Here is a 72,089-nt window from a genome sequence, read left to right on the forward strand (position 1 = left end):
CATTATGGTGGCGTCATACTCAACTCAACATAGTTCAAGGTTTTTAGAGGCCATTCGATGTGTTCGTGATCTTGGAGATCGCTGAGTTCGTGGTCGCTGTGATCGTGCTGTAGTGCGATCATAGTGTTCGAGCATTCGGGTTTGCTGTCTTACTGATTGCACAAGCATTCGTGATCAAGGGAGTTTGAAAATGAGTCTTCAAAGGTATGTTAATTTTTCCTTTGTTCTTTTGTAAAAACATGTTGTAGTTTCGTTTTGTGCATAGCCTATAAGTTTTCGTTTCTTGATTGTAATTATGTATTTTCAATTACGAATAGAATTTGGAACGATCATTCTACTGCTCATGAAAATCCTCATGTCCGATTTTCTTCAATTGGTATCAGAGCCAGGTTGTTCTGATATTCCAAATTTCACTTCTGTTTTGAACTTTTTTTTTATAGTCGTGGTGGGTTTTTTGCATTGCATTTAATTGTTAAATGCGTTTGTGGATGATGTTGATGAATGTTTACGGGTTAATTGCCTCTGTTTAAAGCTTTCTTTAAATTACAAAGTGTTAATTTGTAAAGGCCCTTGTGTTTTTTTAGCACAATTAACAAGCAATCGAATCTGTAATTCAAAGTGTTTGAGTTTGTCCAGTCATTCGTGATGAAGTTTCAAAGCATAGAGATGTGGTTCTCAGTGAAGAAGAAGACCAAGAGTTGGTCATGTCATGTAGTCTCAGGTAAACGATCGTTGGGATTTAACTAAACGATCGTGTAGATTTTTCTATGCGATAGTGTAGTATTTACTAAACAATCGTTTAGCTAATGCTAAACGATGGAGTAAAGTGTTTACTCTATCGCATACCGTTGGTTGCCTGATCGTATAGACGCTGGAGGTAAACAATCGAGTGGGAGCATATGATGCTGATCATTTAGAAAAAGGTGTGCGCTAAATGATCGTGTAGTTAGCATGTTCATCGCATAGCCACTGACTATACGATCACGCGGTATACGATACGAAGGTTCTCGCTCAATGATCGTTTAGACGATAATGCTTCATCGCATCGTTGTTGTTTAGATGATCGTATAAGGCTTGTGTTATGCAGGCGCGCTGCACGATCGCGTACCTCGTGCTTCATCGCATAGTAAAAGGTACACGATCATTGCTAAATGATCGTTTAGCTCTGGAAGCGTAGGTAAACGATTGAGTAAAGCGTTCCTCTTTCGTGTAGACGATCGCGTTGGAGTTTGGTACACGATCAGTGGAGACGCAGAGCTCGACTAAACGATTCAAAACCCAGTTCGCTTGTTTGAATCAGAGACTCTTTGCTTTTATAATAGTTAGCTTTTGTTTTGAGGATTTTAAGGCAATTTTTCCTGGTTCATCAACATTTATTTAATATACATGTGATGTATGTGGTTTATATGGAATAATGTATGACAAATAGATTTAAAACCCACCTTACGTTGTGCACTTATTCATGCATCATGTATTATAAGAGTTATAATATGGCATAATGAAATTGCAAGAAAGCATGCACATGCATCATGAAAATATAAAAGTTATATTTATGCATGCATTAAGAATATTCATGCATCATCTTTATATTATAAGCATTATAGTATAAGTGTGAATGGAAACATGTTTTGCTTGGTTTGTTGCTTGTTTGTATAAGAGTTATATAAAAGTAGCAATGAATGAATAATGCATGAAGCATGACACTTAGGCTGTTTGTAAAAGTTATGAATGCCTTGTATGTGTTAGCTTTGCATTGTGCATGGTTTTGGTTATTTTTGTTATAAGTGTTATAACAGAAATTAGAACTAAATCAATAAGAAAGAGTTGCATGCGGACTTAGGCAAACTCATGTTTTAAAAGGGTTTTAAAATTAGATTGAGAGACCTAAGTTCAAGGTTCTAATGGAATTAGCAACCTAAGTTTAATCTTTTTAAATCGGTTTAATAGGATTAAATTGATTGTCATAAAAGATTAAAATTTACTAAATCTATCTATAAGGGACCTTTCGTCTAAGGCGGGTTCTGTCTAGGCTGGGGTTCTTAAGCTGACGAAAACAGAACACCCCTACCTGGGAACCTACCTGAAAAGGTGAATTAGATATATTTTCTACAAGCATGCGACAGTTGGTCAAAGACTCCGTTAAAGGGTTAATGGATGATGATCAAAAGTTGTTTAACTATCCAAGGTAATAGTTACTTTTGAGTAAACCAAAAAAGTGACTTAGTTAAAATTCTTAGCCGTGTTTTTTCTAAGTAAACTAAACCCTAGATTATAAAATACTCAGTGTGGGGAAGAGATGTATCTGATATGTCAATGATTCCATTCACGTTTCTCCCTGAATATTCATGCCGTGAGATTCATGCTTGGCCTCGTGGTGCCCTGGGAGCATCCCCCTTCGGATGGTGTTTACATGAGTGAATATGAAGGTGGACGAAGAGAGTGTTTATAGTAAGTGGTTAAAGGTGTGTGTCAACACGTCCCACGGTCTCTGTCATTGGTTCACATCGTGAGATCATTCTATACTCCCTCATGGTGCCCTGGGAGCATCCCCCTTTGGATGGGTTTTGTGCAGCTGGTCAAGATCAAGGTGAACTCTAGAAATGGATAGGGTCACTTTAGTTTTTGCCCCAATTGGATTTTTTCCCTTCGGATTGGCTACTTGGGGCAGAACTCTAGGGCCTAAAATGGCGGGTCACACTTATGGGAAGTTGTTAAGTAAGTTAATGATTTCTTGACAAATCAATGATAGCTAGCCGTTATAAGAGCAAGAGTTGTTCTGGTATTTATGGCTGGTTGGGAATTTCTCAATTTAGAGGATGGATAATTGACCTCCTTTCGGCGGCTTTTGTCCTAAACCTTTGAAGCGTCATTGCGAAACTAGATGTCACACGGGGTTCATGTTAGTTTTGTTAAACTCTATTGGATGTTGTATGTTTTTCTATGGGTATTTGCTTAAAACCTAACGTAGGTCAATGTGTTTTTAGTTTTCAGCAACGTGTTTGTATTTCCGTTTAATGCCTCTAGTTTGGCCGGTTATATACAGTGGAAAGAGTTTTGTAAAACGTATTTCATGATAAACAACCTCAAATTTGTCATGTTTGAGGAATGTTCTCAAGTCCCGACCTTTCATGCATCGCAAAGTGTTCGCAATGCATATGAGATGTGGATGAAGGCTAATTCATTGGCCCAACTTCACATTTTGGCTAGCATACCTGATATTTTGGCCAAAAGGGTTGAGAACATGGTCATTGCATGTTGAGATCATGGACTCGCTGCAATATTTTTTTGAACGTTAAGTCTTACTTTTTGAGCACAAAGGGATGGATGACAATACCAGTAGTGTCAGTTCCCAAGTTAAACTTCAGGAGGAGAAAGCAAGTGTTGTTGACTCTATTAAAGTTCATAGAAGAGAAGTGTTCTCTGAAATGGAACTTGGAGCTTATTTAGGTTTTGATACTGATCCTACTCCTCTCCAAAAGAGGAGGATGTCTAAAGACAATAAATGTGATTTATTGGTCTTGGAGACGTATTTGGTAGAGAATGATGATTCTGCCTGGATCTTTGATTCAGGTGCTACTAATCACGTCAGTTCCTCTTACTAATGATTTAGTTCCTGGAAAACGTTGCCACAGAGAGAGATGACTCTTCGAGTCGGTACTGGTGAGATTGTTTCAGTTGTTGTTGTAGGCAGGCTGAAGTTATTTTTGGACAAGAAACATTATCTGTCATTGGATAATGTTTTCATAGTCTTCATATTAAGAGGATCTTAATCTCGGTTTCTTGTCTCATTGAACAAGGTTATACCGTCTCATTTTCTGAGAATAAAGTGTTTATTTTCAAGAATGGAATGGAGATTGGTTTTGGTTCAATGCTAAGGCTATTAGTTATAAAAGCCTTGCTTAACACATAAATGTTTAGTACGGCAACAACAGCTAAAAGACCAAAGGTTTCTCCTAAGGAAAACAATCATCTTTGGTATCTAAGGTTAGGTCACATTAACCTTAATAGAATTGAGCGTTAATGAAAAGTGGACTTCTAAAGTTAGAAGAAAACTCCTTGCCGATGTGTGACTCATGCCTCGAAGGCAAGATGACCAAATGATCTTTTACTGGAAATGGTTATAGAGCCAAGGAAGCCTTGGAGCTTGTACATTCTGACCTCTGTGGTTCGATGAATGTTAGAGCTCAAGTTGGACATGAAGTTCAAGTATTCATGCTATAGCCAGGGGTTCGTTAGTTTATTGGATTTAATCTTTATCAAGAGAAATTTACATATTCAATAATAGCTTTATTGAATAAACCTTAATAACATCTTTATTGTGAATAGAATATATTTAAAGTTTACAAATTGTGAGTTTTAGGATATATAACCCAACATGGACAACATGCATAAATACACATGGGGTTAGTGGGAGAATGCCATTAAGCCTTAGACATCTATTTTGTAGTATATATAATGTTCCCCCATAGATGCCCATTAAATATATGAAATATGCCTCACTAAAACTTTACCAGGAAAAAACCCAATAGGAAAAAGTCCTAGTGAAGGACAAAAAGTACATATTTCATATAGTCTAATAATTTTAAAATAATACAATATATTTGCTCTCCTTCATTAAAACATCACTTGAGATCTCTAAGTCACTGCATTCCAATGTTGTGCACCAATTTTTTAAAGGTTGCAGTAGGTACTAACTTTGTACATAATTCTGCTATGTTATCCTTCGAATAAATTTGTTGTATAGTGATGTCGTCATTTTTTTTCAAGATCATTAATGTAGAAAAGTTTTTGTGAAATATGCTTTGTTCTATATTCTTTAATATATTCTCCTTTGATTTGTGTTATACATGCTATGTTGTCTTTGTATAATATCGTTGGAAGATTTTTATTAGAAGACAAGCCACATGTTCCACAAATGTGCTGAATCACCGATCTTAACCACACACATTCTCGAATAGCCTCATGAATTGCAAGAATTTCACCATGATTTGAGGAAATAGTTGTTATGCTCTATTTCACTAATCGCCATGATATAGGAGTTTCTCCATATGTGAATAGATAAACTATTTGAGATCTAGCGTGAATGGATCACATAAATATCCATAATCTATATAACCTATCCATAATCTACATAACCAATTAGATCAAGATTTGATTTATTTGAATAAAATAAACCTATATCGGTTATTTCTCGGAGACAACATAATATATGCTTAATTCCATTCCAATGTCCTTTTGTTGGAAAAAAAAACTATATCTAGCTAATAAATTTATTGAAAATGCAATATCTGATCTTGTATTGTTAGCAAGATAAATAAGTGCACTAATTGCACTTACTTCAGAACCAATAGTTCTTTATTATTATATCGAGGTCAAAATATATCTTTCTTTACGTCTAGTGACGAACTTACATTGAAATGTTTAATAGGTATGCTTTGTCCATATAGAACATTTTCAAAATTTTTCTTATATAAATTGACTGATGAACAAATATCCCATCTACTAAATACTCAACTTGTAAGCCAAGGAAAAATTTTATTTGCCAAGATATTTCATTTAAATTATGTCTAAGATATTCTATTATCTTTCAAAGCTCTTCAGGAGTTCCAATTATATTTAAATCATCAACATACATAGTTATAATAGCAAATCCTGACTGTGATTTTTTTTATAAAAATACATTGATATATTGAATTATTTTGATATTCTTCTTTCAAAAGATTTTCACTCAAGTGATTATACCACATTCATTCTGATTGTTTCAATCCATATAGTGATCTCGATAACTTTATTTAATACAATTTTCGGGAACTTGATTTATATGTTTTAAGTATCTTCAATTCTTCTGGTATTCTCATATAAATATCATTACCAAGAGATCCATATAAATATTTTATGACTATATCCATAAGATGAATGTCCAGATTGTCATACATAGTCAGACCAATTAAATATCTTAGTCTAATTGTATCCACCACCGGAGAATATGTCTCCTTATAATCAATATTAGGTCTTTATGAAAACCTTGTGCAACTAGCCTTGCTTTATAACTTACAACCTCGTTATTTTTATTTCTTTTTCTCACAAATACTTATTTGTATTCCACAATTTTGACACCTTCTAGTGTTCGAACTGCTGGTCCAAAAACTTGACGTTTTGAAAGTGAGTTTAATTTTACCTTGATTGCTTCTTTCCACTGAAGCCAATCTTTTCTACATCAACATTCTTCAACAGATTTTTGTTCAGGATCCTCATTTTTAGATACAATATCAAGAGCAACATTATACGCAAAAATGTTGTCAATAACTACATTAGTTCGATTCAATCTTTTGCTTGTCAAGACATAGTTTATTGAAATCTCATTATTATCTTTGAGTATTTCACCTTCCTTACTAGTCATGTCAAGGATTTGTTCATGGGTATTTATATCATCAACCAAGTCTTTTTTACTATTTACTATTTTTCTTTTTCGATCATTTTTATTTCTGGAACCCACCGGTCTACCATACTTTTAGCATGTTCCAAACTAATCAATGACAATTTACTGTGTTAGAATATCAATTTTCATTGGAACATTTGTAGTCGGTATATGTGACTTAATTACTACTCTTTTAGCATCCATAAATGCATTTGGTTATTGATTTTCTATATTTTATAAATGAATTATTTTATAAACTTCAAGTTCACATTGATTTGTATGGGAATCTAAATGAGACAACAACGATGCATTCCATGTAATTCCTTTCTCCAACTTCTAAATTCCTCCTCCTAATGTTGGAATATTTGTTTCATTAAAATGACAATAAAAAAATCATGAAGTAAATACATCACCCATCAGGGGCTCAAGGTATTTAATAATTGATGGGGAATCAAATCCAACATATATTCCTAACCTCCTTTGAGGATCCATTGATCTTAACTTTTTACCATCACTTGCAAAAGACTAAAGATCAAATAATATTTATATTATACCAAACTAAACACTACTACTATGATGGCATAGCAATAGCGGAAAATTTGGGTTGATCCCTAGGGAAGCACTAATGTATATTCAAGATAATTAGGATTTATAGTTAAAGCGATAACTGAGGGGTTTTGGAATGGTCTGAATGTCGATGAGAGGAAAATAAAATGCGGGAATATAATTGCAGAATTTAAATTGCAAGAAAATCAAGTACAGGAAAAGTAAAAGAAACACCTAGCTCAGGACTTAGGATCAACCAAATATTCGATGGATCATGGAATTACTAAGGATTATCTCTCTCGATTTAATATGCTTAATCAACTTGCTCAGATAACCAAGGCAAGCGCCTTAGTTACTAATTAATCACTTAATCAAAGTAGATGCATGATTAATTGGTTTGATAGCATCCATGAAAACCTCACATTTACTTTAGTTAATTTCTTAATTAGACTAATTGCTTAGTTATTTGGGTTCGATAGCGTCCATAACAAGCAAACAATCATATTAAGCTCGATGGTTTCAACTAAGACGATAAATAATGCGGATAGCCTAAGTTACTAATTGATTGTGTTCTTGAAATTAGTTAATCATGAAATGTTTGTGAAAAGATTATATTCAACAGCCTAAATTCACACCCCAAGCATGCCTTAACCCTTGCCCCCTTGAGATTAAAAACACATTAGGGCATTCCTAACCTCTAGCAATCAAAAAATGAATGATGGTCGATCAAGTCTCTTACATTTAAGCATAAAAATTTAAATACATTTAAGAACCATAGAAAATCAAAGAGAAATATGGATCTAGAACAAAAATCCTCATAATGGATCCATGGATTTTAGCTAGACTTAAGCTAGTAACTCATCTTAGCCACAAGTCAGTCCAAGATAAGCTTTACAATAATAAAATACTCCCAAGAAGCAAGAATTACAGAGGAAAGGAGAAAAGGAGAAGAGAAAATTAGATTCTGGGTTGAAAGCTCGAGAGAATGACCTAAAAATCGGGTAAAAACCTTATTATAAAAGTGGCCAAGCATCGCTTGCAGCGTCATGACACTGGCCTTACTTGCCGCAACGTAAGCCTTCAGTATAGTGACACTAGCTTTACGTTCTCACACGCGTGCGTGTATTTTTGTTTGTCAAACTTTGAAGCATTGCAACGATCGAAGGTAGCATTGCAATGCTCCCTAAATTGGTGCTCTCGGGTGGACACCATAACGTACAACATAAGAGGGAGAGTAACAGTGCTAGCTTTAAGGGCAATTTGGTCATTTTCCTTCCTTGCTTCATGGTTATGCTATTGAGCTCCATTTTTGTTCGTTTTTGTCCCATTTCGACTCCCATGGTCCATTCTACCTCTTAGTTACTCAATACCTATAAAATAGCATAATAAATATGTAAAATCCACAAACGAGCCCAAATTAAGTTAGAAAACATAACACTTTTATGGTGCTATCACCCATCTTAGTGAAGGGATTAGAATTTTCCGCAGCGGAAGTAATTGAATGCATTGGTCTCTAAACCTCATTTTACAACACAAAAAAATACAAAGAGATGGAAACAATAAACAATATTAACTTAAGCATGCAATCTACTACGTTAATAAAAAAGAAGAAGAAGGGTTAGGATTTCACATACCCTTGAAGACCAATTCTTCACGTTCCTCTCCAATTCGTGCCATCTTCTCTCTATCTCATGAACACTACAATCGAGCACCACCACGGGGTCTTCTTCGTTATTTTCAGGGATGAGAATCGTGCAGAGGTGTGAGCTTTCACTTAAAATTGTCATGAGGGAAGGAGAAGAGAATTGAGAGAAATTTTATTCTTTGTATAAACTCATCCGCATAACACAGAGAGTCAGAGAAACCAGAGAGAGGACGAGAGAGAACAACTCTCTCCCTCTTACCCAGTTTAAATTGGGTGAGAGAGTTACAACTCCCTCCCCTTTAATTTTATTAAATTTAAATTCAAAATTTTGAATTTAATATACATATATTAACCATTTAATATATATATAAACTATATGTTATATCACATATAACATATATAACTTATAATTAATGTTATATCACATATAACATAAATGATAGTTTATTATTCTCTCAAATAACCTAAGGTATGAATATGAATCACATTCATATTAATTTTAACCTATAGTTTTTATACGAATCATATTCATATAAATAATAATTGAATCATATTCAAATTATGATACCTCTCAATAAAATATATAAATTTATTATGAATCATATTCATGTTAATTTTAACATATAGTTCCTATATGAATCATATTCATATAATTAATATTTGAATCATATTCAAACATTTATTTCTCTCATAAAACTATATAAATTTAATATGAATCATATTCACATTAAATTATATGAATCATATTCATATAATTAATATTTGAATCATATTCTAATATTTATTTCTCTCATAAAAATATATCAATATACATTATATTATATAATGTATCAAAATACATTATTTAACTATATCTTATGCAATTAATTCCTTTTAATTAATTTGAATAATTCAAATCACACCAAAATTAATTTGATTCCCATTAGTCCTCATTGAGCTAACGAGGGGATCTCATGGACCTACAAATTGAAGCTCCAATGATACGAGATTAATTGATTAAACTCTTTTAATCAAATTAATCAACATTCGTTAATTGCCGACCATTCTACTAAAGACCGACAACTGAACTATTCACATTATAGTTATATTTATTTGTCCATTGGATATAACCAATCAACAGTGCGTTGACCCTTCACAAATTGCTCGTAAGTACAGTTGGGTCAAATTATCGTTTTACCCCTGTAGTTATATTTAACTTCTTAAGTACCATTGATCCCTCTAATGAACCATTAGTCATAGTCCAACTATGACCGAATCCCTCTCAGACCGGGAGAGGGTGAGACACCTTATTGTTCAAGCACCAAAATCAGCCTTTAAGGAAGAGATTTATCTTCTTACCCTAATTATATGGAAGGAGTGATTTTCTTCTTGTGTAGCTGTGTTCCTAGCTCCCTGATTAGACGAATCCCCAAAATGGTAGGCTTATTGAGTCAGCGAATTTGGTCACTCTCACCCATACAAATCAAGGGTTGCCCTCATAGGCAAGAGTTCATAACTCACTTAGGATTAAGGTCAAGTCACCTATGGTCATCCTAGTGAAATGTAATTCTCTTCTAACAATGAATTTATAAAGAAAGACTTAACATTTCGTTGTCCAGTCTTTATACAAACTCTTTTGTATAGATACCCCTACTCACATGACTCCATAAGAATGATCAGGATTAGATCATTTGTAGTACTTACACCAATTGTAATAACTACAAAGTGGGTCATATCAATAGTGTTACCAGGATAAGGCACCAAAACTTATCCATATACTACAGACCATTTAGGTTATCACTTAAACATGATCCACTTGTATGTCTCCACATACATGTTTAAGTTACATCAGATAACCTTGGATCTTAGGTTAACAGATTATTGGATAAGTAATATATAATTAATCAACCATTTATTCAACTAACATAAAACTACGAGGCTTTAGGGCATACACTCTAACACTTAGTACGTTGTGGTGGAGTAATTGGAATTGAACATCTAAAAATTCTTAAATGGGATATGTGTGGCTCATAGCTATAAGCTAATTGTAATGGTAAGTACTTATAATAAGTTAGTGGCCTAATACATATAGGTGACGCAACATGCAAAATAGCATGACCCCATACAGATGTAGGAAGCTTAACTCTTATAAGAAACGGTCTAGCAATTAATTGGAAACATTTTATAAATGATTATTCTAAACCATTTTGTGTATGAAGATGAGCTACATGATGTTTGACACTTATCTTAGTTGACATACAATAATTATCAAAAGCTTGAGATGTAGATTCACATGCATTATCAAGATGAATAATTCTAATTATATAATTAGAAAATTGTGCTCTTAACTTAATTATCTGAGCAAGTAATCTTGCAAACACAAGGTTTCGACTTGATAATAAGCAAGTGTGACCATCTACTGGATGCGTCTACTAATACTATAAAATATCTAAATAGTCCACTTGGTGGGTTAATAGGTTCTCATATATCAGCATGAATTTGTTCAAAAAATGTAGGTAATTCAATTCTCACTTTAGTTGATGAAGGTCTAATTATTAGTGTGTTTTGAGAGCAAACATCATATAATAATTCATTAGATTGATGAATCTTCTAGCTCTTCAATGAATGTCCATGTAAATTATTAATAATTCTTCTCATCATTATAGACACTAGATGACCCAATCGGTCATGCCAAAATGTAAATATATATGGATTCATGAACTTAAGGTTCATTATTGCATATGTTTCAATTTCTCGTATATGAGTACAATGTAATCTAGAAGCTAAAGCAGACAACTTTTCCAGTATACATTTTTCATGTGAAACTATAGATATGATATAAAGAATCTCCATTTAATTCTTACTATTAGTCCCGATATGGTAACCGTTGCAAGGTATATCTTTAAAACTTAGTAGATTCCTCTTTTATTGACTAGAGAGTAACACATTGTTAATTGTATATTTTGTTCCTCTAGGAAATAATATTTACTTTTCCAAATCCTTCAATTAGGTTTGCAGAATCTGATATTATATTGACTTTTGTTTCCAACATTGTCATTTTAGAAAAATATTTTCTACTTGTAAGTATTGTTTGTGTAGTTGCAATGTCTGCCAGACATATATCTTCATTCCTCAGTTTTTAGTCACTCAACATATGGAAATTGTCTATGCTTCTTCATTAAACAAAATAATTACAATAAGAGAAACAAAACTTTGAATATTAAAAGTTCAATCTTAGCTAAAAATAACATGAAAGATTCTAAAAAACATTAATTCTAAATATTTTCAAAATCAAAAGAACACTTGCCATGCCATCAATTGTTCTAGTTTTCTCTTCAAGAGATTTAAAGAAATCTGTCACATCCAAATTTGTCATATTAGATGGGTCAAATATATGGTTATCCTAGTAGGAGCTTCCACATTTTCCCTTTTTTCCTTCAGAGAAGCGTGATAAAGTCAATTAAATATTTTGATGTACGACATATACGTGCCCAATGCCCAATAATACCATATCAGAAGCATTTCTATTAAATATTTTTTGAACTCTTATCTTGTGGAGCTTTATTTTTTATTTTATTTTATTTTATTTTTTTTATGATCATCATTCGTGTAGTTTTTTTTGAAATTTGGATGATTATAATGATCACCACAAAAAGAATAATTATTTCTTCCTCTGCCATAGTCACGACCTCGACCACGACCATGACCTCGACCATGATTATTAAGATTCACAATATTCACTTCAGGGATTGGTGTTGCTCTAGTTGGTCGAGATTCATGATTTTTTATCCACGGTTATTAAAATTCACAACATTCACTTTAGGGAGTGTTATTGCATAGTTGGCTAAGATTCATATGTTTTTTTAATCAATAACTCGTTATTTTGTTCAGCCACGAGAAGACATGAAAGTAGTTCTGAATATTGTTTTAAAATTTTCTCTCGATATTCTGCTGTAGGAGCATATTCAAGACATGAAATGTAGAAAATATCTTCTCCAATATATCTGCATTAGTAATTTTCTCTCTACATAACAAAAATTTTGAACTAATTTTAAATAATACGGAGTTTTAATCACTTACTGATTTAAAATTTTGGAGCCTCAAATTTATCCATTCATAACGAGTTTTATGAAACATAATTGTTTTCTAATGACCATATCTTTAAGGCATATAGGTGTATTTCGGCATCAAGCACCCATGACAAATAATTATTACAAATAATATCAAATGCTACAAATTCAAGTTTTATAAGATTTGTCATGGTAAGAGTATCACAAAACATTGTATTTAGAAATTTAATATATATCAAACATGCAAAACAAACATTTAATTTATTAATTATAATGAAGAGAGGGAAAACGACATAGCTTTAGAGCTTTAGTGGGAGAAATGATAGGAGTTCATGCTAATAACATGTTGTAAAATTGAGAAAACATGAGACACAACGGGGACACATATATAGAGAAAATATGATATTAAAATAAATATAACATAATATATGAATAAATAAATAAAATAAAACAACAAAATATGAGAAATTAGAGAAAATTGAAAATTATGAAATTCTTTTTATAAATTTCTCTCTAAAAAGTCTCTTCAAAATTCACCAAAAATGCATTACTCTTAAATCCCCCAAATGCTATTATTTATAAGCAATTTGGTGAATATGAGATGGAATTACATGGACACTAAGAGTTTGTAACTGTAGGACAGATGGACAACGTGCATAAATATACATGGGGTTAGTGGGAGAATGCCATTAAGCATTAGATATCTATTGTAATATATATAATATTCCCAACTTTCTTTTCAAAAGATAAAAAAATTTGATTTGTTTGATTTCTTGAAACAATTAAAAAGTCATCGATTTCTTTGATTTCTTGAAACAATTAAATACAAGTAAACAAGAAAAAGATTAAGGACCATATTGTTGTCGACATGTGACTGCAACAAAATCTTCTCTTGAAACTGGTAATTTTTTTCTTAGATTCTGCAAATTTCACAAGATCTTCCTTGCTATGACTCTGTTAAGGATCCAACTAGTGGGAACCGCTTCTTGAAAGAATAGAGGGAATGGGGAAGAAGAATTTTCTTAGAACTTTTCTAAGAAAATATAGAGAATTTCTAGAGGGAAAGTTTTAGAGTAATCGTAGAGATTATTATTATAGAGAGTATGTTCTATGAGGGCTTCTAATAGCCATATTTATAGAACTCTATAATAGGATATACTAGCATGTAACAGAAGTAAACAAAATCAATAAGCACTCTAATTACATTTAATTTGAGTTCTAAAGCATGTTTTGATAGGAAATCAAAAGAGGGTTTCTTATGAACATACCTTTGATGAATTCTCTCAAATCCAAGCTACTTTTCACGTGATTTTAGCTCCGATTCTCCAGTGAACTACCAAGAGATATTCTCTACTATTCTCAGCCTTGAATTTAAGTGTGGAAATCCAATTAGAGTGAATTTGTAAAGGGTTTTGGTGGAGATGAATTTTTGCAGCAGTCTTCTCAAGAACTCAGAAAATCTCTAGCATCTAATCTCCAATTTCAGAGCTTTTATACACAAAGTGCATGTAAGCACTCAAAAATAGTTTAATGCCAGCAGCAACTTCATGAAGATGTGAGATTTGTGTGTAAAGTTGGGAGGAACATCTCCTATTTGGTGTAAAATGTGGGGAAAACCCATTCAAACCAAGTTCTCAAATTTTTTTGTATTCAATTTCAAATTTTAATTAGTACCAAAATTAACTAAAATTTGATTTAATCAATTCATAATTAATTATATCTAAAACATCAAAATTCAATTTCTTAAATTGAATTGAAATTGAAAATTAATTTGATTTTTAATTAGTTAAATAATTTAATATCAAATATTAAATTAATCACACACCCAATTTTAATCAAGAATCGTATTCATGTAATTAATATTTAAATCATTATTTAAATATTATAAACTTTCTAATTTCATTTAGTTTCAATAAATTAAACGTTAATTATATCAAATATAATTATTCAAACCATAATTTGAATTTTAAACTAATCAAATTCAAACCCTTATTTCAATTTGAATATTTTCGAACGGAAACTCAATTTGAACCATTCAAATTGATATCATTCCAAATTCATTCAATTTATTAGTTTAAGGTGTTCATATTTTACAAGCTAATAGAGGGACCTTATAGACCTACAGATCATGAGCTCAAACAATTTAAGATTAATTGGCTAAAACTCTTTAGACCAAATTAATCAGTATTTGTTAATTATCATGTCACACCACTATAGCTCGATAGTTGCACTCTCCTCACTATAGATATATTTGTGTCCACTTGATTTAATAACAATCAGTAAGTCAATCATTCATAGGTTGTTCGTAATAACGACTGGGTCAATATGTTGTTTTAAACTGGTATTATGTCTTGCTCCTTAAGTTCCACCGATCCTTTAATGAATAATTGGTTTGTGATCCAATCACTAAACCAGATCCCTCTCGGACCAATGAGAGGGTGGGGCCCCTTGTTGAAGACTTGGATTCAGTACTTAAGAGAACAATCTTTCTTCTATCCCTAAACTGAGTAGGCGTGAATTTCTTATTGCACCCTATGTCCCAAGCTATCTACCTGGTCTTACCACTGAAATGGGAGGCTTATTGAGCCGGTGCTATTGAGCCAACCTTCACCAATGTAAATCTAAGGATAATCCCGAATAAACAGGAGTTCATAGTTAGCTCAGGATTAAGATCGGGTTGCCTAGGTCATCTAAGCAATATAGTCAGTCTTAAACAGTAAACAATGTTATAAAGTAAGAGTGACTTATTTCTTGGTCCGATCTTATGCAAACTCATTGCATAAGATGCCCCCGCTCCTCATGTCAATACATGAACGAATCAGGATCAATTCGTTTGTAGCAACTTTACAATAAATTGTAACAACTACAGAGTGGACCGATAAGGCATCCAACCTTATAGACCGTTTTGGCTATTTACTCGAACTTGATCCATCTTTATGTCTCTACATAAAGTTCAAGTATTCATATAATAGCCATTGATCTTATTTTATTGGATTAGACTTTACAAATGCAATTTATAGATTCAGTAACAACTTTATTGAAGAAATGTTGAATAACATCTTTATTGATAATAGAATATGTTTAACTTTATAAACGGCAAGTTTTAGGAGACACAACCTAACACTCAATGGGTATTCCTAATCATATTGAGATAACGGTTCTACAAAGATTTTTAATTAAATATTTAATAATATTTAATATTAATAAATATTTACCCAAATAATATCTCATATTAAATGGTTTAAATGAAGGAACTATGAGCTCCACTATAGAAGTGGGATTGCCCCAATTTCATTTTTATAGAATAAAATTACATAAGTCTGAATCCATGAGGTCACGCGATGAAGCATGAGGTCACGCAATCATGTCGTGCACATCATGCAATGCAAGCCTTAAGCGATCGACTAAATGACAACGATGTGGTGAAGCACAATCGTCTAAACGATTGCTAAGCAAGCGCTGATGTATCGTATACTGTGTGATTGTGTAGTCAGTAACTATGCGGTGAAGCATGCTAACTACATGATCGTTTCGTGCGCACGCCTTTTATTAAACGATGAGCATCAAATGCTCTGTACGATCGTTTACCTCCAACGTTCACGCGATCGAGCAACCAATGCTACGCGATAGAGTAAACGCTTTACCCCATCGTTTAGCATTAGCTAAACAATCATTTAGTAAATACTACACGATCACACAGAAATTTTCTACACGATCGTTTAGCCAATTCTCAACGATCGTTTACCTGAGGCTACATGATACGACCAAACTTTGGTCTTCTTCCTCGATGAGAACCGCATCTCCATGCTTCGAAACTTCATCACGAATGACTTCAAAAACTCAAACAATTTGAATTATAGACTCGATTGCTTGTTAATTATGCCCAAAAATGCAGGGGCCCTTACAAGTTAACATTTTGTAACTTTAAAGAAAGCTTTAAACAGAGGCAATTAACTCGTAAACATTCATCAACACATCCAAAAACGCATTTAACACTTAAATGCAATGCAAAAACCTTAAAATCCACCATGACTGTAAAAGAAGTTCAAAATAGAAGTGAAATTTGGAATATCAGAACAACCTGGCTCTGATACTAATTGAAGGAAATCAAGTATGAGAATTTCTATGAACAGCGGAAGGATCGTTCCAAATTTCATTCGAAATTGAATATATACAATTATAGTACAAGAACGGAAACTAACAGATCATGCACAACACAAAATTACAGCATGCTAACAAGAGTATCAAGGGATAGAGCATGCGTATCTTTGAAGAACCATTCTTCAAACTCCCTTGATCAATCCAATGCGTCCAAGAACAGCAACATGAACGCAACGACCGGTGCACAACACGATCAACAGTACGAACACAACGAACGGCCAACGGCTCCTTGAAACCAATCGAGTTGAGTGAGGACACCACCACAATGGTTACCTTAGTATTCTCGATGTGAGAATCTAGGAGTTGTGGGCTCTGTATGATCTTGGTTAGAGGAAAAGACTAGAGGACAACAATCGTGTAGACGATCGAGCAATGGGAGATAGGACGTGTCTATCGTATAGACGATGTGCTCGATCGTGTAGTAGATGGCAGCCTATCATATAGACAAAGCCACACGATCGTTTAGCTACGATCAGCTGATGAACTATCGTATAGTCAAACTCCGCAATCATTTAGTCTCTCTATAGCTATCGCTTAGTGAAACACTTGTTGGGATTGGTATCCTAATTCTCTCGGAGTCTCGTTGTTTTGTAAAGATACACATTGTTCAAAGAATAAATAAGTGTTATCTAATTCTGGAATTTACTCATATCCAATAAACAAACCTCCTTTGGTTATCTTATGTGAACTTAAGCATGTATATGTGATATACAAGTGGATCATGCCTTAACTGATAACCTAAATTGGTCTGTAGTATAAGGATTAAGGTGGGATACCTGATCCTGGTGACACTACGGATACGACCCGCTTTGTAGAGGTTTGCAAGTATTGTAATCTACTATAGATGGTAGATATTGACCATTTGTGTGGAGACGTAGAGCGAGGGTGTCCTATACAAAGAGTTTGTATAAGACCTGGACCACGAGATGACTAGACTCTGTATATAACGCCGTTGATACTAGAGACTTGCATCTCACCTAAACGACCATAGGTGACACGACCTCAATCCTGAGTGTTTTGGGAACTCCTACCTTTGAGGGCAGTCCTTTGATTAGTATGGATGAGAGTGGCCAGATTGCCAACTCAATATGCCTACTTTTTTGGGGACTTGTCTGATCTGGGAGCTGGAAACTCAATCCACAAGATAGAATTCTTGAAGTAGGGATAAGTACAGAGATTACTCCCTTAAGGGCTGATTCCAGGGCTTGAACATAGTGGCCATAGCTTCACTTTGGAAGAGAAGACTCAGTCATAATAGGATTATGACTTATGTTCATTAGAGGGATCAGTGGTACTTAAGGAGACAGATGTAACTTAGGGGCATAACGCTTATTGGCCCAGCTGTACTTACGAGCGATCTGTGAAGGGTTGTCGCACAGCTGATTGGTTAAGATGGACACGTAATATATCTATAGTGAGGAGAGTTCAGCTGTCGGTCTTTAGTGAAGTGCCTGGCAGTTAACGGATGGTGGATCCCGTGACTAAAGAGTTTAGTCAGTTATTCACGTACTGTTGGAGCTTCAGAGCTATAGGTCCATGAAGTCCCCTTGGTAGCTTGGATTCTGTTGAGGATTAGTTCTTGGTGTTGATTTGAAATGTTTAAATTGATAAAAGGTATCTTGGTTATATATGATATAATCGGTATGATGTATAAGATACATCTAGTGGAGGATTGATGTAAATGAGATTTACATTAAGTACCATGGAATAGAAAAAGAACTATGGTTTATATGTTTCATGAGATGAAATATTAAAACTATAGGTTATAAATATAGTATGATAAGTTGGTTATCATTTATATTTATAATAATATTAATTATTGGATAATTAATTCTTTTTCTTTTAAATAACCAAAGTAGTGGGTGGTTATTAGATCATGGTAACCGTGAGTTTAAAAGGAAAGTGGTTTCCTATTTTGAAATGATTTTTTTTTAAACAAAAGTTTGAAAAGATTTTTTGAGTTTTCTCTCGCACAAAGAAACTCACGAGTCGTCAAGTAAATACAGATTTACTAAACGACGGCCAGACGAGCTAAACGATCGTGCAGGTGTGAGCTAAACGATCGTCTAGTATTTACTAAATGATCGCATAGCTTTGCTAGACGAACGTTGGCCCAATGTAAACGATCGTGTAGAGTTTGTAGGTGACAGACCGAGCTAAACGATCGCATAGCTTTTGCTAGACGATCACATAGCTTTATCTAAGCGATTGGGCATCGACCTATACGATAGGTCTCCGCCATCTCCCACTTGCTTAGTCGTGTACGTGATCGTTGTTTCCTCCATTCGTCTGCCTCATACCAAGTTCGAACAGATCCCACCCTCTGGATTCTCACACTGAGACTACCAAGGTCGCTTTGTTGGTGGTGTCGGACTCAACTCGACATCGTCGAGGTTTTGTGAAGGTCGTTCATGGTGCTGTGGAGGCCGTTCATGTTGCAGAAGAGTTCGTGACTGAGGAAATTGTTGAGGATGAATGCGAAGTGTTCGTGTGGTGTTGCGGTCGTGTAGATCGAGTGTTTGTGGTCGCTGTTGTTCGAGCGGTCATGCAACGGAGCGTGGAGACGCTTTTGCCTTTGTGCGTAGAGCTTTACTCTCTGTTCGTGTGTATTATTAATGTTATAATTTCTGTATGAATCGCATAACCGTTTGTATTGAAGTCAACTGTAAATATATGTTCATTCATGATTGTAATTTGGAATAGTCTTGTTCCGCTGCTCATGGAAATTTCAGTTCCGATTTCCTTCAATTGGTATCAGAGCCAGATTCTCTGATATTCCAAATTACAAATATGAGTTGAACGCATTTTTCAGTCGCGGTGGGTTTCTGCATTTGTAGTTAACCGTTTCTGCATTTATGGATGATTTTGATGAACATTTCGGGTTTGATTGCCTTTTTGTTAAAGCTTTCGATATTACAAAGTGTTAATTGTAAGGGCCCCTGTGTTTCAAAATTAACTTTGCAATCTAGTCTATAATTTGAAAAATTCGAGTTCATCGAGTTGTTCGTGATGAAGCTTCAGCGCATGGCGATGCAGTTCTCAATGAAGAAGAAGATCAAGCATTGGTCGGATCATGTAGCCACGGGTAAACGATCGTTGGGATTTAACTAAGCGATCGTTTAGTAGATTTTTCTAGACGATCATGTAGTATTTTCTAATCGATCATTTAGCTAATGCTAAGCGATGAGGTAAATCGTTTACCATATCGTGTAGCGTTGGTTGTGCGATCGCGTAGGCGCTGGAGGTAGATGATCATAGTGGGAGCATGCGATGCTCGTCGTTTAGTAGAAGGCACTTGCTAGACGATCGTGTAGTTAGCAAGCTTCATCGCTTAGTTACTACCTATGCGATCATGCGTATGTGATATAGAGACGCTAGCTAAGAAATCGATTAGGTGATGGTGCTTCGCGGCATCATAGTCACTTAGATGATCACGAAAGGCGGGCATCGTGCGGAGCGCACTAAGCGATCTTGTACTTCAGGTTTCATCGCTTAGTAAAGGTACACGATCGTGTATTAATAGCTAAATGATCATTTGTATTTTTCTGGATGATCGTATAGTAAATGCTAAACGATCGTTTAACTCTGGGAGCGCTAGTAAGCGATAGAACGAAGAGTTTGTTTTATCGTGTAGACGATCGCGGATGCTTAGTACACGATGGTTGGAGAAGCGATGCTTTGCCAGGCGGTTCAAGACCCAGTTCGCCTGTTTGAACCGGTGACTCCTTGTCTTTGTAACAGTTAGCTTTCCTTTTTATGTTTTAAGGCAATTTTACCCAGTTCATCAACTTTTATTACTTATACATGTGATGTATGGTGTTTATATGCCAATGTGTTTGTCATATAGTTAAAAATCCACCTTAGGTTGTGCAATTATTCATGCATCTGGTATTATAATTATTATAATATTGCATGAAGAAATTACTTGAAAGCATGCACATGCATCATGAAATATAAGAGTTATATTTTGCATGCATTGAGCATTATCATGCATCGTCCTTTTATTATAAGTGTTATAGTCTAAGGGTGAATGGAAGCATGTTTTGCTTGTTTCATTGTTGTTTTATATAAGTGTTATATAAAAGAAATAGCAATGAATGGACAATGCATTGAGCATGATACTTAGGCTGTTTATAATCTTGCATGTGTTAGCTTAGCATTGTGGTTGTTTCCGTTTATAAGTGTTATAAAGGAAATTAGACCAAAAATCAATAATTTAGAGTTGCATGCGAACTTAGGGTGAACTCAAATTTTTTAAAAGGGTTTTAAAATTGGATTGAGATAGACCTAAGTTCAAGTGGTTCTAAAGAGTTTAGTAACCTAGATTAATCTTTTAAAATCAGTTTAATAGGATTAAATTGGTTGAATAAAAGATTAAATTTGTTGTAAACCTTTCTATAAGGGACTTTTTGTCTAAGGCGGGTTCTGGCTAGGTTGGGGTTCTTAAGTTGATGGAAACGTAACATCCCTACCTGGGAACCTACCTGGAAAGGTGAATTAGATAGATTTTCAACAAGCATGCGACGTTTTGGTCAAAGACTCCGTTAAAGAGTTTAATAGATGACGATCAAAAGTTGTTTAACTATCCAAAGTAAATGTTACTCTTGGAAAAACCTAAAAGTCACTTAGTTAAAATCCTTAGCCGTGTTTTTTCTAAGTAAGCTAAACACTAGGTTATAAAATACTCAGTGGGAGGAAGAGACGTATCAGATATGTCTATGATTCCACTCACGTTTCTCCCTGTATGTTCACACCGTGAGATTCATGCTTGGCCTCGAGATGCCCAGGATGCATCCCCCTTCGGATGGTGTTTGCATGAGTCAATATCAAGGTGGATGGAGAGAGTATTTATAGTAAGTGGATGAAGGGTGTGTGTCAACACGTCCTATGGTCTCTGTCATTGGTTCACACCGTCAGATCATTCTATACGCCCTCGTGTCGCCCTGGAAGTGGCCCCCTTAGGATGGTTTTTGTGTAGTTGGTCAATATCAAGGTGAACTCTAGAAATGGATAGGGTCACTTTAGGTTTTTTCCCAATCGGATTTTTTGCCTTAGGATTGGCCTTTTGGACGGGCTGATGCGTTATTTTATGAAGTAAAAATATGAAATGAGATGCGGTGATGGAAATGCGTTGAGCAACAAGTTTTCTCAGTGGAATCCAAGTATAAACCCTACTGAGTTTCTTGATAAGTCTAGGGTCGAGCTTAGGGACATGGGAAAACGGTATGTGGTGGTAATTTTTAGGAGAACTTTGCGGTAACCGGTAACTCAAATAGTTGTTTGGTGTTGTTGGTTGTGGTAATAAAATAAATAAATGCGGTGGAGTTGAGAAAAGTTAGATTATGCGTAGATACACTGAGTATGCGGAGGAACGGGTTGAGAAGGTCTTTAGCTAGCATTTCCTGGGAATGTGTCAGACTATGCGATCATGCTACACTCATGCAACAACAATTTATTTTCCAATGCAAATGCGGTGCTCCTAAGTTTAGGACGCATGTGTAGGTGACTGCACATAATCATATCCTATCTCTAGGATGCATGCGATGTGTTAATAGCAAACAGTGCTTATTCCTAAGCTCCTATCTCTTGATTATGCGTTCTAATCTGACTCTCCCGAGCCTCGATTCTAACCTGACTTTTCCAAGCCTAGATCTTGTTCTTAGACTACCCTCCCGAGTATCTCTAATGGACGAATGAAGCATACATAATACAAGATAATTGCATAGAGTGAATATCCCCAATTAAGCTAGCTAAGTACTTCTCAACCCATTCGACAAATTTAGCTACTCATGCGTGATAAACAGAGAGTGAACAGATATAAGAAGTAAATTCCATTTCTATAGATAAGTTTGAGTACAAAATGACAATGGAAGTTAAGGATAGAGAGTCTGGTAGCAATCCCTTGCTTCCTAAGGCCTTTACACTGTCAACTCTATTTTGTTCAAAAGATATTCCTGCTTCCGCAGGAGCTGGCCCTCTCTCTGATCTTGAAGCTTCTGACATTCTCCCAAGTTCATCGGAACGATCTATCGACACAATCTCGTTTCTGCCTTAAAATAAAAGAAAATCTAAGAACAAGGCTAAACTATCTAAAGGAAAATTCTCTAACTCTCCGAACTTGCTGAACGGGTTGAACAGCTATACTAGCTGAACTAGCTCAACATCTTTTCTGAAGGTTGCCTTCGATATTTATAGAGCTTCGGGGTGAAAGGTGACTTCTCTCTTATGATTGTACAGATGGGATGGCTTTAATTCTTTGACTGATGTGCCAAATATTTGTCACTGAAAAGCTGAATGTACTTGTTATCGTTAGCGGCTTGTCAACTTAATTTGGATTTGACCGTCATCAGCTTTCTGTCCCATCGTGATTAATTATGCTTTTCACCCAAATGCGCCCACCAAGTTGCGCCGACTCTATGCGACAATCCTTTTTGAGCAGATGATTGCGAGCACAAATCACCGCAAAGCCTTGCGATAATGCTGCGCTCGTCCGTTGATTTCTTGTGATCGTGCTTTCCGCCTTGTGTCAATGCATATTCTGCATAAAAATACAAAATTTAACTGTTTCTATGTGATGGACGCATGCGACCGCAATGTTATAGACTTAATGCTTTTTGGACACAATCTAGCATATTTTATCAATGCAAACCTTCATTGTTTAATAACTTGGCACTGTAATAACGTGCATTTCTGCCCGTTATCATGGATCTCTAGGGCTTAAAATGGCGGGTCACACTTACGGGAGATTGTTAAGTAAGTTAATGATCTCTTGGCCAAATCAATGATGGCTGGTCGTTATAGGAGCAAGAGTTGTTCTGGTATTAATGACTGGTTGAGATATTCTCAATTCAGAGGAGAGATAACTGACCTCCCTTAGGCGGCTTTTGTCCTAAACCTTTGAAGCGTCATTGTGAAACTAGATGTCACACGGGGTTCATGTTAGTTTTGCTAAAATCTTATTGGATGTTGTTTTGTTTTACAATGGGTATTTGCTTAAAACCTAACGTAGGTCAATGCATTTTTCTTTTCAGCAACTCGTTAGTAATTCCGTTTAAAGCTTTTAAAAATGACCGATTACTTACAGTGGAAAGAATCGTGTGAAACGAATTTCGTGGCAAACGACCTCCATCCCACAACTCTCCAAAAGAGGAGACGAGACAGTAAATATGATTTATTGGTCTTGAAGATATGTCTGGTAGAGAATGATGATTCTGCCTAATCCTTGATTCAGGTACTACCAATCATGTCAGTTCCTCTTACCAAGGATTCAGTTCCTGGCAAACGTTGCCAAAGGGAGAGATGACTCTTTGAGTCGGTACTGATGAGGTTGTTTCAACTATTGCTGTAGGTAGGCTGAAATTATTTATTGACAAGAAATGTTATCTGTTATTGGATAATGTTTTTGTAGTTCCTCATATTAAGAGGAACTTAATCTCGGTTTCTTGTCTCGTTGAACAAGGTTACACCGTCTTCTTTTCTGAGAATAAAGTGTTTATTTTCAAGAATGGAATGAAGATTGGTTATGGTTTGATGGAAAATAACTTATATGTACTAAGGCCGTTAGTCATAAAAGCCTTGTTTAACACTGAAATGTCCAGTACGGCAACAACAGCTAAAAGACCAAAGGTTTCTCCTAAAGAAAACGCTCATCCTTTGCATCTAAGGTTAGGTCACATCAACCTTAATAGGATTGAGCAGTTGGTGAAAAGTGGACTTCTAAAGAGTTTAGAAGAAAACTCCTTGCCGATGTGTGACTCATGCCTTGAAGGCAAGAGGTTTATAATATTTACTAAACGATTGCTGGCCTAAGATAAACGATCGTGTAGAGTCTATAGGCGATAGACCGAGCTAAACGATAGAGCTAAACGATCGCATAGCTTTTGCTAGACGATCGCATAGCTTTATCTAAGCGATTGGGCATCGACCTATACGATAGGTCTCCGTCATCTCCCACTTGCCCAGTCTTGTACGCGATCGTTGTTACCATTCGTCTGCCTCATACCAAGTCCGAACAGAGCCCACCTTGTGGATTCTCACACCGAGAATACCAAGGTCGCTTGTTGGTAGTGTCAAACTCAACTCGACACCGTCGAGGTTTTGTGGAGGCCGTATGTGGTGCTATGGAGGCCGTTCGTGTTGTGGAAGAGTTCGTGACCGAGGAGATTGTTGAAGACGAGAGCGAAGTGTTCGTGCTGTGTTCAAATGGTGTTGCGGCCGTGTAGATTGAGTGTTCATGGTCGTTGTTGTTCGAGCGATCGCGCAACGGAGCATGGAGACGCTTTTGCCTTTGTGCGTAGAGTTTTACTCTCTGTTCATGTGTATTATTAATGCTGTAATTTCTGTATGAATCACATAAACATTTGTATTAAAGTTGACTATAAATATATGTTCATTCATGATTGTAATTTGGAATAGTCTTGTTCCGCTGCTCATGGAAATCTCAGTTCTTATTTTCTTCAATACTTACACTTGATAGCTTTATCGTGAGTTCTTTCCAAATCAAGTAACCCCATAATTTAGGAAAACATTTTTCCTTTTATCTCACAGTTACCATAAAATCACCAATAACCTCCCACTCAATCGACTATTAGAGAAAAAGATTTAATTATCAAATAATTAATATTATTATAAATATGATAACCAACTTACCATATAATATTTATAACCTATAGTTTTTTTTCATCTCATAAAACATACAAACTTTGGTTCTTTTTCTATCATATTTACATTAATATTTCATCTCATGAACATAAGTCATAGTCCTACTATGATCGAGTCCTCTCATTATGTTCAAGACCCGGAATCAGCCCTTAAGGGAGTAATCTATCTACTTACCCCTGCTTTGAGGAAGGAGTGAATTCCTTCTTTTGTAACTGAGTTCCCAGCTCCCCAATAAGACAAATCCACAAAAGGTAGGCTTGTTGAGTTGGCAATCTGGCCACTCTCACATTTACTAATCAAAGGACCTCCTTCAAAGGTAGGAGTTTCCAAAGCACTCAGGATTAAGGTCATGTCACCTATGGTCGTTTAAGTGAGATGTAAGTCTCAAGTATCAACGACGTTATATAAAGAGACGAATCATCTCGTGGTCTGGTCTTATACAAACTCTTTGTATAGGACATCCTCGCTCGCATGTCTCCACATGAATGGTCAGGATCAGACCATTTGTAGTAGTTCACAACACTTGTAAACCTCTACAAAGCAGGCTGTATCCATGGTTCCACCAAGATAAGGTATCACTCCTTAATCCTTATACTACAGTTCTTTTAGTTTATTACTTAAGACATGGTCCACTTGTTTATCTCATATATATGCTTAAGTTTACATACAATAACCACGAATCTTTGTTTATTGGATATCAGTAAATAAAAAATAAAATAACTCTTATTTTATTCATAACAATGTGTACAAAGTTTACAAACTATGAGACTCTGGGAGAATTAGGACACCAATCCTAATAGATCTAACTCTTGTTAGACATGGTTCTTATGTGAGTGACTGTGTAGCCTGCAAGGGTGTTGTCAGCTTCATCAATAAAGATTTGACTTTGGATAGACACAACCCCTATATGGGTGACTATGTAGCCTGCAGGGGTGGTCACTAGCTTCGGCAACAATGATCTGATTCTTGCTACCACAACCCCTATGTGGGTGACTGTGTAGTCTGCAGGGGTGGTTGCCAGCTCCGCCAACAACGATCTGACTTCTGCTAAATACAACCTCTATGTGGGTGACTGTATAGCCTGCATTGGTAGCCGTCAACTTCGCCAACAATGATCTGATTCCTGCTAGACACAATCTGTATGTGGGTGACTATGTAACCTGCAGGGGTGGTTACCAGCTCCGCCAACAATGATCTAACTTTTGCTAGACACAGTCCCTATGTGGGTGATTGTGTAGCTTGTAAGGGTGGTCACCATTTCCACTCCATTTATTATATATTTATTCATTTAAGCAATTTATTACTTTTCTTCTTTTCATTTCTTAACGTGACAAGTGACCTTTTTTTTTTTTTGCAGAAAAGTTCTTTTTTGCCATGGTGTATTTCACAGAACATCCTGATGCTTAATCATTGTAAAAGATGAAGGTCAATCTTCTGAGAATGGAATTATCATTCTTGTAGGAGAGGTGGTGTATGGAAACTTTATGGAATCTCAACCTCCTATAGAAAATTCTACTTCCCAACTCGATGGTCTAAAGAGTGACCTATGGGGCTAATTCATTGTTGAAGGCCTGGTTTCTAGAGTCTTTAATACATAACAAAGCTCCAAATGAAAATCTATAGTCAACGTTCGGTTGTCGCATTATAAACAACAAGAAAGTTTGATGGGGTACCTCGTTGAAGATTCATGGAGATTTCTTTTACATCTCCCATTATTAGGAATGGTTAAAGGTCGTAGTTGCTTGTAACACAACAATATTTAAGACGGCTCGTTTCTTCAATGTTGTTTTGACTTCCTTATACACCTATGATTGCAATAGCGACATTGTTTGGACTTTTTGTGAAGCATGATGTCCAATCCTCAACAAATACCCTCCATAATTCATCCAGAGAGATGTCTATTTCTTTATGGGACTTGTGGAGATTGGGGGGTCCTTCCATCAAAGGTAGATTTTACGAAGAAAACATTCCTAGTTGTAAGGATCTATTAGGGCCATCTGAAGAAGAAGACTGTCCGAGAAATTGTCTGATTGGATTTTGGCCTAATTTGGTATTTGAGCCACGTTAAGCCTATTTTTGGGCTCAATTGGACTTTAGTCCAAATTATAATATTAAATTGGACCAAATTATTTTTATTCGATCCAACGAGCATGATGAAAGGGATTTGTCAATTTATGTCTTCAATTTCACTTTGGGACACATGCCAATCTTCAATTGGTCCCAAAGTTGATGATTTGTAACTTAGTCATTAATTTGAAAAATGACGTGACAATTTGTGATTGGTCCAAAATTTTTCATTCAACGCTTGCTTTTTGCAAAGATTTGCCATACAAGAATAAGTGTCCTTTTCTCAAAAGATTCAAATTTGAAGAACATTGGACTTTACATGACTCTTGCTTTACGATTATTAAAGAAGCTTCTTTTTGGAACTCTAATTCATCTAATCCTGAAGATTTTCAATCTAATCTCTCTTCAACAGCCAACAAACTTTCTATTTGGAGCCGATCATTATCTAATTCCTTCAAATGAAAAATTGAGGTTTGTAAATCCCATATTTCTTCAACTTATTCTCCACTTGGAGAAGGAGCTTGACCATCTCCTTTGAGAAGAAATCTATTGGAAGCAAAGATATAAAAAATCTCGATTAAAATAAAGGGTATCTAACACCAAATGGTTCCATAAAAAAACAACACCAACAACGAAAAAGAACGAAATTAAGAGTGTTTGTGATAATTCCAACTCCTTATTTCAAGATCCAATCTTAATTGATCAAATTTTTACTTCTTATTTCGAGGAAATTTATACATCATTCAACCCTTGTTCTGATAATATCAATAAAATTACTGATAAGGTTCCATCAGTTATCGCAGATGATATGAATAGAGCTCCCATCGCTCCCTTCTCTAAATCTGAAGTGGAATTAGCCATAAATCCAAAGCCGCATGACCAAATGTTTTTCTTGCAATCTTTTATTAAAAAAATTTACTTCTCAATTTTATGTAATGTCTATTATAAAATTGTTGCTAAAGTTTTCAATAATAGATAGTGGTATTCATGGGTTGGGTTGGGTTGAAATACTTTTTAGACCCAACTCAATTTTTCGGGTTGTAAATTTTTTCAACCCAAATAACCTTTATTAAAAAATGAACCCAACCCAACTCAACCCAACCATGAAATATTTGGGTTGGGTTGGTTCGGGTTAATCGGATCATTTATTTAAAATTTTATTATAAAAAGAAGCAAAATGTAAATATATAAAAATCTAATTTAATTATTTTCATATATTTAATTAAGATTAACAACTCAATTTCAATTTATATAGTGAAAATTTTCTTTCTAAAGTGCAAAGAAACTACTTTTAAGAGTTGTTGAAAAATAAATTATTCAAAAAATATTGAAATTAAATAAAATTAAAATGAATATATATATAAATAATTGTGTTATAAGTAATAAAAAATATAATTTTTTAAGCTAATAATAAATTCGGGTTGGTTCGAGTTGATTTGGGTTATATTAAGTGAACCCATGAACCAACCCGACTCATAAAATTTTCATTTATTTGAACCAATCCAACCCAAATGAGTTAATAACCCAACCCAAATCGCATAGATTGGATTGGATTGATCGATTTTTTGGATTCATCGAGTTTGTTGAACACCCGAATTAATAGATTAAAGTCTATTCTAGCAAAAGTGATCTCTACACCTTGATCAGCTTTTTTTATGATTTAGCAGAAAGAAAGGAAAAAAGGTGTACTAAAATGATAAGTTTTTCTTTAAAGAATGAAGTGATAATTTGATTTCATTTCCCAAAACAACGGTTAACGGCAAGCCACGCAAAACCCTTGATGGAAAGAATGTTCGCTTTGATTTTGAACCAAACCTTCAGGCGAGCGATTTTCCTCTTCACAACTCATAAATATCTCCAATTCTCACCTTCTCGTCTTCAACCCACATTTCTGCTTCAATCGAATCCACAGCAACCTCGCCCACTCCATGGCGATGGATCTTTGCTCCAATATGCTACGATTTTCTCGGCCTTTTTCCCCTTCTGCTTTTGGAGTTTCAGCTCATCGGCGACCCATTTTCGCACAAAGCTCCAGCAGTACTCAACAACCCATTTCCATTGGCTCCGTATCTCTTAACAACAACGATGCCTTCCCAGGTCCTTTCTTCACTCTCTTTTTCTCCCTTTTATTGCCGTTTTTCTTTGATTAGATGGGTTTTCATGGATGGTCTTCCAAGTGAATATGTAACTATTGAGAAGCAATTGGAGCTAGTTTCGTGGAATAGAACTTTCCCTTTCATCGGTATTCATGGAATCTGCTATTCTGTTTTCCATATGATTATGCCTTATTATGTCTTGACGTTTTTTTTTTTAAAAAATCTTTCCTCTGCTCTATATGATCATTGGTTTGCTCTTTTCAATTCCAGATCATTTTTCTTTCCTAAAGAGTTATTCATAGCTTTCCTTGAGAATTTAGTTGCTTAGTACATGTGTATTTGTAGTTCATTCAACTTTGTCATTGTTTAATTTCAGTACAAAGTACTGTCAAAGGTGCAAAAAGCACCCTTGTAACTTGGTACCCTTTTCTTTTCTCTATTTATTTGAATTTTTAATAATCGAGTATCAGGGAGCCTCATCACTTCCATTATGCTTTGTGTCTGAACCATACTAACTTCCGAGGAGGCTTTGCCCACTTAAGGCCATCTTTAGGAGACGATGATGGATTTAATTATTATAGTTTCGTTTTATAATCATTTGGTTGTTTTTGAAAGTTAAGCTTATAAACACTAGCTTTACCTATAGTTCTTAAAATTTTGTTTTTGTTTTTGAAATCTAGCAAATAATTCAACTGTTTTTTTTGAGAAGTGTAAATGAACAATAAGAAATCAAACACAATTTTCAAAAACATATCGTTATTTAGAAGTGCCTGAGATTTTACTGGAGCTTGAACTAAAATGTTCAACGATATTTCCGAAACATCCCGACTGCTTACAATGGGACACCCTTTTGACTTTTGAGGGTCAACCATGAGAGACTGCCATTGCTTGTGCTCACTCAGTTGTGGTTTAATTTGCAGGGAAGGCAGAGGCCGATGTTGTAGTAATTGGGAGTGGAATTGGGGGGCTTTGTTGTGCAGGGCTGTTAGCTAGATATGGACAAGATGTTCTTGTTTTGGAAAGTCATGATTTACCTGGAGGTGCCGCTCATTCTTTCAATATTAAGGGCTACAAGTTCGACTCTGGTCCATCTTTGTTTTCGGGGTTTCAGTCGCGTGGTCCTCAGGCAAATCCACTTGCCCAAGTAATGTCACTGACTGCATATCTTGCCATTTATCAAATAATGAATAAACATCTAGAATATCTAATATTGTTTTTCATAATGGAGTCAACTCGTTTTTCTTCACTGTTGATGAAGATTGAAAAGTTCATGAGTAACTCAGTAGAGCTTATCAGTAAATGTTGTTTTAGTACAACTAATTAAAGTAGCAGGAATGTCGCAGTTATCTTGAGAAACAAAATTATACAGAGATCCATGAGTTTTTTTCCCCATATCATAATCTTATGTCAAGTAATCTCTTCTGTTACCTGAATCAATTTAGTGTTCTGATGAATGATACGAATAAAATGGATTTAAGTGACTATTGAGTTCGGATAGTCTTGATTGTAATTCTTTTCTTGTGAATCATTGAATGGTCATAACATTGGCATGAAGATATGGAGATTCAATTTTCATTTCTAGTGTTCTGCGCCTGTCTTTTCCAGTGTTAACATTATCAACCTATTATTCATAAGTCGTCAACAATTACTAAGTTTCAACTTTATATGCTACTTAATTTTCCATAACCTTTTTATTTGATCACCGGAAAGTTAGGGGCTCCACTCCGTCCTTTATATGCTCATGCCCCACTAATCCTCGAGTGGGTGAACATCACAAACCCTTATCATCAAGACACCCAAAAGTCCATAATTTGGCACCTCCTTGTGTGTTATTTTTTTCAGGTCTTAGATGCACTTGGTGAGTCACTTCCTTGTGCCAATTATGATTCATGGATGGTCTACATACCTGAAGGAGAATTTTTATCACGCATAGGCCCCACAGAGTTTTTCAAGGTGGATATCAGACATTAAGTTGGTAACCCATTTTATTTCTTTTTCCATTTGCATAGTTTTGATAGGAAAACTTCTTTTTCAGGCACGTATTGCTTGTTCAATCACGTAGAAAAATGTGTATCCATTACAATAATAAGCACCCAAATCAACTACATCCATGAGATTGTGATGTCAAAATTGAAAAGAACAGGGAACTAAGCAATGTTTAGTCTGTTGCATTCAGGATCTTGAGAAGTATGCAAGTCCAAATGCTGTTCAAGAATGGCAGAAACTACTAGTAAGAATGTAGTTGTCTTTTTATCTATTTCATTGCAGAATTTTTTTATTTTGAGTAGGATATCATTTAGTTTCCATGCTTAAAGATGTATATGTTTTATTCAAAATGAAGTTGCTTCACAGGAAACCATACTTCCACTGTCTGCTGCAGCAATGGCTCTACCACCTCTATCAATTCGAGGTGATTGGGGTGTTCTTTCAACAGCTGCAGCAAGATATGCTCCATCTCTCTTGAAATCTTTCATTCAGATGGGCCCTCAAGGTATTATTGGTTCAACCAAGCTTCTCAGGCCATTCTCAGAAATCATCGACTCGTTGGAACTTAAAGACCCTTTCATTCGAAATTGGTTGGATCTATTGGCTTTCTTACTTGCTGGAGTGAAAACAAATGGCATATTATCAGCAGAGATGGTAAATATTGTCATGAAGCTTTATAAATTTGAGACCAGTCAGTTTTTGTATTAATGCATCTAGTAATCAATACATGTTATTGAAAGGCACTGTAGGTAAAAAAAAATTCTGTGGTTATTTTAATAGCTTATTGTGTGATCTTAAAATCTAAATCCATGTCGCCAATGACCAAGTTCAGAAGTCATGTGCTGATGGTAAAACTTTTCAGTAGTTTATTTTAGTCGATATTTGGGAGCTCATTTGTTCATAAGGTAAACTGAACCACAGTTTCCTTTCCTCTTTCTGTTCTCTTTGGTCTGTTAAAGAATCTTGGAACCTTCTTTTTCTGACATTGCCTTCTTATTCCCATTTTGCCCAGATACAATATCATAAGCCATAACTTTTCTATTTTTTTGGGCCCTCATATTTAAATGCCACCATGATTAATATATGCATTTATTTTTCTTCTACATTTCAGATTTATATGTTTGCAGAATGGTATAAGCCTGGTTCCTGTCTCGAGTATCCTCTTCATGGAAGTGGGGCAGTTGTTAATGCCCTTCTTCAAGGCCTGCAAAAATTTGGCGGGCGTATCTCTCTTGGAAGTCATGTTCAGAACATTATAGTGGAGAATGATCGGGCTGTTGGAGTCAAGCTAAAGAGTGGTCAAGTAAATTTTATGGAATCAATCCAAGTCAATGTTAAAGAAACATCAATAGTATCCGCTTCATTTAGAACCCACTAATGTCATGATTGAACATGTTGCAGTTTATACGTGCAAAGAAAGCTGTTGTGAGCAATGCATCGATGTGGGATACACTGGCCTTATTACCTGAAAGCGCCGTTCCAAAATCATATCGTGATAGGATAAATACGATTCCACAATGTGAATCGTTTATGCATCTTCACTTGGGCTTTGATGCAGAGGTGGGTGATGTTTGCAAAATATATATTTATTACCATTCTTTTTCCACTGAGACACAATCCTTCTACTAGGAGAGGATACAGTGCTTTTCTTTACAACCACACGTTATTGATGATTTTGCTTTTCTATGGCTTTAATTCCCATTCCATGTTCTAAGGGACATGACAATTACTATGGTTTTAATGTAAAAAGCTAATTTCATGTTTTTATCCGCTAGACTCAAGAGACATCGAGGATTTTAAATTATAAGTTTTCAACAAACTTAGACCGTGGACATTTTCTTTGCAACCACACGTTATTGATGATTTTCCTTTTCTTTGAGTTTCGAGCTTAGTCTTCAGAAGCCTATTGCACTAAGTGTTCTTGCTCCCTAAAAAACACTTGGTTCAAGATTATGAAGTTTTGTGCATGTCTTTTTCAGGATATTCGTGACGATCTGGGAATTCATCATATAGTTGTTAATGATTGGGAGAGAGGAGTCGATGCAGATCAAAACGTGGTTTTGATATCTGTACCAAGTGTTCTTAGTCCGGATCTAGCACCCCCTGGAAAACATGTATTACATGCATACACACCAGGAACTGAACCATATACTCTTTGGGAAGGACTTGACCGTAGGAGCTCTGAGTACAAAAATCTCAAGGCTGAAAGATCTGAGGTAAGTTATAATCTTATGAACTAGTGGTTGGATCTTTTCGTTGCTTCAAGATAATGTTTTCTGCCAGTACTATAACTAAATAAGTGTTTACCTTTTAACTTCTACAATATCCTTTTCAAAAGTTCCTGCTTATCGTTTCAACTATTTTAGTTTAGGTCTTTTAACTTTGTACAAAAACCTATTTAGACTTTGACTTAAAAGACTTTTCTCATATAAAACTTCAAGTTGAAAACAAAAATATCAAAGAGTTTAAGCAAGTAAATGAAATAATCAAAACAAGTGAGCATGGTTCAGCTGGTATAAAGATATTGTTAGCAACCTATAGAACTTTAAATACTTCAAATTGTGCGAAGAATTGATATCAAATATGTACTCGATATTGATACGTCTAGATACGTAAAAGATACGTGATTAAAGTATTTGAATTTATTATTTTATTTTTTTTTAGTTCGGATACGTATGTTCCCTTTCAGAGAACACGCTTAAGCTGCTTTTTTTTTTTTTTTTTCCAAATTGATTTCAGGGTTTTAAATGTCCAACTTAAGCCCATTTTGTTCAATCCCATTATAATCAGTCAATCTAGCAGCCCACAAGATAAAATATTTCAGAATATCTTTCTCATCTCTTCAACTTCAAATTTCAGCTTCGATCTCACGCTTTTTTCTTTTTCATTTCTCCGAACTTCAAACTTCAACTTCAACTTCAACTTCGAAGTTCGTCTTCGTTGACTTCAATATAATGTTATTAAATTGGCATTTTATGCTTTTTGGTGGATTACATTTAGCATCTTTATGTTAAACTTACATGTATAAAGAAAATATATAAGAATAAATGACATATCGTCGATGTATCTGTATCTTAATTTTTTAGAAATTGGTATATCGTCGTATCCTATTGTTTTCGTATCTCATATATGTATCCGTGTCTGTACTTCATAGTTAACGATCAAGAAATCTGTTGTTCGTCTCCCCACCGTTAGAGTTTAAACTTAAACTATTTTTATAGGTGATGTGGAGGGCAGTTGAGAGAGCCCTTGGAGCAGGTTTCAAGAGAGAAAAGTGTGAGGTGAAGTTGGTGGGAACACCATTGACTCATCAAAGGTTTCTTAGAAGAAACAGAGGAACATATGGGCCAGCAATTGAAGCAGGAAAAGACTCTTTTCTTGGGCATTCAACTCCCATTCCTCAGCTTTACTGCTGTGGGGATTCCACTTTCCCTGGCATTGGAGTCCCTGCTGTTGCTGCCAGTGGTGCCATTGTTGCCAATTCTTTAGTCTCTACTTCTCAACACTCTCAGCTTCTTGATGCAATTGGGATTTGATTTCATTTTCCTGTTTTCATTTTGGCATCTTTTTACTTCCTTTGTACTCTACTTACCATCTTCTGTAAAATTGTATTATATTATGGATTCAATATAAAAGTTCAATCCTCAGTGTGTTGGGTTCTCTTCTTTTGAAAGTTTTTCTCTTCTTTAGAAAGTTTAGTCCATGTTTTGTAGGCAATCCGATGAAAACAGAAACTTGAAAACAAGGAATTTAATGAAAATAGGGTCATATTTCATGTTTTTGTATATGTATTTGGAAGTATATTAAAAAATTAGTTCAAAATGTGTTTTATAATATATATTTAAACCATATAACTAATTATATGTATAGTTACTCACTAAATATTAGGGTGAATATTAATATTATTAATTAATTTACAAACTTGATTTATGTTACTAATTTAGTATAATCATTATTTTCTAATATCATGTAATTTATAATTTATTATATAATACATATTTTTATTTAACAAAAATAATTGAGTTTATCAGATGAAATACTGAATTCGTAAACAATTTCTAAAAATATAATCTAAACAACCTATCAAATGCATATTCGCCAAACTCGATCAATTTGAAATTATAAAAAAATAATTTGAATTGTCTATCAAATAAAACCTTAATTTTTATCTTTGAGTGGACTTAGTTTTTCTTTTTATCCCGAAATACTCAAATTTAGTGATAAAATGATGATGTGATGCTAAAATAACTACATTAGGTTAATTGATTTGTTTGCTCATTGCTCCTCCATCTCATAATTCACATGGCTTCACTTGCAAGAATTTACTCGACTCAAAATACAAAATAGTTTGTTGTTATTGATAGGCCATTGGTACTTGAAAAAAAGTGTTAAAAATATATTGACAAAAGGGAGTGCTAGGACTTGATTAGGGGAAAATCAATATATACAAAACTGAAATTAAAATTCACAAATTGACAAAACATTAGTAATCAAAGAAAATGGGCATTTCCTAATCATACACAATAAATTGATGCATCTCTTTCAAACAACTTCACTGAACATTCAGATGTAAATTAAGCTACAACTAAAATGGCCAAAATAGTTATAGTTTTCTAGATTTATTCTCTAGAATCAATCTAGTTTCAATGGCCTCAAAATTAACCTATATTTGTCTTACTTCAAAATGACAATATGGAGGAGTGAACTTAAATCCTGAATTGCATCGACACTGTGTATAATCTTAACAGTTTGGCATAACACCATGTACAAGTATTAAACTAAAATATCACAAACACATGAGATTTGTTTATGAAACCTATACACATCTATACAAGTATTTACTTCATAGGAAACATCAGCTCAAAACAAAAAATATGATGATTGTGCAAAATATAGCACAAACAGAAGATGACTATACTCACCATCTGTGATTCTGTTCTTCCCAATTATCTACAAGACTAAACAAACTGTATTTTGTTACTCCCAAAGCTGTTTTTTTGCGCTCCATTGATTACTCTCGGTTCTATCGATCCTACCACAACCGTTCGCTGCAAACTCTTCAGAGTATCCATATTTGTTCCACACTCCAATTCCTCTTTGCTGTCTACTAGATGTGTGGTGGCTAACATTAGGTCCCATCAGACTCCTTCCAACGTCGGTCCTACCTATAGGCGGTGATGGCGAAAGGTTCATAGGAACTCTTTCAGGGGCATTAGATCGGCTAAACTCTGGTGGCAGTCTTGCAGACTGGTAGCTATTATGATGCTGCTGCTGCAGCGGGTTTTGTTGATAGTGGTAATGGCGTTGTTGGATGTGGTGTTTACTAATTGGAATGGCAATGGTGGGAGGTTGAAGGTTGTTGGAACTGCAAAGGCTAGGAGAGCTATGGACCTTGTGCATAGGCGGGCGACTTGGTTTCATGCTATTCCAAGAGAATGCTTCTTGAGCCATAGATTCTGCCGTTTGGGCGTCCGGAGAAGACGATTTTGGAGATGAACAAGCAGATGAAATGCTGAATGTAGGGCGGTTAGCATTAGTAGGGGAGAGTTTTGCGCTGGTGGAGGAGCCAGAACGTACAATGCCATTGATGGCTTCAAGATAACGTTGCTCAATTTGATGGGGATCAGCGGAGAACGGTTGAGCCTCAATAACAATTGGGTTTGAAGGAAATAAAAAACACCGAAGCTTAGGAGTTCCTTCGCTTTCGAGCCGATCATATTCATCAAGCATATGCTTTAAATCCTCATCAGACCTCACAGAGACCAAAACATCAAGATCCTCAGGAAACAACTGATACTTTAGCACCATATCTCCATCAAACAGAGCAGTCAGTTTCTTCATTAGATCTGTTGAACATGCCAAAATTATGTGAAAGAAGATCAAAACGTATTCTAAATCCACTAAACTTTATTCTAGAGAAGAAAGTGATAAGGTATTCAAGGAATATAAAGTTTGTTTGATTCTAAACAAGATTGAGTAGAATAAGAGAAAACACAAAACGAAAAGTTTGATAATCTTTTATATTGTTTAGATTAATAATTAAATTGTTTTAACTCTCCCACTAAGTTAAGAATATTATTATCAATATTTCTATTCATATTGAATTAGATAATAACATTTTTCTATGTTTCACAAGTATTTATAAAAGATATCATAGATATAATTTAGGAAGATATTGACATATTGACAGATAATTTCATCGTTATTGAACTTTCTAGGGAGATCATCAAAGCAACAGAATTTTCCAGACGGTAACAGAATCATCATCATCATCATCATCAAAAAAAAAAAAAAAAAAAAAAAAAAAAAAAAAAAAAAAACCCCTCCAAGAAAACTTAATAAGAATCACAATGGAAAAAAAAGGGGGGGGGGGGAAGAAAATCGAAGAACAGAAACCTGGGAATTTGATATCGCGAGGCATAGCAATAACGCGCGTCTCGCCGCCAACATACTTGAGATGGCCATCGGTGGGGCGAGGGAGGATCTTGCCGCCATAACTACAAAGAAACTTCAACTTGCTTCTAGGGGACAATGATGGGGTTTCATCTCCTTCGGAAGCCATTGATCGTTGAAGTGGGTCGGCACAGAAGAAGAAATGTGAAATGGGGTTTGAGAACGTCAAAATGGGAAAAATCAGAGACGGGAATCGGTTGAGTTTGTTCAGAAACTGGAAAAAGGGAAAAGAGAAGAGAACGGAAAGAAAGGAGGAAGAAAATGGAAAGAGAGATATGAGGAAACTAATTTAATCCTAAAATGGATAAATTCCTCATCAAAATTCCAACTGAACATGTCAATAACTGAATTTCATTTTTTTTTTTTTGAATTTTTTCTCTCAAATTCCTTTCTGTTGGTTTTCTTTTTTTTTTTTCTTTTTTTTTTTAATTATTTTTTTATTTGAGAAAATTTGTTTATTTTCATGTTCGAGAGCGCCAACTCCAACCTCTATTCCAATTTATCCATGTTTTTTTTTGGTTAAAATATCATTTATTTCTACTTTGAACCTTGTTCAACTTTAAACCTATACTTTTAATTATCCAATTTAAGTACAATATATTCAATAGATCTTTAGTTTGGTCTCCAATCGTAATGATACGACTTTCTAAGACTTATACTAGGCTGTTACGACATGCGTGCATATATTTCAAATTGACACTTTTAATGATTTGATAAAAATTAACTAAATACTATGAATTAAATAACTCTATTAAAAGTAAATAACTGAAATTCATTTAACAGAGAGTCCTTAAAAGATACAGAAGTAAGTTCAAATATTACTAGAAAACATCATCCAAACATCCAAAGTTCAAAAATTGAAAATACTCTAAATTCAATAATTGACTAAGTTTAAAATCATGAAAACATAGAAAAACATGAGTGGAAGCACTTGATTGGTTCTAGTGGCTCGTTCACGAATTCTTCTTGTCATTCGTTGGTGTGTTCTTACCCTTACCTGAAAAAGAAACATGAGAAAGAATTAATATGAAATACTCCGTAAGTAACCCAACTACCGGGTCAGGTTAAGCATTTATGTCCAATAAATGCAACATGAACTAAACATCCTGTGCTAATCTGAAGTGCTAAAGTTGTACATTGACTATCATCTGAGTGAACAATTTAACTCGTCCTTCTGTAGGTGAGATGTACTCATATTAACTGATAAACCCGAAGGAACACACATAAACTAGTGGGCCCAAAGGCACACATAAACTAGTGAACCCGAAGGCGCACATATTTGAACCCGAGGTGTACATAGCTACAGATAAGAGGGCAATTGTCACTAATTTGGTCTTTCAGGAAACATGCAATAAAATATCCCATTTATCATGATATCTTAACATAAACATTTAATAAATTCATGAATTCATAGCATAATATCTCATAAAATCATAGCATGTATAATTAAATTCCTTTAGAAAATGAGAATATATCTTTTCTGGCAACTGTTTGGCAAAACCAAAATAATATTTTAAATCTATTTTGGCTGGCACAAAAGCAGTTCCAATAGTAAAGCTACCTACCTCAAAATATAGGCCTCCGTCCAATCATCCTCTTAATATATCTCATAAAACTCTAAATCATGCTCATACCCATAACGTACTTCAAACATATTTATTACATACTCGTATATCATTTTTAATAATTTCATACAATCTCAGAACCAACAAAATTATCTTTAAGTTTATCACCTGACACGAAGGCGGTTCCAATAGTAAGATTACTTACCTCAAAACTAAATCCAAAATAAACCCAAGCAAGTTTATCTTCCTTTTGCCAAGCATGACCTTGAAACAAGACATAAAATGATAAATCCAAAATTTAAATTAATCCTTTAGGGTCTATTAAAGAGAAATCTGCTAAGTTTTAAAGATATATGTTGCAATGATTATGATATTGAGATTGGTAGTAAGAATAATATGAAATATCTTTATATTATATCCTACTATTGTTGTGTATTATGCCTTAAAGCCTCGTAGTTAATTAGTTATTTGACATAATGGTTAATTGTTTTAAATATACAATAATGAATGATCTATTAAGGTAAAAATCTAAGGTTATTTCATGAGACTTGAACAGTATATAGTGGACATACAAGTAGATCATATTCAAGTAATAACCTAAAGGGTGTATAGTATATAAATAAGATTGGGTGTCTTATCTTGGTAACACTATGATACAACCCACTTTGTAATCATTACAAACGATGTGATGCAAATCATTCATGTGGAGACATGCGAGCAAGGGTATCCTATATAGAGGGTTTGTGTAAGACTAGACCACAAAATATTTAATCTTTCTTTGTAACACTGTTGATTGAAGAGATTAATACTTCATAGGATGACTATATGTAACTTATCTCAATCCTGAGTGAGTTATGGACTCTTGTCTATAAGGGTTGTCCTTCAATTTGTGTAGGTGGGAGTGGTCTGAGTCACTGACTTAACAAACCTACCATTTTGGAGGCTATCCAAGTAGGGAGCTGAGAACATAACTACACAAGATGGAATTCACTCTTTCCCGCCTTTAGGGTAAGTACATGAGTAGTTCCCTTAAGTGTTAGTTTCGAGTCTTTAACAGAGGGTACCTGCTCACTCATTGGCTCGAGAGGGACTTGGTTTATGGTAGGACCATAAACAAATTGTTCATTAGAGGGATCAGAGGTATTTAAGGAGTAAGAGGTAATTACAAGGGTAAAATGGTAATTTGATCCAGTTGTAATTACAAACAACTCGTGAAGGATCGACTTACTTGTAAGGTTAAATCCATGGACGCAACATGTTCTACAATGCAAAGAGCGCAACTATGGATCTTTAGTGGAGTGACCAACAGTTAATAAATCTTGGTTAATTTAATTAAAGAGTTAAAATAATTAACATTGGATCATTGGACCTTCTAATCCGTAGGTCTATTAGGTCCCCCTACTAGCTCATAACGGGTAAACAATGATCATTAGTATTGAAATAATTTGAAATGTTTAAATTTATCAAGGGAATATTCATTAATTGTATATGATACAATTAATACAATATATATAGATACATTATAATATAGGTTTAATTTTGACGAAGATTCAAAATTAAACTATATAATAAAAGGAGATTTATTGTATTTGAATGAGATTCAAATAATAATTAATATAAACCAGATTCATATTAAATTAAGGGAGAATTTTATATTATAGAAAAATGGGTTAAACTATTTACAAGTTATAGCAAAAGTTCAAAATTTCGCTTGCAGCCCAAAAAAGCATGTCAAATACTAAAAAAGCTCAGCCCACACGCAAAAAACATGTGAGATCCACGCTAGTGACCCAACCCGACTCATTCCACAATTAATTAGAGAACCACACGATTTTTTCCATGATTTTTCCCTCTAGCATACACTAACTGTTCTTCTCCATTTTTATCGTTCAAAATTGAAATCCTCTTTATCGTTCTTCTTCTTCTTCTTCTTCTTCTTCCACCACCACCACTGCTTCTTCTTACTTTTCTACTTTCGTAATCGATGCATCTTGCTTCTGCTCTTCTTCTTCTTAATCCTTCTTCTGCTACCACTTTTACTCCTTCATCTTTCTTCTGTCGCTGTCGCATCTTATAAGAATTTAAGGATTCAAGTACATCCTTAACTACTTAACTTTCAAGGTATAACTCTTTTTTTTTTTCTTCTAATCAATTTATCAGTGATTATAATTATTAAACCTAATTTTTGTTCAATGGTAATACTTATTAACCCTAATTTTTTTGCACAAATAGTAATCAACATCAAAAGGAAGACAATTATAGGAGTCATCAAACAAACTAAAGAAGATAAAAACTCAAAAGAGGGACAAGAGAAAGTAAAACCTAAGATATAAACAAACTTATGATAGACAGTGATAGTGTTTTATCACTGTCTATCACTTATAGACAGTGATAGATCATTGCCAATGTCTATCACAGATAGATACTGATAGTAGTCTATTAGTGTATATTTGTGATAGACATTGAAAATGTTCTGATAGACAATGATATACCACTATCAGTGCCTATCTGTGATAGACATTAATATTATTATGTCACTGTCTATCAGTGATACATAGTAGTTGGCTACTATTAATGTCTATATATGATAGACAATGATAATATTCACTATACATTAGTATTGATAGAGAGTGATAGTGATATTGTTAGAGAGCGAAACATATGTTTTCATTCTTGATATTTTGCTTGTTTGCTTGTTTGCTCAAGGATAGATATATTTTCATTTAGATATGTTTGGTTGGGACCTAGTTATTGGATTGTATATGGGGTTGGTTAGTTTGGTGTTTTGATATTTGTTTTGTTTTGAGTTTAGTTTGTTTATAGGATTGATTTCATGGTTTTATTTACACTAGTCATATTGTGATATTATTTCTTTATTTGAAAGTCTTTTGAGAGTTATAAATAATGAGTATATATGAAACTTGATAGGTAGAGATAGTAGTCTATCGTTGTCTATCGTTGATAAACAGAGATAAAAGTCTATCACTGTCTATCGTTAATAGACGAAGATAAAAGTCTATCATTAACAAGCATATTGTTAGGTTTTATGTCCTAAAACTCGTGGTTCGTAAACAATAAACTCATTCTGTAATTCAATAAAGTTGTTATTGAAGTTTGATTCAATAAAGTTGTATTGAATATATGAATTTATTATTTTGTTTTAGAAGGAAATCCAATAAACTAAAAGATCCATGACTATTACATGAGTACTTGAACTTTATGTGGAGACATAAGAGTGGATCAGGTTCGAGTAAATAGTCTAAATGATCTAAAGTATATAAATAAGGTTGGGTGCCTTATTCTGGTAACACTATCGACTGCGGCCCACTCTATAGTTGTGACTGAAGGAAATTGGAACATGAGGGTTTCCATGAGCAACGAAAGGATCGTTCCAAATTTCAATTGTATTTGAACATTCAACAATTATAGTCACAAACGGAAACATATAGGCTATACGTACAACGAAACTACAACATGCTTTACTATACGATCAAGGGAAAGAAATAACATACCTTTGAGGACTCATCTTCAACACCTTGGATCACGAACGCTCAAACAGTCTCCAAGACTGCAACACACGAACGCTCGTCCACCACGACCGTAACACAGCACGATCAACTAAGAACTCGAACACCGAAATCTCCAAGATCAGGAACACAACGGACTCCACACGAACACCACGAACGTTGTCCAAATAACCTCGACTATGTCGAGTTGAGTATGACACCATCACAATGGCTACCTTGGTACTCTCAATGTGAGAATCCAGAAGTGTGGGCTTTGTATGGACTTGGTTAGAGGTAGAGACCGGAGGAAGAATAATCGTGTAAATGATTGAGCAAGTGGGAGATGACAGTGTCTATCGTATAGACGATGCCCAATCGTTTAACAAAAGCTACGCAATCATTTAGAAAAAGTTGCATGATCGTTTAGCTCATCAGCCAGTTGAGTATCTATCGTATAAAAACACTCCACGATCGTCTAGTCACTCCAAGCCATCGTTTAGAAAATCTAATTTACTTGACAGTCTTTGTGAGAACTTTCCGAGAATGGAAATCTCAATTCAACAATTACTAAATTTAGGAAAACATTTTTCCTTTTATCTCACGACTACCATGAAACTACCAATAACCTCCCACTCAATTGGTTATTATAGAAAAAGAGATAATTATCCAATAATTAATATTATTATAAATATATATATGATAACTAACTTACCATACGATATTTATAACCTATAGTTTTAATAATTCATCTCATGAAACATATAAACCATAATTCTTTTTCTATTTCATGGTCCTTAATGTAAATCTTATTTACATTAATCTTCCACTAGATGTATCTCATACATCACACCGATCATATCATATATAATCAAATTACCTCTTGTCAATTTGAATATTTCAAATCAACAACAAGAACTGATTCTCAACTTGAACCTATTGAGCTACCAAGAGGACTTTATGAACCTGTAGCTCGAAGCTCCAACGGTACGTGAATAATTGATTAAACTCTTTAGTCACAGGATCCACCATCTATTAACTGTCGAGCATTCCACTGAAGACCAACAACTGAACTCTCCTTACTACAGATATATTATGTGTCCATATCAACTAATCAATAGTGCGATAACCCTTCACAATTCGCTCGTAAGTATAGCTGGGCCAATAATCGTTATGCCCATGTAGTTACATCTAACTCCTTATGTACCACCGATCCCTCTAATGAACATAAGTCATAGTCCTACTATGATTGAGTCCTCTCTTCCAAAGAGAAACTGTGGCCACTATGTTTAAGCCCCAAAATTAGCCCTTAAGGGAGCAATCTATATACTTACCTCTGTTTCGGGGAAGGAGTGAATTCCATCTTGTGTAACTAAGTTCCCAGCTCCCAAATTAGACAAGTCCCCAAAAAGGTAGGCATGTTGAATTAGCAATCTGGCCACTCTCACCTATACTAATCAAAGGACCGTTCTCAAAGGCAGGAGTTCCCAAAACACTCAGGATTGAGGTCATGTCACCTATGGTCGTTTAGATGAGATGTAAATCTCTAGTATCAACGGCATTATATATAGATACAAATCATATCGTGGTCCGGTCTTATACAAACTCTTTGTATAGGACACCCCGCTCGCATGTCTCCACATGAATGGTCAAGATCTACCATCTGTAGTAGTTCATAACACTTGCAAACCTCTACAAAGTGGGTCGTATCTGTAATGTCTTCAGGATCAAGTATCCCACCTTGATCCTTATACTACAGACCTATTTAGGTTATCACTTAAGGCATGATCCACTTGTATATCTCATATACATGCTTAAGTTTATATACGATAACCATGAATCTTTGTTTATTGGATATGAGTAAATGCTAGAATGAAATAACTCTTATTTTATTCATAAAAACGTGTATATTCCAAACAACGAGACTCCGGGAGAATTAGGACACCAATTCCAACAGTTACAAGGAGTTGTAAAGTGCTACAGACGAAGTAATCCTAATTTGTACATGTGATGACATGAGGAGTGGGGACGTCCTGTGCAATGAGTTTGCATAAGATCAGACCACGAAATAAGTCACTCTTACTTTATAACGTTGTTTACTATTTAAGACTGACTATTTCAAAACGATGATGTAAGTAACTTTACCTTAATCTTAAGCTAACTATGAACTCCACTTTATTTGAGATTATCTTTAGATTTACATAGGTGAGGGTTAGCTCAACAGCGCTGCTCAATAAGCCTCCCATTTCAGGGGTAAGACTGGGTAGATAGCTGGGGACATAGGGTGCAAGAAGAAATTCACTCCTACCCATTTTTAGGGATAGTAGAGAGGTTGTTCCCTTAAGTGTCGACTTTCGGTCTTGAACAAAGGGTCCCACCCTCTCATTGGCCCGAGAGGGACTCAGTTTGATGATCGTGTCAGAAATTAATTGTTCATTAGAGGATCAATAGGACTTAAGGAATAAGAGGTAATCTCAAAGGTAAAACAACCTTTTGATCCAACCGTTATTATGAACAACCTGTGAAGGGTTAACTTACTAATCATAGTTATATCCAGTGGACACAATATATTTATAATGAGGGGAGTGCAACTCTGGGCTTTAGTGGAGTGACCCAATGGTTAACGAATGGGGGGTTAATTAGGTGTAAAGTGTTTAGCCAATTAATCTCGGATTGTTGGAGCCCATGATCTATAGGTCCACTAGGTCCCCTTACTAGCTCACAAACGGATTAGCCTTGGAGTAGCTTGATAAGTTGATTTGAAACGTTGAAATTAGAATTAAGGGAATTAGTAATTATATGTGATATAATTACACGTTTAACAGAGGAGTGTCTTCCCATTCCTAGCTTAAATGAAAACTAAAATGTTCGGGATGCAAGCAATAAATGGATTAGGACTAACGAGAAAGTCATACCTATATTCTTGCCATCATTTCTGATGTATTGGCTAAAAAACATGAAAGCATGAGTACTACGAAAGAGATTATGGAATGTCTGCGTGGATGTTTGGACAACCGTCCTTCTCCCTGAGGCATGATGCTATCATATACATTTACAACTACTATATGATAGAAGGGGCCTCTGTTAGAGAACATGTCTTGGACATGATGGTCCATTTCAACATGGTAGAAGTAAACGGTGTTGTCGTTGATGAGAAGACTCAAGTTGGTTTTATTCTTGAATCTCTTCTGAAGAGTTTCTTGTAGTTTTGTACGAACGTATTGATAAATAAAATAGAGTATAACTTGACAACGCTTCTCAATGAGCTACAAGCTTATCAAACCATGATGAGGGCTAAAGGACTGAAATCAGAAGTAAATGTTACTATTGCTGAGAAAAAAGGATCGTCCTCTAAGAAGCGTGATATTTCTTCTTCTTCAAAGAATAAGAGTATTCCAGTAAAGAAGAATAAGGGAAAAGGGAAGAAGAAACCTATTGACAGAAAGGACAAGGAAAATGTTGCAGATAAAGGAAAATGTTTCCACTGTAGTGAAAAAGAGCACTGGAGAGAAATTGCCCATAATATGTTGCAAAGAAAAGAGTAGAGAAAGCAAGACAAGGAAACTAGTTCCTTGTAAACTCCAAGTTTTGAACATGGGAGTGTTTCTCATAACAACCAGTGGGAGATATAGTTGTTGTTAGAAGATAAACTTGTTTACTTTTATTACTATAATGAAAGTTCTTTTATCTTTTGTAAGAAACATATTGTGTATAAACTTTTGTTATAAAAGAAATCTTCATTAGCAAAAGTTATATTTGTTCTACTATAAAGTAACTTCTGTTAGAACCAACCAAGTTAAAAACCATTTGCAAATATCTAGATATTTAAAAACAGTTGGAAATCAATAAAGGCAAATAGTTATTTAACCTAAGTGATAAGTTTAAAACACTTGAAGAGTTCAAGGTGTATAAAACTTAATAGGTAAAACAAATCTGCAATACTTCAATTGGATCAAAGTACAGAAAAAAGAGAGTTTGAGATTTCTAGAGCTATTTTGATGGAACATGAAATTCAGTGAAAACTCTCTACACCTAGTTTCTATAATTGTTATGAACATCGTTCCAATTTTAAAGGTATTTTCTGAAACTCCATATGAGATATGGAGAACTCATAAAAGCTATTTATGAGATGTAAATGATGTTTACATAATTCAGAAATCTAGAGAATAGATTGACACATATGTTAGTGTCGAAACCTTAAGTATTGGAATACCGTTCAAATAAGCATGCCTATTTGTAAGCAATCCAAAAGTAGTATATTTTTCCAAGAAAACGAAAATCAAGTGTTTGTGTTGACAAGTACCAAATTTTCTGGAAAAATATACGGGATCACCATGTATTATTTATCTTCCATAAAAGCAAGAGATATTAATAAGAGTTATTGATCAAAGCTGACTGTAACAAAAGTTGTTTAGACAAGTCAAATGCATCTTACTCAAAGAGTTGAAGATATCTTGATGTAATGGGAGGAATGTGTGACAGCCTAGCTATTATTTGAGTTTAGTAGTAACTCAAGTAACCAAATCTCGATGACATCATTGAGAAACAAAGAGTCTCGAAAATAAGATGCATTCCGTATATAGTTTAATAAGAAGTACATTGTATACTAACGTGTTTACAACGATTCTCTCGGCTAAAGTGTTTGAGAATCTCCTAGTACGACTAGGACTACGAGATATATAACCTAGGGCAAGTGGGAGAAAAACTCATGGGTATGTGATACCTAAAGACAAACCATGGATATATGATGCACTAGTTGTATTTTTCCGTAAAACTAAAAAACTCAGCATTATATATTCATATGTATGTTACCACTGGAGTTTTAGTCCAAGTGGGAGTTTTTTGGGTTTTATGTCCTAAAACTCATGGTTTGTAAACAATAAACTCATTTTGTAATTCAATAAAGTTGTTATTGAAGTTTGATTGAATAAAGTTGTATTGAATATATGAATTGTTTATTTCGTTTTAGAAGGACATCCAATAAACTAAAAGATCCATGACTATTACATGAATACTTAAACTTTATGTGGAGACATAAAAGTGGATTAGTTTCGAGTAAATAGTTTAATGATCTATAGTATATCAATAAGGTTGGGTGCCATATTCTAGTAACACTATCAGATACGGACCACTCTGTAGCTGTTACAAGGAGTTGTAAAGTGCTACAGATGAAGTGATCCTAATTTGTATATGTGATGACATGAGGAGTGGGGACGTCCTGTGCAAAGAGTTTGCACAAGATTGGACCATAAAATAAGTCACTCTTACTTTATATGTTGTTTACTGTTTAAGTCTGGCTATTTCAAAACAATGACCTAGGTAACTTGACCTTAATCTTGAGCTAACTATGAACTCCTGTTTATTTGGGATTATCCTTAGATTTGCATAGGTGAGGGTTGGCTCAACTGCGCTTGCTCAATAAGCCTTCCATTTCAGGGGTCAGACCAGGTAGATAGTTGGGGTTATAGGATGCCAGAAGGAATTCATTTCTACCCATTTTTAGGGATAGTAGAGAGGTTGTTCCCTTAAGTGTTGACTCTGGGTCTTGAACAAGGGGCCTCTGAAGGAACTTTTATTAAAGAGACCAGTAAGCGGAAGCGAGATCGTTCCAAATCCCATGGTGACAGAACATACACATTTACAATCAAACAGTAATAGTTATGCATAAACTCTAAATTACAGTATGCTTCATAAGGAAAATACTAAGGATCAAGAGAACTTACCCTTGAAAAACTATTCTTCTCATTCCCTTGATGTAACAACACGATCGTTCACCAACACGAACGTCACGCCTCAATAATCTCCACGATCAAGAATATGTAGCACTCGACCCTCGAACAGTAAGTAGACACCACCAGAAGGCTACCTTGGTATTCTCGGTGTGAGAATCCAGGAGTTGTGAGCTCTGTATGGATTTGGTATACGGTAGGAGGAATTGACAGATCGTGTAGACAATCGAGTAAGTGGGAGATGACTAAAGTCTATCGTATAGACTGAGTACTCGATCGTTTAGAAAACAAGTGTCTATTGTATAGCAAACTCGTTGCACGATCGTTTATGCTCTCAAGCTATCGTATAGCTATTTCTCTTATGCATCCAATTGTTAATCGCTTAATCATCGCATCATGAAAAATGAAAAACGATTGTCATTTTATCCATCAGTTACTATAACTGATCACAACTTCCCAAGTTGGTTATTGAGAGAAAAAACCAAACTAATTATCCCATAATTGATTTAATTACAAATATAAATAATATATATTCATAACTCATTGTTTTAATATCACATCTCATGCAATATATAAACCATAGTTCTTTTTCTCCTTTATAGCATTTAATAATAATAATTCTAATTAATGTATCTAATACATTAAGTCAATTATATCTCATATAATTGATGCAATTTAATTATATCATATATAATCAAATTTCCTCTTGTTAATTTGAACACTTCAAACTAAGCCAAAAACTGATTCTCAATATGAGTCCATTGAGCTACCAAGGGGACCTTATGGACCTGTAGCTTGAAGCTCCAACGATATGTGAATAACTGAATAAACTCTTTAATCACGATATCCACCATCCGTTAACTGTCAGATATTCCACAAAGACCGACAGCTGCACTCTTCGCGCTATAGATATATTTTTGTGTCCATTGGATATAACCAATCAGCAGTACGATGACCTTTCACAAATCACTTGTAAGTACAGTCGTGCCAATTCAACGTTTTTCCCCTATAATTATATCTAACTCCTTATGTACCACTGATTCCTCTAATGAACAATACATCATAGTTCTACTATGAGTAAATCCTTCTCGGGCCAAGAGAAGATGTGGTGTCACATTGTTCAAGCCCCGGAATCAACCTTTAAGGGAACAATTTATCTACTTACCCTTGAATCTGGGAAGGAGTGAATTCCTTCTTGTGTAGCTGAATTCCCAGCTCCTCAATCAAACGAATCCCCGAAGTGGTAGGTTTGAGTCGGTGATCTGGCCACTCGCACCCATACAAATCAAAGGACCACCCTTATAGGCAGGAGTTCCCAACTCACTCAGGATTAAGGTCATGTTACCTATGGTCATCCTAGTAAAATGAAAGTATCAGTCATGAACGACGTTATATAACGAGACTAAACATTTCGTGGTCCGGTCTTATATAAACTCTTTTGTATAGAGCATCCTCGCTCGCATGTCTAATACATAAATGGTCAGGATCAGATCATTTATAGCACTTTACAACAATTGTAACATCTACAAAGTGGGCAACACTCGTAGCGTCAACAGGATAAGGTTTCCCTCCTTTATCCATATACTATAGACCATTTAGGTTATCACTTAAAGCATGATCCACCTGTATGTTGTAACAACCCAAATTTGTACGCATACACTACAGGAAATTAATGTCAAATGTTAAGCAGGACGAAATGTTATTTAAATAGGTGATAAATGTAATACCCTAACCCTAATTTAGAAAGCAGAAAAAAAAATAAAATATATAATTAAGAATGAAAAATATATAAACTTAATAGGAAATTCGGGTGGTAATTTAGAATTGGAAAAAAAAATAAGAAATTTATTAATTATCCAAAAATAATGAATAAGGGGGCAGAATCAGGGAGGATTAGTTAGAAGTTGGACGCTAGCTAATTCAGAAGACAAAGGGCAGTAGATAACTTTTTGTTTGGGCACTGCTCATTGGAAGAATTGGAGGTGAATTAATTGCCCATATACTTAAAATTTGAAAGAGTTAAAAGGGGAAGTGGAATCCACAAGTAGTGAAGGCAACCACGCTTGAAAACTAGCGAGATTGGAGAGAAAATTGGAGAGAGCGAGATTAGAGAAAAAATTGGAGAGAGCGAGATTGGAGAGAAAATTGGAGAAAGCGAGAGTGGAGAGAGCGAGATTGGAGAGAAAATTGGAGAGAGCGAGATTGGAGAGAAAATTGGAGAGAGCGAGATTCTCAGCGAGATAATGGGAGAGAGCAGGAGCGGGAGCGAGAGTCATGAGAGCCAAATCAGCGAGAAAGCTCAAGAAAGCGAGATTCTGAGAATAAGAAGAGCGAGATTTGGAAAGAATCGTGGATTAAGCGTTGAATTTGGCCACGATCTTATAGATTATACATGGAGAACCCTAAAATTGAATACAAATAAAGGTTGAAGACGTAAGGACAAACGTTAGCCAAAATTAGGTGTCTTATTAAGATAAATTCTTAAACCTAAGTAATCTTAAAGAAGACATTTGTAGGATGAGTTGTCACATTGAGAAGAGCTGAAAGCCACTATAAATAGGACCCTTTGCCTGAAGATTTAACCCATTCTCAAATAAATCTCAATAAAAAGAATCATATGAAAGAGTAAGTGTGAGTGAGGAAATTCTGTGAGGTTAAAAGAGATAAGGCTCGGGTGAGGTGCTATCCAAATTTCCTTTTAGTTTAAGAGGGAAAGCTCTACTGATCAAACCATAGGGAATAATAAGGAATAACTAGGATCGCAGTCAAGGTAAGTAGTTTATCTCACCCTCTTTTAAGTGGTTCATGGTAGTGTACCTTTAATATTTTGAATGCATATGTGATTGTTATGTTGCATTACATGTTTAAAATATGTTTGTCGACAAGGGACCCCATGCATTATGTTTGTTCATAAGATTAAATTTTAATTAGATAAAGGTTATGCTTCTAAGGCTAGCAGGGCATGTATGGTTGCGCCCCTATAGACCCAATTCTATGTCAAGATTATTCTAGGGCTAGCAGGGTATGTATGGTTGCACCCTTCTAGACCCAATTCTATGTCAAGATTATGCTAGGGTTAGCAGGGTATGTATGGTTATACCCCTCTAGACCCAATTCTATGTCAAGATTATGCTAGGGACTAACAGGGTATGTATAGTTGCACCCCTTTAGTCTAATCTTACGTTTATGTTAATGGTTGATGTTGGATGCGACTCTGGCCCTATTGACTGCATAACCCGCTAATCATCAGATGGGCTAGTTTCCGCCTAAGTCCTCATCTTTCTATCAGGGCGGAGAAATTTATGTTAGTGATGTTGGATGCGACTCTGGCCTTACTGACTACATGACCCGCTAATCATCAGATGAGTTAGTTTCTGCCTAAGTCTTCATTTTCCTATCAGGGCGGAGATATTTACGTTAGAAGCATAATCCACCACCACATGTTATTATATGTTTTCGGTCCCAATCATATGTTTTCAGAACATGTTGCATGTGATTGTGCATTTGGTCACTACCCTATGTGATAACTACTTACTGGGTATATTATATACTCATCTTATTTTTACAAACTTTGTAGGTAAGGACACAACGTAGGTGGTAAAACTAGACGTCGCTCAAATAGCCAACCATCAAACTCACTATTGTAGGCATATGCATTTTTGTATCACTACGCTAGTGTTTTAGGGATCCTGGCATTTTGTAAAATAAACTTTTTATTTAGTTCTCTACCTAATTAATAAAATCTTAGATATGTTCTTTTGAGATTTTTGTCCAAAACTCATCTCATAATAGAAAAGTCTAAGCATGCATGTCATAGCGGTCGGACCATAGTATGTAAGGATCCGGTTGCTACAGGTTGTTATCAGAGCATTTGAGCCAATTAGGCTCTACTAATTAGAAGAGTCGTGGTGTTTGATGGTTCGGCTTGTTAAGTGATGCCCACAGTTATGCCAAATATGCTGGTAAGTAGAATTTTCAAACGAGTAATTTAGTAAATAATTTAGTAAACATGAGGCATGAGTTAAAAAAAAATTAAAAATTAGATTGCTTCCTTATTATGAAAATAAAATGTGTGTACCAGATGCCACCACAAAGAGCTTCAACACGATGAGGCAGACCTCGAAGTGAATCCACAAGGGATCAAAATCAAGGACATAGACAGACGCCTTACTGTTACTTACACCAGAGGCGCTACAAATACTAATACAAAATATGAGTAATGGAAACACAACCTCATCCACCACACCAATAACCAACGATACAAATGACTCGAAGATCATTTGAGAATTCAGGAAGTTCAATCCTTCAACATTTGATGGATCATCTGTGGATCCAATTATAATAGAGAATTGGATAACAGAAAGAGAAACTATTTTCTGCCATATGAACATCCCAGAAGAACAGAAAGTAAATTGTGCCACCTTCATGTTAAGAGGCGATGCAAAGTTCTGGTGGGAATCCACACAAAGAACAATCAAAGGTTCAGTCTCATAGCAGCAATTCAATCAGGCTTTTTACAAAAAGTATTTTCCTTTAACAGTGAGATATCAAAAGGAAGTGGAATTTCTTAATCTTCATCAAGAGAACATGTCAGTGGCAGAGTATGAACGGAAATTTAATCGCTTGTCCCACTTTGTCCCTCTTCTAGTGGACACAGAAGCGAAGAAGGTGGAAAGTTATTTGGGGATTAAAAGAAGGCATTCGAGGCATTGTTACTGCTTTCTGACACAAAGAGTATGCCCTTGCCCTTGAGTCGGCCTTACTCATGGAAGTAGATCTTGCTGCCAAAACCTTAACTTCTGAACGAGGATTCATGCCAAATCAAAAGAGGAAATTCACCCAACAAGGCTTCCAATGTTCACAATGGCAAGCAAAAATTTCCCCAAGCACTCAGGGCGTACAGTCACAATAGGAGAGTCAAACATTCACATATCCTAAGTGTAGAAATTGTGGAAAACACCATCAGGGGTAATGTTTTCGAAACTTAGGGGTGCGTTTCAATTGCAGCCAGACGGGTCACTATGCAAGGGCTTGCCGAAAGTTCATCAACCAAGTATCAATTGTCCAGACCACCCAGCCTACTTGTAACAATGTTACCCAACAACAGAAAGGACGGGTGTTTGCTGTTACACGTCAAGAGGCAGAGGATCAAGATGTAGTGGTTACAGGTACATTACCCATCCTCGGGTATTATGCCTTCACTTTATTTGATTCGGGCTCTAGTCATTCATTCATCTCTACAACATTTGCACAACATGCTCAATTAACATCAAAGCCCTTAGGCTACATTCTATCCATAGCTACTCCTGCCGGAGTATCTATGTTGGCTCACTCAGTAGTAGAAAACTGTGAATTGTCAATATCAGGACATAAACTAGGGGTGACTCTTATCATCCTAAACATAAGTGATTTCGTCATAATACTAGGTATGGACTGATTAGCAGCAAACTATGCAAGCATAGATTGCCATAATAAAGAGGTCATATTCACCTTTCCAACAGGAACCAAGTTTAAGTTTAAGAGTTCTAATACACAATCAGCCCCAAGAATAATTTCAGCCTTAAAATCTAAACATTTGCTCAACCATGGGGCTTGGGCATATTTAGCAAGTGTAGTGGATTTAAGAAACCAAAAGGATGAAATTAAGGCCATTCCTGTAATAAGAGAATTTGAAGATGTATTCCCAGAAGAACTACCAGGTTTACCATCGAGTCGAGAAATAGAATTTTGTATAAATCTAATTCCCGAAACTGAACCAATATCTAAAGCACCATATAGAATGGCACCTGTGGAATTAAAAGAACTCAAAATACAATTATAAGAACTGTTAGATAAGGGATTTATACGCCCTAGCATGTCTCCATGGGGAGCACTTGTCTTATTTGTTAAGAAAAATGATGGATCAATGTGTTTATGTATAGACTATCGGATGTTGAATAAGTTGACAATAAAGAATAAGTATCCACTCCCACGCATTGATGACCTATTTGACCAATTACAAGGAGCCTCAATATTCTCCAAAATAGATTTACGATCTGGATATCATCAACTACGAATCAAGGAGTCTGATATACCCAAGACTTCTTTTCGAACAAGATATGGGCATTATGAATTCGTTGTGATGCCCTTTGGATTAACGAATGCCCCAGCAGCCTTCATGGACTTGATGAATAGAATTTTTAAGGACTATCTTGATAACTTTGTGATCGTATTTATAGATGATATTTTGGTCTATTCCAAGTCTGAGGCAGAACATGAAAAACATCTTAGGGACGTCCTTTCCATATTAAGAAATGAAAATTTGTATGCCAAATTCTCCAAGTGTGAGTTTTGGACGCGATAAGTTGCATACCTAAGGCATATTGTAAAGCAAGAAGGAATCTCAGTGGATCCTGCTAAGACTGAAACGGTTAGCAAGTGGCCTCGCCCAACTACAGTCAGCGAACTGCGCAGCTTCCTTGGATTAGCAGGATATTATAGACGATTTGTGAAGAATTTCTCAAGTATAGCATTACCCTTAACCAACCTCACCAAGAGTAATAATCCTTTTGGCTGGAACCAAGCATGTGAGCAAAGCTTCCAGGAACTAAAAGAAAGGTTGACCACAGCCCCTATTCTCACTATACCTGACGAATCAGGGGGTTTAACTGTGTACAGTGACGCATCGAAGAAGGGGCTTGGTTGTGTATTGATGCAACACGGAAAGGTAATAGAATATGCTTCAAGACAACTAAAACCTTATGAACAAAATTATCCCCTTCATGACTTGGAGTTAGTTGTCGTAATCTTTGCCTTAAAGATATGGAGACATTACTTATATGGGGAAAAGATCCAAATTTATACAGATCATAAAAGCCTTAAGTACTTCTTTACCCAGAAAGAGTTAAATATGAGGTAACGAAGATGGTTAGAATTAGTCAAAGACTATGACTGTGAAATCCTCTATTATCTAGGAAAGGCTAACATTGTTGCTGATACTCTTAGCAGAAAGTCAACTCATACAGCAGCTCTAAGTACCATCTCCAAACATATAATAGATGACCTTGAAAGAGCTGAGATCTCACTAAAACTAGAAACCTTCACAACTCAAATAGCACAGTTAATTGCAAGACCTGCATTAAGGCAAAGGATAATTGATGCACAACAAATAGATAAATACCTAAACAAACAACTGCAATCAGAGAATGGAGAAACCAGTCAATTCTCTACAGCCCCAGATTCTGCACTCCTCTATCATGGACGTCTATGTATACCAGATGATGAAGAAATCAAGAAAGAACTATTGAAGGAAGCTCATGAATCATGCTTTTCAATACCTCCAGGGAGTACCAAAATGTATCGAGACTTGAAAGCACATTACTGGTGGGGTAACATGAAAAAGGATATAGCCGACTATGTAAGTAAATGTTTAGTTTGTCAACAGGTGAAAGCTCTATGGTAACGACCACAAGGACTCCTCCAGCCTCTAAATGTTCCAGAATGGAAATGGAAGCATATTTCTATGGACTTTATCTCAGGACTCTCGAGAACTGTTAAAGGCCACAACATGATTTGGGTGATTGTAGATCGACTCACCAAATCGGCCCACTTCCTACCATGCAAGACTACTCACACTACGGAAGCACTAGCTCAAATGTACTTAAAAGAGGTCATCCGATTACATGGAATCCCAGTATCAATTGTTTCAAATCGAGACCCTCGTTTCGTCTCTAAGTTCTGGAAAAGTTTGCAGAAAGCAATGGGCACACAGTTAAATTTCAGCACAGCCTTCCACCCATAAACTGATGGCCAAATAGAACGAGTTAATCAAATCCTAGAAGACATGTTGAGGGCATGTGCTTTGGATTTTACTGGAGCATGGGATTCACAGATACATCTTATAGAATTTGCTTATAATAATAGTTATCAGGCAAAAATTGGTATGGCTCCTTTTGAAGCCTTATACGGAAAGAAATGCAGATCCCCTGTACACTGGGATGAAGTTGGGGAGCGAAAACTAATAGGACTTGAATTGGTGCAGCAAACATCAGAGTCAATTAAGCTAATTCGGGAAAGAATGCGAACAACTCAAAGCAGACAGAAGAATTATGTTGATAACCGTCGAAAAGAGCTGGAATTCAAAGTAGGAGATCGTGTATTTCTAAAGGTAGCACCAATGAAAGGCATTATGCGTTTCGGAGGAAAAGGCAAACTTAGCCCCCGCTTTATTGGACCCTTTGAAATATTAGAACGTATTGGCCAAGTAGCTTATCGATTAGCATTACCACCTACCCTTTCTACAATACATAATGTCTTTCATGTATCGATGCTTCGAAAATACGTGTTTGACCTATCACATGTAGTAAATTATGAACCTCTACAAATAAGTGAAAACTTGGAATATGAAGAGACTCCAGTTTGCATCTTAGCAAGAGAAAATAAGTCACTTTGTAATCAGGAAATAAGTTTAGTGAAGGTTTTCTGGAGAAATCAGCAAGTAGAAGAAGCTACATGGGAACGAGAAGAAGAGATGAAAGTCAAATACCCATATCTATTTAAGAACCAAGAAACTTTCGAGGATGAAAGTTCTTAAGAGGGGAAGATTGTAAAAATCCAAATTTGTACGCATACACTACAGGAAATTAATGTCAAATGTTAACAGGACGAAATTTTATTTAAATGGGTGATAAATGTAATATCCTAACCCTAATTTAGAATGCAGGAAAAAAAAATAAAATATATAATTAAGAATGAAAAATATATAAACCTAATAGGAAAGTCAGGTGGAAATTTAAAATTGGAAAAAAAATAAGAAATTTATTAATTATCCAAAAATAATGAATAAAGGGGCAGAATCAGAGAGGATTAGTTAGAAGTTGGACGCTAGCTAATTCAGGAGACAAAGGGCAGTAGATAACTTTTTGTTTGGGCATTCCTCATTGGAAGAATTGGAAGTGAATTAGCTGCCCATATACTTAAAATTTGAAAGAGTTAAAAAGAGGAAGTGGAATCTACAAGCAGTGAACGCAACCATGCGTGAAAACTAGCGAGATTGGAGAGAAAATTGGAGAGAGCGAGAGTAAGGAAAGCGAGATTCTTAGCGAGACAGTGGAAGAGAGCAGGAGCGAGAGCAGCGAGAGCGAGAGTCACAAGAGCCAAACCAGCGAAAAAGCTCGAGAGAGCAAGATTCTGAGAATAAAGAGAGCGAGATTTGGACAGAAGTGTGGATTATGCATTGAATTTGGCCACAATCTTATAGGTTATACATGGAGAACCCTAAAATTGAATACAAACAAAGGTTGAAGACGTAAGGGCAAACGTTAGCCAAAATTAGGTGTCTTATTAAGAGAAATTCTGAAACCTAAGTAATTTTAAAGAAGACATTTATAGGATGAGTTGTCACATTGAGAAGAGCTGAAAACCACTATAAATAGGACCCTTTGCCTAAAGACTTAACCCATTCTCAAACAAATCTCAGTAACAAAGAATCGTATGAAAGAGTAAGTGTGAATGAGGAAGTTTTGTGAGGTTAAAAGAGATAAGGCTCGGGTGAGGTACTGTCCAAATTTCCTTTTAGTTTAAGAGGGAAAGCTCTACTGATCAAACCATAGGGAATAATAAGGAATAACTAGGATCGCAGTCAAGGTAAGTAGTTTATCTCACCCTCTTTTTAAGTGGTTCATGGTAGTGTACCTTTAATATGTTGCATAATTATGTGATATGTTGCATTACATGTTTAAAATATGTTTGTCGACAAGGGACCCCATGCATTATGTTTGTTCATAAGATTAAATTTTAATTAGATAAAGGTTATGCTTCTAAGGCTAGCAGGGCATGTATGGTTACACCCCTCTAGACCCAATTCTATGTCAAGATTATTCTAGGGCTAGCAGGGTATGTATGGTTGCACCCCTCTAGACCCAATTCTATGTTAAGATTATGCTAGGGTTAGCAGGGTATGTATGGTTGCACCCCTCTAGACCCAATTCTATGTCAAGATTATGCTAAGGACTAACAGGGTATGTATAGTTGCACCCCTCTAGTCCAATCTTACGTTTATGTTAATGGTTGATGTTGGATGTGACTCTGACCCTACTGACCGCATAACCCGCTAATCATCAGATGGGCTAGTTTTCGCCTAAGTCCTCATCTTTCTATCAGGGCGGAGAAATTTACGTTAGTAATGTTGGATGCGACTCTGGCCTTACTGACTGCATGACCCGCTAATCATCAGATGAGTTAGTTTCTGCCTAAGTCCTCATCTTCCTATCAGGGAGGAGATATTTATGTTAGAAGCATAATCGACCACCACATGTTATTATATGTTTTCGGTCCCAATCATATGTTTTCAGAACATGTTGCATGTAATTGTGCATTTGGTCACTACCCTATGTGATAACTACTTACTGGGTATATTATATACTCATCCTATTTTTACAGACTTTGTAGGTAAGGACAGAACGTAGGTGGCAGAATTAGACGTCGTTCAAATAGCCAACCATCAAACTCACTATTGTAGCCATATGCATTTTTGTATCACTACGCTAGTGTTTTATGGATCCTACGTTTTGTAATATAAACTTTTTATATAGTTCTCTACCTAATTAATAAAATCTTAGATATGTTCTTTTGAGATTTTTGTCCAAAACTCATCTCATAATAGAAAAGTCTAAGCATGCATGTCGTAGCGGTCGTACCATAATATGTAAGGATCCGGTCGCTACATATGTCATCACATACATGCTTATTTACAACGATAACCAGGGATCTTAGTTTTTTGGTTTATGGTTAATGCAACTAAAATATCTCATATTTCAAGGACTGTAGTGAATAAAATATCTCATATTATTACATCACATAATGTTTGTTCATCAAGTGTTTACAAACTACTGGACCCTACGAGATTTAGGGCATCTCACCCAATAGCCCTACCCTCTTATTGGCCCGAGAGAGACTCAGTTTGATGATCGAATCACGAATAAATTGTTCATTAGAGGATCAGTAGGACTTAAGGAACAAGAGATAATCTCGGGGGTAAAACAGCCTTTTGACCCAATCATTATTACGAACAACCTGTGAAGGGTTAACTTACTAATCATTGTTATATCAAGTGGACACAATATATCTACAGTGAGGGGAGTGCAACTCCAGGCTTTAGTGGAGTGACCCAAAATTTAACGAATGGGGGTTAATTCAGTTTAAAGAGTTTAGCCAATTAATCTCGGATCGTTGAAGCCCATGATTTGTAGGTCCATTAGGTCCCCCTACTAACTCACAAACGGATTAGTCTTAGAGTAGCGTGATAAGTTGATTTGAAACGTTCAAGTTAGAATTAAGGGAATTAGTAATTGTATGTGATATAATTACACGTTTAATTTTGGAATTAAACAAAATTGGAGAATAAATTAATATTTAAATATGATTTAAATATTAAATTCAAGAATAAGAATTCAAGATGGTAGAATTGGTATTAAATTAATTGAATATTTGATATTAAATTAATTGAATTAATTGAATTAATTAAATTATTTAATTAATAATCAATTATTAATTTTATTTGAATTAATATGATTTAATATGATTTAAATATTGAATTGAATTAATAAAATTTTAGTTTGTTTATTGAATTAAAAACTCAAATTAAGTTTTAATTTTAAAATAAATTTAAAATTAAAAAAAATTGAAATGAAAAAAGTGAGGTTTTCCCACTAAGCTTTTCAGATCAAATTCCCAAGCATGAGCTGTGATTCATGCAAGGTCGTTAGTTGCATGAAAGTCATGCAATATAAAGCTGGAATTTTGAGTGGAATATGCATGTAATTGTTGCTGAATTCTGAGAAATTAAAGGTTAAAGAAAATTGTTCTTCATAGTGAAATCAGAAAATCTTTCTCCTCCATTTTCCCTAATACAAGCTTGCTTTGAGTCCCAAAACTCAATCTAAGGTACCAAGAGAATAGTAGGGAAGACCTTGTGGTGGTTCACATCCAAAGATACTTCAAAGGTTAGTATTGAAACTCTCTTTTTAGTTTATAAGCATGCTGTTTTTGGAGCCAAAATTAATGAATTAGAATGCTTATGATCCTGTTGCTTCCGCTGCTTTCTTCTTTTTTCCAACACATATATCACTTGCTTATAGATAGAAGTCAATTACTAATATCACAACAAGAATTTAATATCACTACAGCATTACTATCTATCACTTGATAGACAGTGATGTTGTTACTGATAAGAAATTGTTGTGATATATTTTGTAGTGTTTTGTGTGTTGTATAAATCACTACGACTATTTCTATTATGATAGTTAATATTTGCTAATAGTCAGAGAGAGTTATAGTTAAAGATAGACTTCTATCATTGTCTATCATTGATAGGCATATATCACTTGCTTATAGAAAGTTACTGATAGTTGTATTTTTATATCGGTGGAACAGGAGCAACAAATAATAATGCAAGACCAAAAAAAGATTATGAAGATAAATATGTACATATCATTAGATGTAATACATAATATAAAGAAGCAATTAGATGATACAAATTTAAATACTTTTAGAAATGGTCCTTTTGGCCACTTTATAAATCTAAAAATTAAGAAAATGTCCACATAATTTATAAACTACTTGCTAAACAATGTGCAATAAAGAAGTCAAATGTCTTTGCTTTTAGTTTTAACGGCCAGGTTTAAATAGTACTCAGCTTCCTCCCATAATTTAGAAGAAAAAGGTCAAATCTGAACTTAGGGAAAGAATCATTAAGAAAGATGGTTTCATTGATAGGAAAGACATTGAGAGAAGTTTTAAGTTCTTACACGATTCTAAAAGTGATAGTGTTAAGGTTAAATTAGCAAACCTCCTCTTCTTGGAGTCTTTTTTAATGCCTAGGAAAGGACACAATGTTATGAAGGAACTCATTTTAAAGAGATCCTTGAGCGGAAGAGAATTTTCCAAATTCTATTTTGATTGAGAAAACATAATTTATAGTAAACATACAAGATATGCATTCTATATACAAATTACAGCATGCTTTTTGTAAAGAAAAAGGGTTCAAGAGGTACTACCTTTGAAAAACTTATCTTCTTATAAATCCCTTAAATGGCCACGAACCTCGAACTCAGCAAAAAAAAAAAGAAAAATTGAAGACCCTCTTCAAGAACTTCTCGATTCAAAAGGAGACAATACTGAAAACGGGCAGAAATGCATGTTATCATAGTGCTGAATCCTTAAACAATGTTGGATTGCGTTGATGAAATATGTTAAATTGTGTCCATTAAGCATAAATTCTATAATATTGCGGTCGCATGCGTCCAATGCATTAGAGAAGTTGATTTTTATATTTTTGTGCAGAATAATGCATTAACGCAATGCAAAGAATGCGGTCATAGGAATACATTGGTCAAGCGCAACTTCACCACAAGACTTTGTGTTGATCGTGCTCGCAAACATTCACCCAAGAAGAATCACCGCAATATGGTGGACGCATTCAAACGAAAGGATAATTAAGATCGATGGGACAGAAAGCTGACGACAGTCGGATCCAAATTAAGTTGATAGACGATCACAAAGTACATCCAGCTTTATCAGTGACAATTATACGACGCATCAGTCAAGAATTAAAGTTGTCCCATCTGTACAACCAGGAGAGAGAAGCCACCTTTCACCTTTGATGCCCTATAAATACCAAGTGCATTCTTCAGAGAAGGGATTAAGCAGTCGATTATTTCATTATTTTACAAGTTCATGTCTTTGCCCATAGTCTTTTTTCATTTTAAGGCAGACGCGAGGAAGAAAATTTGCTGATAGATCGTTCCGGCAAGATTGGGAAAGCACCAGAAGCTCCAAGACAAAGAAAGGGCCGACGCCCGCAGAAGTAGGAATATTTGTAGATCAGAATAGAGAATCAGTGTAAAAAGCCTTGGTCAGCAAATAATTGCTATGAGGCTCTCTACCTTTAATTTCCATTATCATTTTGTACTCAATTCAGTTATAAGAATGGAACGTCTTCCTCTATATCTGTTCGCTCTTTTTAATTCACGCATGAGTAGCTAAAACAGTTGAACGGGTTGAGAAGCATTTAGCTGGCACAATTAGGGAATCTTCATTCTTTGTGATTATCTTGTTTATGTATTCTTCATTCGTCTATTAGAGATACTCGGGAGGGTAGTCTAAGGACAGGATCTAGACTTGGGAAGGTCAGGTCAGAATCTAGGTTTGGAAGAACCAAATTAGAACACATAAATGAGAGATAGGCGCTTAGAAATCAGCACTATTTGTTATTAACGCATCGCATGCATCTTAGCAATAAGATATAATTGTATGCGGTCACCTTGCTTACTTGCATTTTGCATCAATGCATAAGACAAGAGTAGAGACTTAGGGATAAGCTCTATGGACATTTTTCATTCAACACATGTGTCCTAGACTTAGGAGCATCGCATTTACATTGGGAAATTACTTGCTATGAATGGTTGTAACATGATCGCAAAGTTTGACGCATTCCCGAGTAATGCTAGCTAAGGATCTTCTCAACCCGTTCATCGCATACTCATTGCATCTATCAATGCAACTCTCTTTCTCAAATCCGCAGCCTTTATTTACGTTTTTTTATCAACGCAACAACACACCCACACTTTATTTATTTACTTGGTTACCACAAAGTTTTCATAAACATTATCAACACAACTATTTTCACAAGTCTCTGTGTTCGACCCTAAACTTACCAAGAAACTCAGAGGAATTTACACTTGAATTCCGCTGGGGAAACTTGAGTGCACAACACAATCCATCAAGGCATATCATCTATATTTCCACTTCATAAAAATTCAAGCATCAAGTTTTTGGCGCCGTTGCCGGGGACTTCGGCAAAATAGTTGTTAACGGTAATTTTTGTGATTTCTTTTCAGAACTCTCAATCTCTGGCGAACTACGACCTGGAGATTGAAAGAATATTTCAAAGGAGACAAAGAGACTACCAACAACAACCATAATTCGATAAAGAAAAGATGGCAGAGCAACCTAGGAATGAAGCACCAAACAACAACAATGTCATGGCAAATCTGATTCTGTTGGCAAACGATCGCAATAGGCCCATTAGGGACTATGCATCGCCAAACCTCTATGATTTCTCTCCGGGAATCATGAGGCCTGCCTTAGACAGAAGTAGATTTGAAATAAAATCGGTGATGCTGTAGATGATCCAGGCTACAGGCCAATTTGGAGGAAGGCGTGGCGAGGATCCGCATGCCCATCTCCGAAGTTTTATTGAAATCTCTAATACTTTTGTGTTCTCGAATATCTCTGCTGAAGAAGTTTGACTACATTGTTCCCATTTTCTCTCTGTGATCAAGCTAGGAAATGGGCTTATTCGCTCGAACCAGGAGAGATCACTTTTTGGGAGCAGGTGGTGGAGAAATTTATGAAAAAGTATTTTCCACCTACCGAAAATGCAAGACAAAGAAAGCTTATTACTAATTTTGAACAAGATATGGATGAATCGCTCAGCGATGCTTAGGTGAGGTTTAAAAGGTTGGTTCGAGATTGTCCGCATAATGGGCTACTAGATTGCCTGCAAATGGAAAATTTCTACCATGGTTTGAATCTTGCTTCGTAGACCACTGCCAATGCGGCAACAGTTGGTGGTCTGCTTGACAAGACTTATGATGAGGCGAAGAATATCCTGGACCGCATCTCCAAGAATCATGAAGACTGGAGGGAGAGTGACCAGAGATTAAGACTCAAAGATTCTAACGCAAATAACGGTGCTATTGTCTCATTGCAAAACCAAATGACCGTAATGATGAATTTGATTCAAGGAATGATGATCAGCAGCCCAACACCGCAAGATGGGCAAATCAACGCAAAAAGTCAAAATACCGCAAGGTGTGCGACTGCAATGATGGGCATGCGATGGAGGATTGTCCGCAAAATCCATAGTCTATATATTTTGTAAAGAATAACCCCTTTTCAAACACCTACAACCCTTGGTGGAAAAACCATCCCAATTTTGCTAGAAAGAATCAACAATAAAATTTTCAATCTGTGGCGGAAAAAGAAGGGCCAACAGGATTCCTTCAATGCAGTAATGGTCAATAGAGCAATCAAGCAAGTAGCATACAACAACCACCACAATCTTCTTCTCTAGAAAGCCTATTGAAGCAATACATAGAGAAAAACGAGACAGTGCTTCAAAGTCAGGCTACGTCCATCCTTGAATTGCAAATGGGCTAGATTGCGAGTGAGTTGAAAAGTAGACCGTAATGGGCATTGACAAGTTCAACCGAGTTTCCACGAAACCCAGGGGATCAGGTAAGGAGCAATGTCAGGTTGTGACATTGCGCAGTGGAAAGACTGTGGAGGGAGAAAAGAAGGATCAGAGTAGAACAACTTCCATCACAACTGAACCCGAGATTGCGCTAATGCAAGAAGAAGAAAGAGAGAATGAAGTAGTAGAACCTGAGGCTACGTCACCCTCAAAGTCAAATGAAACAGGAACTGTGAAAGTCCAGTTACCACCTTTCCCTCAGAGGTTAAGAAAGAGGAAAAACAAAGAGGTACAATACCAATTCTTCTTATCTATGTTAAAACAATTACATGTTATTATTCCTTTCAGTGAAGCGATTGAGGAAATGTTTGCCTATGCCAAGTTTCTGAAGAACATGGTAACTAAGAAGAGAGGCACTGGAAAATTTGCCACGGTGGCACTAATGCAAAGTTCCAAATCTATTATCCCACCGATGATGAGCGATCCTAGGAGTTTCACTATTCCTTGCTCCATACGAGGACTCTATATTAGGCAAGTCCTGTGTGACTTGGGGGCTAGCATAAATTTGATGTCGCTATCAATCTTTCGACAATTAAATGTGGGCAACTTGGCCCATCTCCGTGACTCTCCAATTGGCAGATAGATCTTTGGTTCATCCAGAAGGTAAGGTGAAAGATGTGCTGATCACGATTGATAAATTTATTTTACCAGCTGACTTCATCATGCTAGACTATAAGGCCGACAAAGATTTGCCCATCATTTTGGGGCGACCTTTCCTATCAACGGGTCATGCACAAATTGATATGCACAAGGGAGAAATCACTTTGAGCATGGACAAGCTCAAGTTTAATATAATTCATGCCATGAAATTTTCTGATGAGGAAGACCTGTAAGATTCTGATGATGACATGAATTTGATTGAAGAAGAAAAGTTTGATGAAGAGTGTGAAGAAGAGGATGCCAATGCATCCGTAGCTTCCTGTAATGCGATCGTAGCAAAAACAAACAAAGAAGAACGATCGATCGCAATGCATGAAGAAGAGCCAAAAGAAGAAAGAAAAATAACGCAACCTTCTCTTGTGGAACCACAAACACTTGAATTGAAAACCCTACCAACACATCTGAAGTACGCATTCCTGGGGAAGAATGAGAAGCTGCCAGTGATAATTTCCTCCGCACTTAATGCAGAACAAGAGAATGCGTTGACATCAGAAAAATTAGCCTTGCGTACTGTATGCACCACATTCGTCTTGAGGATGACCACAAAGCAATTATTGAAAATCAACGCAGACTTAACCCTGTGATGAAGGAAGTCATCAAAAAGGAGATTATCAAGTGGCTAGATGTAGGCATTATCTATCCCATTGCAGATAGCACGTGGGTCAGCCTCGTGCAATGTGTGTTGAAGAAAGGAGGAATGACGGTAGTCCCAAATGAGAACAATGAATTAATACCGTAAAGGACCATCACTAGATGGTGCATTTGCATGACTACCGCAAATTGAATGCGGCCACAAAGAAAGATCACTTCCCTTTGCCATTCATCGATCAAATGCTAGACAGATTAGCAGGGAACGATTTTTATTGCTTCTTGGATGGATATGCCGGGTACAATCAGATCATGATAGCTCCTGAAGACCAAGACAAGATCATATTCACCTGCCGATATGAGACATTTGCTTTTTATCGCATGCCGTTTGGTTTATGCAATGTGCCAAGCACGTTCTAGAGGTGCATGATGGCGATCTTTTCAGATTATCTCGAAGACTCAGTAGAAATATTCATGGATGACTTCTCCATTTATGGGAACACTTATGAAGTCTGCCTGGCCAACTTGGAGAAAATTCTGAAAGGATGTGAAGAGACGAACCTGGTGCTCAATTGGGAAAAAGGTCACTTCATGGTGAAGGAGGGAATAGTGTTAGAACACAAGGTCTCCCGAGAAGGGTTAGAGGTGGACAAAGCAAAGATTGATGCAATTGAAAAGCTTCCACCTCCAACCAACGTGAAGGCTGTGTGAAGCTTCTTGGGGCATGTCGGATTCTATAGACGATTCATCAAGGACTTTTCAAAAATAGTAAGTCCATTGAGTCCGTTGTTAGAGGCAGACAATAAGTTTAAATTTGACAGCAATTGCCTTAATACATTCAAAATTTTAAAAGATGCGTTGATTAATGCACCCGTCTTGATTGCGCCGGATTGGACACTCCAATTCAAACTCATGTGCGACGCAAACGGCTATGCGATAGAAGCTGCATTAGCGTAAAAGAAGAAAATTATTTTTGCACCCCATCGCATATGCAAGTAAAACTCTGAATCCTGCTCAACTGAATTATACCACCACTGAAAAAGAGCTCCTGGCTGTGATTTTTGCGTTGGAAAAATTATGGTTATATCTATTGGGAACCAAGGTACTCATTCACACTGATCACTCGACAATCAAATATTTGATGATAAAGAAGGATGCAAAACTGAGGTTGATCAGATGGGTTCTCCTCTTTCAAGAATTTGATATCGAGATAATTGATCAGAAGGGGACAGAGAATCAAGTTACGGGTCACATGTCCAGATTAGAAAATCCTAAGATTGACCGCAATGAATTTGAAGTGAGTGTCGTGTTCCTGAACGAGCAACTGCTTCGAATAGAAAAACTGCCATGGTAAGCAAACATCATTAATTATTTGATTTGTGAACAATTTCCTGAAGATTACACCTACCATCAATAGAAGAAGCTCAAGAATGAATGCAAACACTATTATTGGGATGAGCCGAATCTGTATAAAAGAGGTGCAGATCAAATCATTCGATTATGCATCCCAGATGGTGCTCAACAATGCATATTATTGCAGTGCCACGATTCGCCATATGGAGGGCACTTTGGAGGACAACGTATTATAGCTAAAGTCTTACAAAGTGGATTCTTCTGGCCTTCATTATTTAAAGATGCTACTGACTACACAATGAAATGTGATTGGTGTCAATGCACTGACAACATTTCATGGAAGAACGCAATGCCAATGAATACTATCTTGGAGCTGGAACTATTTGACGTATGGGGGATTAATTTCATGGGATCATTCCCTCTTTCAAATGGTAAACACTATATTCTATTAGCCGTTGACTATATCTCCAAGTGGGTATAGGCAATTGCATGCGCCACAAGTGATGCGGCAGTAGTCTCCCAGTTCCTGAAGGAAAATATTTTCACGCATTTTGGCACTCCCCGTGCCATCATAAGTGATGAAGGATCACACTTTGTCAACCACAATATAAAGGAGCTGCTGCGCAAGTACAATATCCTCCACAAGGTGGCCACTGTATACCACCTGCAAACAAATGGCTAGGCTGAAGTGTCTAATCGTGAAATTAAATTGATACTTGAAAAGGTAGTAAAATCTTCACGGAGGGATTGGGATGATGCATTATGGGCATACCGAACCGCATTTAAAACACCAATAGGTATGTCTCCCTATGCGTTGGTATTTGGCAAGGCATTTCATCTGCCTTTGGAGTTGGAGTATAAAGCATTATGGGCCGTCAAGAAACTGAATTTCGATCTAAAGAAAGCAGAAGGAGTGCGAAAATTATAGCTGGTTGAGCTAGAAGAATGGAGGATCAACGCATATGAGAATGCGAAGATTTATAAAGAGCGTACCAACTGTTGGCATGATAAACGCATATGTGCTAGAAACCTCTAAATCGAGCAGAAGGTCTTACTCTTCAATTCAAGATTGCGGCTCTTCCCAAGAAAATTAAAATCACATTGGTCCGGTCCCTTCATCATCAAAGAAATATTTCCACATGGTGTGGTGGAACTAATCACCGAGGATGGCAATCGAACATTTAAAGTTAATGGACAACGGATCAAAGCATATTGTGGAGGAGATTTTCAGCCAGAAACAGCTTCCATAAAGTTGAAAAACCCAGACTATCCCTTACTCAACTCTTGAACATTTAACTCTTTGTCACGCTACTACTAGCTAATTTTTTACTTATCTTTCCCTCTAAAAAAGAAATTAAATTAAAAAGAGAAAGAGAAAAACTTGTTGGTTTGTTTTGAAATCATTTGACTCTCTCTTTGTCTGTTTACAAGGATTAAGGCACAAGATTACGAAGATACTACAAGACAAAGTAAATATTCTGATTCCATCACCGCAATTCACAAAAGCAAAGATCGTCGCAAGGTTGGATGCATCAATACTCAATGCGAGCGACAGCGCAAAATTTGGAGGTGTACTTTTCCTTATCTTTATTTCAAATTTTGCGCTATCACATTGCATGTTATTTTTCAAAGATTTATCACTGCATCCTCCCTAATTACCGCAATCATTTGCCAAGTAGATAAATTTAGTAGTTTACCGCATGTTGTTTCTTCACCAAGTATGATTTCAATGATGAAAAATATGCTTCTATCTCTTTCGTCTATACTAGAGTCAACTTAAATCTTAAGGTAATCACCTCATAAAATATTTCTAGAAGTTAGGGGTTTGCTAACTTTCTTTCAAACTCTCTTTACAACGCATTCTATGACCATCGCATGACTTACTTTAATTTCTTTTGGCAATGAGAACATCGCCATATTTTAAATTTGGGGGTGAGGGTATTTATTTTCGACCTTGTTAAAAAAATAAAAAAAAAAATTAAAAATAACAACTCCACTGTCAACGCAATGGGGAACCCATGTTGATAAGAGTTAAGTTGTGAAAGGTACTCACCCATAGTTGGATGTCCGCATGACATACGTGGGGGCAAGCCAAAACAAAAGTAAGTCACCAAGATTAAAGCATAAATAAATGACCGCAACTCCACTGCCAAGTTGGTACGAGTTTAGTCTGAGAAAGAGTGCATTGCTCGTAGTCGGATGTCCGCATGACATCCAAGGGGGCAAGCCAAAACGAAGGCAAGGCACTCGGATCGGCACAAGGTCAGAAAAAAAATAGCAGTGAAGAAATTTTTTGTGCAAGGAGAAATCATTTGACACCCCGGTGGAAAATTTTCTTTTTGAAATAAATCATGCGATGTTCCAGAATTCAGTAAAGTCCTTTTGATAGTAAATCTTGCAATCCCTAAATCTTAGAAGTATTTTAGGAAGAGATTTGAATAAACTTAAGGAAATTCTGCCATATAGGATTTGAACGAAGTATCCTTGAGAAATCTAGGGAAAGAACTTTGCGGCTAACTTGCTAAAGAAGTCTTTAGCTTATGCTTGAGGACAAGCATTGTTTAAATTTAGGGGTGTGATAACAGGAAAAAATGTACGTTATCATAGTGTTGAATCCTTAAACAATATTGAATTGCGTTGATGAAATATGTTAAATTGCATCCATTAAGCATAAATTCTATAATATTGCGGTCGCATGCGTCCAATGCATTAGAGTAGTTGATCTTTATACTTTTGTGCAGAATAATGCATTAACGCAATGCAAAGAATGCGATCATAGGAATACATTGGTCGAGCGCAACTTCACCGCAAGACTTTGCGTTGATCGTGCTCGCAAACATTCACCTAAGAAGAATCACTGTAACATGGTGGGCGCATCTGGATGAAAGCACAATTAAGATCGATGGGACAGAAAGTTGACGGTAGTCGGATCCAAATTAAGTTGACAGTCGATAACGGTCACAAAGTACATCCGGCTTTATCGGTGAAAATTATCCGGCACATCAGTTAGGAATTAAAGCTATCTCATATGTACAACCATGAGAGCGAAGCCGCCTTTCACCTTTGGTGCCCTATAAGTACCAAGTGCATTCTTCAGAGAAGGGGTTAAGTAGTCGATTATTTCATCATTTTACAAGTGCACGCATTTACCCATAGTCTTCTTTCATTTTAAGGCAGACGCGAGGAAGAAGGTGTGCCGATAGATCGTTCCGGCAAGCTTGGGAAAGCACCGGAATCTCCAAGACAGAGAGGCCTGACGCTTGTGGAATCGGGAATATTTATAGATCAGAATAGAGAATCAGTGTAAAAAGCTTCGGTCAATAAGGAATTGCTACCGGGCTCTCTACCTTTAATTTTCATTATCATTTTGTACTCAATTCAGTTATAAGAATGGAACGTCTTCCTCTATATCTGTTCACTCTTTGTAATTCACGCATGAGTAACTAAAACAGTTGAACGGGTTGAGAATTTAGCTAGCACAATTAGGGAATCTTCATTCTTTGTGATTATCTTGTTTATGTATTCTTCATTCGTCTATTAGAGATACTCGGGAGGGTAGTCTAAGGACAGGATCTAGACTTGGGAAGGTCAGGTCAGAATTTAGGTTTGGAAGAACCAAATTAGAACACATAAATGAGAGATAGACGCTTAGGAATCAGAACTATTTGTTATTAACGCATCGCATGCATCTTAGCAATAAGATATGATTGTATGCGGTCACCTTGCTTACTTGCATTTTGCATCAACACATAGGATAAGAGTAGAGACTTAGGGATAAGCTCTATGGATATTTTGCATTCAACACATGCGTTCTAGACTTAGGAGCATCGCATTTACATTGGGAAATGACTTGCTGTGCATGGTTGTAACATGATCACAAAGTTTGACGCATTCAAGTGTAAAGATCTTCTCAACCCGTTCATCGCATACTCATTGCATCTATCAACGCAACTTTCTTTCTCAAATCCGCCGCCTTTATTTACGTTTTTTTTTTATCAATGCAACAACACACCCACACTTTATTTATTACTTGGTTACCACAAAATTTTCTTAAACATTATCAACACAACTATTTTCACAAGTCCCTGTGTTCGACCCTGGACTTACCAAGAAACTCAGAGGAATTTACACTTGAATTCCGCTAGAGAAACTTGAGTGCACAATGCAATCCATCAACGCATATCATCTATATTTCCACTTCGTAAAAATTCAAGCATCAAGTACCACTGGGAGCCTTTGGTATTCTTAGGGTAAGAGTCTAGGAGTGGTGGGATCTAACTATTTTGGTTTGGAGGGTTTGTTTGAGTTTGGAGGA

General features: G+C 35.8%; 2 protein-coding genes across 2 annotated transcripts; one reads left to right on the forward strand and one right to left on the reverse strand.

The window, feature by feature from the left end:
* Positions 1-29,263: 29,263 nt before the first annotated feature.
* Positions 29,264-35,276, forward strand: LOC120091454 (FAD/NAD(P)-binding oxidoreductase family protein). Its single transcript, XM_039049488.2, has 9 exons — positions 29,264-29,644; positions 30,564-30,787; positions 31,486-31,596; positions 31,820-31,873; positions 31,996-32,283; positions 32,741-32,932; positions 33,031-33,189; positions 33,609-33,845; positions 34,851-35,276. The coding sequence occupies exons 1-9, from the start codon at positions 29,476-29,478 to the stop codon at positions 35,163-35,165; spliced, it is 1,749 nt and encodes a 582-aa protein (XP_038905416.2). The 5' UTR covers positions 29,264-29,475; the 3' UTR covers positions 35,166-35,276.
* Positions 35,277-36,330: 1,054 nt separating this feature from the next.
* Positions 36,331-38,424, reverse strand: LOC120090601 (uncharacterized). The gene is made up of 2 exons (XM_090306666.1): positions 38,026-38,424; positions 36,331-37,475 (listed from the first exon to the last, which is right to left on the reverse strand). The coding sequence occupies exons 1-2, from the start codon at positions 38,189-38,191 to the stop codon at positions 36,607-36,609; spliced, it is 1,035 nt and encodes a 344-aa protein (XP_090162792.1). The 5' UTR covers positions 38,192-38,424; the 3' UTR covers positions 36,331-36,606.
* Positions 38,425-72,089: the final 33,665 nt, after the last annotated feature.

Source organism: Benincasa hispida, chromosome 11 (assembly GCF_027475165.1).
Source record: "Benincasa hispida cultivar pf3 chromosome 11, pf3_genome.v1.1, whole genome shotgun sequence".
NCBI lineage: Eukaryota > Viridiplantae > Streptophyta > Magnoliopsida > Cucurbitales > Cucurbitaceae > Benincasa > Benincasa hispida.

What these genes read in the sequence shown, in the direction of transcription:
- LOC120091454 (XM_039049488.2), top strand. Translation starts at nt 29,476, where the DNA reads ATGGCGATGGATCTTTGCTCCAATATGCTACGATTTTCTCGGCCTTTT. An exon ending in AGGCAAATCCACTTGCCCAA is followed by an intron (nt 30,788 to 31,485) that starts GTAATGTCACTG and finishes TATTTTTTTCAG; the next exon opens with GTCTTAGATGCACTTGGTGA. An exon ending in GCATATTATCAGCAGAGATG is followed by an intron (nt 32,284 to 32,740) that starts GTAAATATTGTC and finishes TCTACATTTCAG; the next exon opens with ATTTATATGTTTGCAGAATG.
- LOC120090601 (XM_090306666.1), bottom strand. Translation starts at nt 38,191, where the DNA reads ATGGCTTCCGAAGGAGATGAAACCCCATCATTGTCCCCTAGAAGCAAG. An exon ending in TCGCGATATCAAATTCCCAG is followed by an intron (nt 37,476 to 38,025) that starts GTTTCTGTTCTT and finishes CATGTTCAACAG; the next exon opens with ATCTAATGAAGAAACTGACT.